Source organism: Triticum aestivum, chromosome 1D, assembly GCF_018294505.1.
Source record: "Triticum aestivum cultivar Chinese Spring chromosome 1D, IWGSC CS RefSeq v2.1, whole genome shotgun sequence".
Lineage (NCBI taxonomy): Eukaryota > Viridiplantae > Streptophyta > Magnoliopsida > Poales > Poaceae > Triticum > Triticum aestivum.
The window spans coordinates 490,281,857-490,353,945 of NC_057796.1; the positions used below are offsets into that span (position 1 = coordinate 490,281,857).

A 72,089-nucleotide genomic window follows, 5' to 3' on the forward strand; every position below is an offset into this window, starting at 1 on the left:
AGCGCAGTTTTTCGCAAACTAGAGTACACCAGCTCCTTAGGAGCATGGCGATCGTAAGAGGGTACAGCGTCAAAAGCCTGCTCTTCCAGCTGATCCAGAGTACCAGCAGGACGACGGTGTTGGCTAACCTGCGGTGCAGATGACGCAGCGGGGATCAAAGCATGGAGGGGGCCGCAGATGTCCTCAAGGGAGCCGGTCGCAGCGGCGCGCAGAGCGATACGCCAAGGGCGCCGTATAAGCCGGCGAAGAGGTGCACAGCATCTTCGTCCTCAACTGTGCAGAAGGGGCAGGCAGCGGCCGAGGCAATGCCGAGGCGATTCAGAAAGCTTCGCGTGAGTGTTACCATGCGGAGCAATCCAGAAGAAGATCTGGACCTTTTTGGGAGCAAAGCACTCACCACGGTGGTGGAGAAGAGTGTAGACGGCGGCGGTGAGGGTTGGTTGGCGAGTCAAGGTCGACGACTCTCAAATGTGAACATTTTCGCTGTACATCGCAAGGGAATCAGCAGCCTGTGAGCGATTGGGCCCAAAACTTGGACCCAGCTTCTCCCGGCCTGTTTCCGAGCAATTACAAGTTTATTTACATCGCTTTTTCCCCTAAAAAAACTTGTTTCTTTCCTCTTTCTTTCTTTCTGTGGAATGGAATTGTACCTTCGATCTACAAGTGGACGGAAAATTCTAAAAAATACAGTGGACCGAGCGACCAAGAATATCTTCAGAACGATCATTGTATTTTACTCTTGGCTAATAAATACACTGATGGTCATAATGTCACCATATCACCAAAATGGTGCGATCCTTAATGTTGTAGCATTAACTCTCACATGTCTCGTTCTTGTTGGAGATGATGAACCAACAACTTTCGGTGGTGTCTCATATGCCATGAAACTTCCAGGAAGCTGCATCGGTGGTGTCCTATATGTGCAAGAGATTTCCAGGAAGTTTCGTTCAGGGTCAAACCTTAGCCTTGTGAAGTCATCTGTGATATATGTGAACTAATGCTCGGGAAAGGACAAGGATAGCAATGAATAAGATATGGCGCCATCTTCTGCTGAATTTCTCCGAACTGATGATGGAAGGCATCTTTCAATGCTATATATATGCCCATGTCTCTGGGCCTGGAAAATGTTCCATTTGAAAACCACTGCCTACATCAACCTACATATATTTCATTCTCTCTTTCTCATGTGGGCGATGGTGATTATGGGTCAAAACATCCTAATCGCATTGGTGTCATCTCTCCTGATGTTGATCTTGGGGCCATTGATCATAGATGTAATCCTGGTAAGCAAAAAGATCTGGAGCTTCTTGTGCACACTTACAAAATACCTAGTGCATGACGACACCCTCGCCGTCGACTCCGTGGTGCTTGGTGATAGCTGCGCACCGCCGGCGCAACTAGTTGGCGGCGGCGGATTGACCTCTGGTGACATAGAAATTGTCACGACGAGGCTTGGTCTGACCGGGTGGAGGTACCAACGGTGTGAAGTAATCGGTGTCGTAAATGAGTTTATGGACGGTAAGCAAGCGAGCGAGAGCGAGCTGGAGGAGGCCTTCTACGTTTTTGACCGTAACGAGGATGGGTTCATATGCGCCGGGGAGTTGTGGAATGTGATGAGGAGGCTAGGGTGGAAAGAAGGGGCGATGTATGAGGACTGTGTGAGGATGATCCGCACCTTCGATGAGGATGGAGATGGGAAGATCAACTTCCTAGAGTTTAGAAGGATGATGGAGAATGCCGTTTAAGTACCATGTTCTTCGTTACTCTGCTCCCTTACTGTAATAAGCCGTTGTAAAACCGCATGGGACATGTGGTTAGCAAAAAAAATAAGCCGTTGTAAAATGAGGCATGAACAATGTGTGTTGGTATGCTATAATTTTTGGCATTTAAATAAGGTTTTTACCTCACTATTTGTTAGCTCTGCTTTTTACCAAGTAATTGGGCAAATATGAAAGTATCGAACATTGCATCTCGTCAGCAACCAGTAGTAGGAAAAGACAAGCTTTACTCTCTAAAGTTTCGACTTTGTACCCGCGAAAGGTAACAATTGTAGTGAAAGTACCAATTCATTATATGGAAAGGCATTGCTCTACCTCTACGTGCATCCACTGTATTAAATTAGTAGAAGGAAATGAAAGTATGGATACTTCTGCGGGACACCGAGTTGACCAATATTTTGGTCGGATATAAATACTTTCCAACGGGTAGGTTTTTATATATACGTGACAACATTTTGCATGCTAGGTGACGATATTTTTCTATTCAATTCCGATACTTAGTGGCTGGGGCTCTCATCTGAATGAGAGTTAACTAAGTCTTATCTAACTCCTACATCATTTTATTATACCCGTAGATTTGTGTGGATTTTTTCTTTTTCTTTTTTTAATTAATCAAGTGGTATAGGTGTTAGATGTGACTTTGCTACTTTTCATCTAGATGAGTAAAAATTAGCAAATCCAATAATCAATATAACTACCATATGTTTTCGAAAAAATAATTATCTCATAACAAGTAACTTCACAACATATTATCAGACTCAAACTTGCAGTGAATCGCGTTACTAGGATGATGTAAACATGTGTCATAACGATATTTATAAGAGTGTGGGTTGTGTATCGCGTGTGTTAACACCCTTTTTATTTCATGATCTTCAATTAATGGAAGGAGCCTGGCCTGCCGGCAGTTAAAAAACTCATAATGTTGTTTGTAAGGCATGCCTTACTTTGGATGCAATTAGTGAAGAGGTTTTATTTTGGATCTTTTATCTAACAACCTAAAGCGTCATAACTTAATTTCAAATATGAGGTTGTTTACCACACATACTGTGTGATAATTACTAAAGAGATTTCTGACCGGTCAACACTGTTAAGAAACATGCCAAATTTTCTTTCTTTAATAACTATCAATCAAATGGATTGAGAGAGGCAACGTACTACAATAGGGGTTATAACAGACGTGCAAAAAACATCGCCCCACAATAACAAGAACAAACGGTCTAGATTTGTTCGGTGATCTTACCTATTAGGAGGTAAGTTGAAGCGCATAACAACAACTCAAATCGAAGAAATTTTGGCTTTTGCACTCTGCAAAGTATGGCATGACCTGAAAACGCGCTACTCAAGATGCTATCTCCCAATACCCAGCTGCCCATCCCTCCCACTGACGCATAAGAAGTTCCATCTCTTCCCCGGTTTCTCTACGGCCCTTAGAGTGCGGTTGATCCCTGTCCGGCAGGAGGGCTTTTGTTCCTTTATTAGTTAGGTTTAGTATCTTTTTCGAGGAGGTGAGCCGACGATGTCTTGGTGGTGTGTCCAGTGTTGTTGGAGGGCGTGTGAAGGTTATATTGTGCTCGGTATGGTTAGATCTTATGGCCGGAGGGACCGGACCCCGGAGGGCTCGGACTGCCTTGGAGCCTTAGGCCCCTATTTCTTGAGGAAAACTGTTACACATTTAGGGTTTCTTTCTCAAGTAGTGGTATATTTTGTAGGTGCATATTTATCAGTGTATGTGCAGTTGATTCTATCCAAATAGTATCGTTTCTCAAATGACTCAAGTAAAGTGTAAAAGCCATCATGATACTATTTTTTTCCTTTTTGGAAATGGGTGGGGGTGTCTAACCATCCATGTTCCTCTTTCGAATGCAGTGGCACTGTTCATAGACTTAAGCACATGGTTAGAACAACAAATGATGTTGTCATTAGCACAAAAAATAATTAAGGCCATAATGCCCTTTCACCTAGTCGGTGCACCTCTTGACCTAGACGATCCGCCACCACGGCCAGAGCCCTGGCTATCAGATAGGGGTTCCCGTAGAAGCTATCAATCATGTGCCATACTCTGTATACTAAGGGGCATTAACCCCATCTCTGTATTCCTCCAGGATGTGACCAAGAATGCCACGCACTTTGCAAAAAAAATCCTATCTTTACATATTTGACAGCCAAAAAAACGTCTCCTTCCCATTAAGGTTCAAGGGTGCAAATCGTACCAAAGGTTTGGCAAACTCGTTCTTGGCACTGACATGTACATAATCTCCATATCCAAACTCCATACCTATCCAATTGTCCTACTTGATCAACAATAGCTTGGGATCGGCAGAGATAAGAGATTTTGTTTATCTGCACCCAGACTCAAACACTCTCGAGCTTGCCTGCATTCTGCCTTGCCTTCCTATCATATTCCTCTATCTTCACAACAAGGCCACGAAATATCTATACACCTTGATGAACCACTGTAACCAATCTCCTAAGAGGAATACTTGAACCACAAACAACTTGACATCAACCTCGCGGATATCCGGCTCATAGGCGTACCATGTTTCTTTTTTCAGAATCACTTGCGGTTTTATTCAAACTCAACAATCACAACATGTACAATGCTTTCGATCATAGACCCAAGAAAATACAGAGTAACTCCTATTACTAAGAATTACAATGATATCTCTTGAAGACGCATTTTCCGTGGTGACAATCCTAGCAACATGAACTGCTACCAAGGCTTCAAAAAAGATAATGCAATCAAACGGAGTTGAGGCACCGCCATCCATATACCTACACAAACGTGACTACCTTCAAGGGTTTCTGAAAACCCATGATTCACCCACAAGATGGGAGGTTGTGAGCATTGGGCCGCGGATGATCCATTAGTAGTGCAGGTCATCGAACCACACAATCTTCACCAAGATGCCAGAGAAGCATGCCGCAACCAAAAGAGATCAGACAAACAAAAGCACAAGACACTAATATAAACTCATCATATCTCCATAACGCATCAGCGAGTAGTAAAACCAAATTTCCACAAGTTCAGGCATATGAAGGCATGACATCTTTGGCTCTATGGCACTATCAGGTAAGGGATCGTCGCAGGAGAAGAATCGGAGTAACTTGTTGTCACCGTACTGCACCCTCCGCAAGAATATCACCAATGAAGACCATAAAATAAATATTTGGCCACTTCTAAATATGCTGCAAGGACCTGAGGTCTCCCCGCCTAACCGCATGCGGGTCAGGCAACGGGTAAGATCACAACCACTAGTCAATACCCCAATCGCCGACGTATTTTACTTCATGTTTCGTATGATGGTGCATATAGGTGCGCGACAGCTAACCCACTAGGGCGAAGCGAGTTGTGTTTTGTAGCACGCGACATAAAAATCCCCAAAAAGCAACGCGCATGCGAGGGAATCGAACTCGCAACCTCCCAATCATGAACACGTGCTATTAGCCACTTCAACTATTCGCTGCTAGTGAATGATGATAAGCGCTACATATTTAAGAACACAGCACAACGTCGACATTTAAAAACACTTTTTATAGTTTCTAAACCATTTCTTGAAAATTGTGGAAAATTATGAAATGTTAAACATTTTTTGAAAATAGAAACATTTTCTGATAATGTTAATATTTTCTAAATTAAAAATATCAAAATTCACACTTTTTAAAAATATTTTTTTTCTTAAATGGTGACAATTATTTAAAATGTGAGCAAATTTTTCAAATCCCCAAAACACGAAACATGAACAATTTTCGAGAAAATATGAACAATTAATGAAAACACGAAACAATTTTATTTTATTTTATTCTGAAAGTGCTAACTATTTTTAAACTTCGACTAAAATTTGGAAAAGGCGGACATTTTTTGAATATGTGGGCAATTTTTAAAACGAGAACATTTTTTAAACTCCAAAAATAATTGAATACGAGGACATGTTTAGAAATTATCAATATTTTTATAAATCGCAAGTTTTTTATAAATTGCGACAAATAGAAAAATTAAGCGAATAAATGAAACAATTTAAAAACGAGAAAACAGTAAATGAAAAAAAACAAAAAAGACGGGCGGCTCGCACAATGGTGAAGCTCAAAAAGTGTGTCGGCCTATCTCGCGCGTTCGGGGGGTGCACCCATGCGTTGCGTTGCAAGGCAATGAGCGGCGAATTTCATGTTTAGTTTTTCTCCTTTTTTGTTTGATTTTTCTTTAAACAATTTCCAAATTCCTGATTTTTTTTGTATTTCAAGTGCTTGGGCTTTTAGCGCTGAATATTTTTCTTAACTATTTACAAATCTGAGTGAGCTTTTTCATATTTTGTGAACTTTTTCAAATTTAATGAACATTTTTTTGAAAATTCATAAACATTTTCAAATTTGATAAAATTTTAGCTCAGTACTTTTTGGCAAATTCGTGAAAAAAGAATAAAACTTTGTTTTTAGAATGTTTTTCAAATTATTTGAATCTGAATTTTCTTGTTTGTTAAAAAAATTGTTAACTTTTACAAATGTCTTGAGTTTTAAAAATTAATGATAGTTTTTTAATTTTTTTCCTAATTTTGTGACTAGTTTAAAAAAGTGAATTCTTTTCATATTGATGTTTTTTTTTACTTTTATGAACTCAACGGTGAATTGGTCAACCAGCCGACCAGCAAGTTATTTTTTTTAGGGAACAAAAACTTTATTGATCAACTAGTTTCGGAGGAATGATTACAGAGTCATGTGGCTTAAGTAGCCACGTATGTCTACCAGTTTCTAAGTGCAAAGAATATTTTGCTAAACTACCAACTTCATGATTCCTTGATCTACTTTCTCGAATGAAATTGCACTCCTCGAAATCTTGTGCACGAATTCTGATCTCCCTTACAATAGCTTGATGTGCATCTCCAGTGTTTGCCTTTACATCATTAATTACCTGGAGACAATCCGATGAGACCAGAATCTTTTTAAGCATTAAATCATCAGCTGTGGCCAAAGCTTCCCGCACTACTAAAGCCTCCAGAACCATCGGGTCTGAAATTCGTGCCCAGGTGATCGAAGAAGATCCTAAATATTTTCCATATGCATTCCGACAAACAGTAACAAATGCTCCTCGATCTCCATGCACAGAAGTAGCTCCATTGACGTTACATTTAGCGATTCCCAGAGGTGGACGAATCCAGGGTTGTCTCGCTAGCTTGGGAGGCCCGGTAGGTGATGATGTTGGAGCAAGAGCCTCAAGCTCTGCGATGAAGGGAATAACGCTCAAGATCCAGCATCACCGCATCCAACCACCAAAGACCAGATTATATGTTTTCACCCCAAAGAACAAGTTTGATCATTTCTAAGCAATGTCTTCAACAAGATTAACGATGCAAAAGACATCACCAATGACAGATATAAGCAACTCAGGTCGGACCTAGGTTTTTCACCCAGAGCTCGGGACCGGGTACTCGATAAGCACCACTAAATTAAAATCAATCATGTGTTGTCGCTATCACTTTTCTGCGATCCCAGCAGTTACATGTGCTGGGCTAGGAATCACACCGCCACCGCTGTACAATCATACCCTGTGTCTCAAACCATCATCCATAGATTACATCTCATCAATTAAGGAAACTGACCAGAGTAAGAGCCGCCAAAACCCACAAAGCAGCCTTTTGGTTGCATCCCACAACTTTGTCGGTATGAGCCGCCGACAGCAGCCAGTGGATCTGGAGAAAGGAATCCTCCCGAAGACCCTTCGATGGCCACTGTAATCCACAGATCGAGAAGCCGGCCGGTGCCGCCAGTATATGGTCTGATGGATAATACTGCTGCCGAATGGCGTTGGTCACATAGAGGGTGCCGCCGCAGGCAGACAGCCGCTGACCTGAGCAAGGAATGGCGAACATGGACTGCCCCCACCGACAATGAACTGGGCATGCAAAACCGTCGTCTTCCACGACCCCAACCTCAAGGGTTGCGATTGGGTCGAGAAGAAGATCATTCCTCACGGTCTCGTCCATCCCGATCTAACCATATCTGGGTAGGGGAAAGGCACGAGGCGTCGGTGGGAGACCGGCGGGCTAGAGCAGGGATCCGAAGGCCATCTTGGCTAGGACTCCATGTTCCAGGCTGGAGTTCCTCTAGCACAAACCGAGAATGGTGAGCCATTGGTGACTCACTCAGGGAGGGAGAGAGTGACAACCTCAGGTGATGCAAAGGCGGGCATCTCGAGGGGAGAGAAATCCCTCCGTCCTGAACTGATAAATGATGTTGCACTAGTCGGCACTCCGCAGCTAATCCAACATCCAGACTACTCCCTCCGTCCGGTGAAAAGTGTACATCTAAAAAATTTAGGACAAATTATGGAGCTAAGTAAAAGGTGCATTGGAAAAGTGCAAGCCACCATCTCTCTCCTCTTTAATTACCCAACCTCTAATGAGCTAAGTGCATGTAGAATTAAAAAGACCATGTGTAGATTACTATTGGTCTTGATTACCGTGTGATGAGAGAGAAGTATTTTTTTCTACTTTAAAGTGCATTGGAAAGATAGAAGTACACTTTTTTGTGGACAATTTTTAAAGCTAGATGTACACTCTTCACCGGACGGAGGGAGGAGGCCCTATGCCTTTCTCGTTTTCTTTGTAGGTCATATTTTTCAATACTGCTCTTTTCCTTCTCCTCCATATTTTTCTCATATGAGAAATATTAGTAAGTAAAAGATTGTTTTTATTGAGAATAGGAATTGCATATCTCGTTTTTCTTAGCAATGACTCTTTTGTCCACTCTTTAATTTAGCAACTGGATAAATGGTAAGACCAACTCCAGCGTGTGACCCCATCCTATCCGGGTGCGTCCGTTTGGGGTAAAACGGACAAATCAGACGGCCCAGCATGCGGACGCAAACGGACTTTTGTCCATTTTCGGTCCGCTTTCGACCCATCCCAGCCCAAGTTTGGGCCACTTTTGGGGTGAAATGGACAGTGCGCGGATAGGCTGGCCGTGTGCGCGTGTCCTCCCCTGGCCCGCCCGTCGGTGACACATGGGCCCCTTTTTCTATCCACCCCCTCCCCCCTCCAGCCGCACCCCCTCCACTCTTCTTCACACTCTTGCCCTCGCCGCCACCGCCACCGCCACTGTCATTGCAGTTGTGCAGCTCGGACGCACGCTCACCCAGCCCCCTTCCCCTCGACGTCCTCGAGCTACCCAACCACGGCCACCTGATTTGCGCACCCCGCGGCCGGATTTGGAGCGGATCCGGTCGGTCTTGAGCTCGCCCGGCTGGGGGGGCGCCATGGACTGGCCGGGCACCGGGCCGGAAGTCCCCAGTAAGGCTGTGCAGGTAGTGGCTCCTCCTCTAGCTGCTCGGATCTACACCGTCGGTGGTCCGCCGACAGATACACGAATGGTGGTCGACCGGGCTCGGTGCTAGCCCAAAAACTCGTCGGCGCACCGTTGCCACTCATTAAGTGCGATGACTACCCAAAGAAGGTCGTGCGCCGCGTGTCTACAACGCTGGAACATCTCGGATGGGTGTTCATCAAGTGCTTAAACGATGGGGTATGTGGTACTTTAGCTTCGGTTGTGCTCTCGGATTTGACTAGTTGTGCTAACTGAAAATTTTATTGTGTAGAATGGATGCAAGTTTTGGTATTGGGAAGAAGAGTACATCGATATATATTGATACATCGCAATTTAGTAGATGTTCGTGCACTTTTAGCTAGCATAGAGGCTAGAGATGACACTAGTGCACTAGTTGCTAGAATAGAGGCTAGAACATGAGACTAGATGTGAGGAAGCAACGTCTACTTCTTTACACTCGAAGAAGAAAGAAGCACGCAAGATCGAGGAGCCTCCGCAGATCAACAATGAATGCATCGAGAAGGCACTAATCCAACTTACAGGAGTAGTTATGGAAGTTGGATATCTTCTAAAATGTATTCTTGTGGTTCTTGTTTTCTTTGGTCTTACTTTTTTAGTCAAAATTTGATGATGTATTCTCATGTATCAAAAATCAATGATGAAAAAAATTATGGACTTGCAAAGAAAAATGTACGCGGACAGGATGCGGCCGGGATGCGCCGGCGCATCAGACGGACGGCCACCGCATCCTAGAAACTGACCGGACACGACCCCATTTCCCTACCCAAACAGACAGAATCCGGGCTAAACGGACGTCCGTTTGGGATCGTGCGCTGGAGTTGGCCTAAAAGTGGCGCTAGAATTTTGCAAAGCCCCCGGCCGTCCTAGGCAGCCTTTGGTCACTGTAGCATTGTAGCTACAGTATTTTACTACTATGAAGTATGAACAAAGGAAAGTGCCCTCAAGCCCCAGGCAGCAGCCCACGCTGCTTGGGGCCTGTCTCCGCCACTAAAGGGGTTTGTGATCTTTGCAGAAAACTAGTTAAGACAAAGGTATACTCTAGTGTGTGATTTTTTGGTGAAGTTTGCGTTGATTTTGCAGGACACTACGACAACAATTGTGACAGTATTTTGCACAATGGAATATATCAAGTCTGATTTGCGCAATAGAATAGGCAATGATCTCATGTATCTTCGTCTCGTTACTCATTACTTATGTTGGAACCTATGTAGATTGCATTCATATCAAATATTTGCATAACCATATAAAGGACTGCTACCATAACAAAGTACATTCTTTTCTGTTCCTCCTGTTTAATTTGTCTACACGGTTTTCGGTCAGAAAATTTTGACATCACAAGGTTTTGAACCTAGCACCGCCACAGGTGGTCAGCCCATGACCTAAACAAATCAAGTAGATGATCTATAGATATAACACATGGAACCATGCAAGAGTTCGTTCAAGCTTCTTTGTGCCGCCTAGCGCTGATCGATCAGGGTCTCGGTGCTTCGGCGGCTGGTCCAGCCGGTTTTTGGTTGAGAAGGGGCTGAATCGCCTTCACAACGATCGTCATGTTCGGTCTGAAGTCGGATTCGTACTGCACGCACAGCGCTGCCACTGCTGCTAGCTGAACACATGAAAACACAACCTCGGTACAGACACGTACTGTTAAATTTTACAGTTTGCCGGATTTACTACAGTGTCATACCTTGGCGACGGCTTTTGGAGGGTAGTCACTGTTGAGCTTTGGATCAACGCATTGCTTTACTTTATCTTCGCTCAACCTTGGAGCGGCCTGCCTCAGAGGATCAAGAAACACATATATGTAAGACCATGCATGACAATACACCGATAAGTTTATCCAAAGGTTATTAAATACGATACCCAAGTAACAAGACTTTGCTGCCCTTTCGGCATGGTGTGATCGACCGGTTTTCTTCCCGTCAGTAGTTCTAGTAGGATCACGCCGAAGCTATAGACGTCACTCTTTTGGTTGATTTGCCCTGTCATAGCATATCTGAATATTACCAAATCCCAAACAGCAAAATGTGAGCAAGGTAGCAAAACTGAGAGAATATATGAATTAAGAAGAAGAATTCATAGGGTCGGTCTTACTCTGGTGCGTGGTATCCAAATGTTCCTAGCACACGAGTGGAATGTAACCGGGCAGCGGTGTCCGTGCCCTGGTTTGTCAGGTTGAAGTCCGCAATCTTGGAGCTGAATTCGTCGAATATTAGGACGTTACTCGACCGAATATCTCGATGAACAATCGATGGTTGGACTTTTTCATGTAGGTACTCTAGCCCCCTTGCCGCTCCGTAAGCTATCTTCACGCGCTGAGCCCAGTTGAGCACCGGCCCGGGTTCAGCGCCCTGCACTCCTTTCTTGCCTGCATGGGCCGGTAAGAATCGATCGGTAAGTTACAGTTACAGTATGTTAATTTAGCAGTCACCTTGACATATACTGTAGATCAAAATTAAAATTGTGGTAGAGTAGACGCACCGTGCAAGATATTATGCAAAGAGCCCATGGTTGCAAATTGATAGGCCAGCATGCGGTTCCCATCCTCCATGCAATAGCCCAGGAGTTCCACGAAGTACTCGTTCTTAAGCTTGGAGACCATTGCTAGCTATGGCAATGAGATCGATCAATCATGAGAAGGAAGAATCCAAAGGAAATAAATCAACCAATATATTTGACCAGATTAACTTGCTGCGGCAACGTGGCATCATCATCGATCGGATATTCAGATGAGAGGATGATGATTGGCACGCACCTGAGCAGAGAATTCTGAGTCCGACTCCGTTGAGGCGCTGGGATCGAGCTTCTTGATGACGGCGGGGCGGCCATCGCTAAGGGTACCATTGTAGACGCGGCCGTAGGAGCCCTCGCCGATGAGGGCCTTGTCGTTGAAATTGTTGGTCATCTTGTTGAGCTCGTCTAGCGGGATCGCCGGCACGTCGATGGTGACCACCTTGGGCGGCCCTCCGGGCCTCGTGGCGCCGGGCCCCCTCGGCCCGCCTCTGTTGCCTGCGCCAAAGTCGTTTCGTTCATAAAAAAACTCACACGGGAGACGTGAAAAGTGAAATGAGCGGCGACGATGAGTGGATACCGGGAGCGTTGACGTTGGGCGGCGGAGCGGCTTGGTTCGCCGGCGGGCCGTAGGTGTCCTCCTCGGCGCTGCCGCAGCAAGACATTGTTCTCGCCGGCCGGACACGATGGGTTGATTTGGGGGCGGTCAGAAGATCATGACCTGGATGGACGTACGCATTCCCAGCAACAGAATAGGATCGATCAACACATCCTCCAATCCAGAAAGAAAATAAATTGGATCAACGAGTACAATGTGGAACAGACGATCTGATCCAGAACTAACTCAATCAAGATTTGGAAAATCTTGCAATGTGCCAATGTGGATCTTGCTAGATTCTCCAATCCCGAAAGAAACTAGTAAATTGGATCAACGACACAATGGAAGAATAACAACCAGGCGATTTTCAATCTAGTATATGAGCATTACCTCCCCGAAAAATTCCCACCGGAGAATGGTCGTCGGTGGATCAAGAACAGCGGCGGTGTTTTGTTTCCGGGTAAGAGATTAGTGGTGGCCAAGGGTGGGGGCTCCTTTTTTCGCGCCAAAGGAGGCTCCTCTTCCGCTTTAACTGGCTCCTTTACTTTGTGCTCCTGCCGTATCCTATTATTGGCATGCGAGATGTTACATCATGAGACTGAGAGCGCCGTTCCATGCAAAATGGTCGTCTTCCTCCTTGAGGATTTTATATTGTCATTATTTGTCGACATAAGTTCGAGCATTTGAATAGAGCTCATGTGTTTGGAGAAAGTTCATGAAATTTTTAAAAAGTTGGGGATGAGAAATGTTCGCGAACTTTCAAAAAGTTCATGCATTTTAGAAATAGTTCGTGAATTTGGAAAAGAAATCAAGCATTTTTTTAAAGTTAACATATTTGAAACAAATTTAAGCCTTTGAAAAAAATCGTATTAAAAAAATCGTGAACTTTAAAAAAAAATTATGAAATTTAATATGAACTAAAAGACAAACTAAAAAAAGAAAAAGAGAAAAACAAACAAAAACTAGTTGGAAGATTCTAGAAGTTTCAAAAAACTGGAACTAGGAGCTCATACATGGGCCGGCCTGTTGACCACACGTACGTTTACACGGGGTGTGCGCTACGAGAAGAGATGTAACCAGTGCTACTTGCGCCAAATAGGGTTTCACGTGACTATCTACGTTAGGTGCCAGAGCCGGATCGCTCATGTGAATTGAACTGGTTATTGCTAGACGTAAAATGCAGTCAGATTCTTGTAAAACATAACAATCAATTTTTGATTTTAGAACATGAGCCCGCGATCAGAAATTAATATCTTCTACTTCCTCCGTCCCACAATATAAGCCATTTTTGCAAGCTAACATAGCTTGCAAAAACGTGGGACCGAGGGAGTATTTGGAAAGATTTAATTCTTTTCTTCTATACCTCTCCTGCTCATTGTTTCTCCTAGCTTTTTCTTTTGTGGCATCTACATCTTATTTTGTGAATAGAAAAATGGTGGAATGTACTTTTAATTAGCAGAGAGTTGAGTGTTTGAATCAAACACATAATGTGGATCTAGACGAATTCGAAATATGTACTACTTTACTTTCTCTGCTTCATGAGGGTCATGTCTCGCTCTTTCCGAGATAGAGCTCCGTTTTCGGCTCAAACGCATGGTAGGATGGGCTAGCCCAATAATGTGGAACCTTTCACTGGTTTTCACCTATTTTGAGAAGGTTTCAAGATTTTTTTGGTCATTTTCTGCACTTTTCTTTAAGTTTTTTTTTTCGAGTTACTGTGTTCCTTTATTGCTTTTTACATTTTTCTTTGTCTCAAATGCACATATACTTTTTAAATACATGTTATTCATCATGCGTATACACATGGAATATTTTTTATACACTTTGAACATTTCCAACATCATGACCATTTTTTCAAATATAAGTTTTAGTTTTATGAATAAATGCTCAATATTTTTTCAAACACACGTTGAACACTTTTTTTAATGGTGCTTAAATATTTTTAAAATTATGTGAACATTGTTCTACATTGTATTAACATTTAAAAAATATGAACATATTTTTGAAACATGTGCACATTTTTTTTAAATGACCTGAATTTTCTTAATTTTTATAATACTTTTTTAAAATTACTTGATTATTGCGTTTGCACTGAAACATTTTTAACAAATGTCATGAAATATTTTCTGACTACATGTTAAACATTTTTTCATATACACGTTGAACAATATGTTTTGAATGGTACCAAACATTTTGCTAAAATTACACAAACATTTTTTTTACATTGTACTCCCTCCGTTCCTTTTTACTCCTGCATATAATATTTGTGTCTACTCAAATTTTATAAACTTTGACCGAATTTGTAGAAAAAAATATCAACATCTATGATATCAAATATACATAATATGAAACTACATTCCATAATGAATCTCAAGATATTCCTTTGGCATTGTAAATGTTGATACTTTTTTCTATAAGTTTGGTCAATCTAGATATACTTTGACTTCAAACAAAAGTTATATGCAGACTAAAAAGAAACGGAAGGAGTATTAACATTTAAAAAATATGTCATGAACATATTTAAGAAACGTGTGGATTTTTTTCTTGAATGGTACAAATATATTTTTAAATTACATCAGTATTTGTTAAATGTCGTGAACATTGTTTTTCAAACACACGAAAAATTGTTTAATGGGATGAATTTTTCTGTAAAACAGTGCAAACAGTTTACGTTGTGTTAACATTTTTCCAAATTCAGGGTGAATGGTTTATCAAATTTGAAGTAAATTATGTATTGAAATATATGTCTATATAATAATTTAATATATTAATAAAAATAAATAATAATACAAAAATAAAAAACGAATGAACAAGAAGCAAAGAAGAAGAAACGAATGATCAGGCAGAGAACAAAGCTACTGTGCGGGGTGCCCTCCTAAGGAGAGACACCCTTCTGTCTCGTTGCGGCTGAAACAAAGCAGTGCCCACTCTTCTCCCCATTCTCCTCCTCCGAATCTTCTTGGGCTCACCACGTCTTCAGTCTATCTACTACATGGTCCAATAGGTATCAAGTATGGCATTTTTAATGGGAAGGGTGACACAATGGTTCAAGATCAACACCGTTGCTGCAGCTGCAATAACTATTAACAACGAAACATGTTGCAGCCATTGGATATAGGAGACCAACGGTTACGATTGTTGATGCATGTCCAATTCAAAATTGATACACTATGTAGTAGTCTATATAAGAGCACCTTCATAGCTGCCCTATAATAAGGCACAAAAAAGTGCTTGGAGTAAATTTTGGGATACCCAAAGGTGATTTTTACGGCACCAAATATTGAGCATCACCAACAGCTGGCCTAAAATAGAGCACTCACAACAGCGGATGGTCATTGCGTACATAGTTTATATTGATCACCCGAGCATAATTTTCTCTTCCTTCCTATTTTTCTTCTGCACTAGATTCATTAAACTTTCAAAAAAATCACATGAGCATGATAAATTTTTCTTCTTTGAACCATCTCCCTTCTCTCAAAACAAGGATGTGTGGTGATTGAAAGGCATGAGCTGATGTCGCGCTCATGCAATACAATTTTTTTTATCACTGCTCGCCAACCTAAAAGTCAACTCATATAATTGTTAGCTATAGATATTTACTACTTTATCACTGCTTGACTCGCCTTCTTCTCTCACAAAGTTTCTTGGAGTATGTAGTTTGCCTTCCCGCAAAAAAAAGTACCTAGTTTGCCTTCCCGCAAAAAAAAGTACCTAGTTTGCCTGGCTAAACAACATGCCTGACTACTCATTTGTACTTTCCTTCTCTTGAAGAGGTTTTTCCCAAAGTTCTATGAACATGTGTTGTCTCTTGACCCTTCTGATCAGTTCCGTGTGCGTGCTTGTTTTCGCATTATATGTAACTAATGATACACATGATTACCTTTAAAAACATGAATGAAAATCATCTAAGGATCATATAAAAACTAAATATAAGTAAGACAACTGCTTAGAGAAACAAACCATTTTTTTCTCAAGCGCAAGTGCTTACTATATCTCTTCTGATTGTTTATAAGCATGCTTGTATCTCCGGGTCACTAATTAGACCAACAAAATACATGTAAAATGCCACAAAATTATATCACTCAATTTTTATTCTAAAGAAGTTTCTAATTGTATGGTTTTCGGGGGTATATAGCTTGCACTTCCTTGGTCAGATTGATGACCTATGGTTATACACATGCCTTATAAATCCGAAGAGGCGGTATTTGGGTAGTAGAGGAGACGAAATAATCGCCTACATTTTCCAAAAGAAAAAGCTTGGGACAACTGTTGAGCATATATATTAGTTCCGTGCGACACTAGATACACGCCACTAGTAGAAATCTTACTAGTGGCGTGCGGGTGGTGGAGCCCACCACTAATAAGGTTTTATATAAACGACACTGTACGCCGGCATAACAGTCCTGGCATTTCTCCTACCTCTGCTAAGCCTCCCCTCCTCCATGTTCACCTAGCTTCCCTACGTTGGTCGTCTCTGTTATTGCCACAACTCTGGCCTAAGATCTCCTCCTTGGTACCGCTGGCCAGCCTCCCTCACCTCATCCCCTTTGCCACACACTCACTAATGTGTGTGGGTCCGCCTCTCGTCATTATGAATGTGATACGGTGGTGGTCGCGCCACCCAGCCACCTATAACGGGGAGGCCGGGGTGATGGTCCGAGAGGTGGTTGTCGTCGGCTCGATGGAGCGACGGCGCAGTCGATGCAGGCATAGGTTGGCATTCGTGGAGCAACATGGTCGGACGGGTTTGACACTGGTGCGACGGTGAAGATCACCTCGGAAAAGGCTTAAAATTTGTGGGCACGTGTTTATAAACCAAACACAATACTCCAGGAAAAACTTCCATCAAAAAGGATGTCTAATAACCCGTTCAAGAAAACTATGAACTTAGGTCGGAATCGTTTTCGCGCAGAAAACAGATCCGAATATTGATGCACTCATCAGATGCTTCTTGTAATTTGAACCATTGGATCAAGCTGAAATTTTGAGGGGTTATCAACATAGGAGTTCCTCAGTCGATCAACGGCTGAAATTTTGTTGCGGTGAGGGAGATTGCAACAACGGCTCAGTTGCAAAAACCTAGTCTATGTGATAGGTTGCTCCGGAGCAATGTGATTAAGATCAGATCCAACGGCCACAAGGACGCACACGTCGTAATCGGTTGGGTGATGCCAATCATTTCCCATAAACAATCAGAAAAGAAATTAGGACAAGCCAAGTTTCAAAACCCTACAAAAAGAACTATATACAGTAAAAACAAAAATACAGCACATTAGCTCATCTGGAAACGACGTACAGTGAATTGCAACGTAGGAGGCACGGCTACATCTGAGCAACACTAGCTAGTAGCTACATCTTCCATCCACGGTGTGTATATAACAAATATATATCAGCAGCAAAACAAAAAGTTATAGTAATGATTAACAAAAAAGCCAACATAGCCATTGGGAGAGACGAACAAAAAATGTGTAGCTACATATTGTACACACATCACACAGGGGGCAAGAGAGAGAAAGAGAGATTAAAGACCGAAGACGGATGAAAAGTACAAGCTGGTGTCAACCATGACAAAATTGTGACCGGGCACTGTGCAGGGACAAATCTACTGAATCACACACTCGCATTTCTTGAAGCCGCCATTCTCCCCCTCGTCGTCCGACAAACCTTCGTCGCTGTTAAGAAAATAACTTGAGCAATCAGATGGAAATACCAGACTGTGCAAGCAGTATGTATACATTCAATGCTGTTAGCACTCACAGCCTAAAACTATTGATCGCAGAGCATTCGCACTGCTTCAGAATAAATCCAAGCATTCCCAGCCTCGAATACATGAATCATTTTAGTAAGGAACGACAGACTATTCAAGATTGGGCCAGACACTATCAGAAGGGAAACATGTTTTTTTTTCTGAAGTGTTAAAACTATCGTATTCTGATGTGTATGGTCACAGTGAAAAGACATACTCCACTTAGCAGGCCACATGCAGACTAAACTGGGCTAAAAATACTCCAACTAGTAGGCTACATATAGACTAAGCTGGGTTGGGCTCTTCGACGTCGAGCGAGCTTCCAGAAGCCCGACTAGGCCTAACACAAGCAAGCGCCTTTTGAGCCTCGAAAGAATCCTTGTAAAAAAAAATCTCAAAACACCACCAAATAATTCATGACAATAGGAAATTATCTTGAAATTAGTGCTTAAAAAAAGCCAGGTCTCTGATATACATTTACCATGGTGAAAAAAAAGTAGAGTAGTCCCCCTTCGGGGACATCCCATCAAAAACTAGACTAAAAAAAGTATAAACAATTTATAAAGCAAACTAGCTCAACTGGAAGCAACCAACGTTTGATTGCAACAGAGATGAGCAGCACCAGCTACATTTTCCATAGACGAATCATTTTAGTAAGGAACAGCATTTACAGGCTACTGACATGGATCTGTTATTTGACTAGCTATAACCAGGCTCAAGGAAAATAAATCAGAGTTTGCACAAAAGAAAACTAGAGAGAAGCTACCTACCTTGTTTCAAATTCTCTGATCTCAAAAAGTTCTTTCCCGCACGTGTCAGTCCAGTGAACTTTTCTCCGCTCCATACCAGTTTTCAAAGTTTGCACCTCTTCCAGAGACTCCCGTGGTTGTTCCTCGTCACTTACAATAGAACCACGGTCAGAAGAGTCCCTTTTCGAGTTGCTCTTAAGACATCCTTTTCTCCCACTTCCGTTGATGGAGGAACCATTATTCGTTCCTTTCCTGCTTGTGGAACTGGATAATTGCTGCCGCGTGTTACTTGAGCTCAATTTCGGAGGCGATGCGCCCTCAAGCCTAGCAGGTGTGCAGCCAAAGCAGGTGAAGGAAGCACATTTTCCAGGAACATCATCTTTTGTTGGAGGCAGCTGCCCCCCATGCCCAGCTTCCCGGTCGACTAGTCGATAGTGATTCCAAGACGATGCCCTCACAGGCTGCTCTTCAGTTCTCCGGCCGAGCAGCAAAAGCGCAAGGCCATGGCTATATCCTGATGCGGATGATGAGAAAAAACCTCCTCCCTCCACAGCCAGTAGCATTTCAGCTTCTCATCCAGCCACCATGAACTGAATCTAACAGCACTCAATCAAGACCACCAGACCACCAAAACAATGTGTAGTAGCAGGAGCAGAATATCTTCAGCTGCTACCTTAATATGCTGCAAGATGAATAACATAATAAGTTGTTGGAACTATTAACAATTAATTCATTTGGAGAGCCACATCAGTTTTATAACATAAAAAAGCGGAAGGTTAACCACTCGTTCATACAGTTATGCATTAGTTCCCTGCTATGCTACAGTTTGATTTTCAGTAGGTAAGGTAAACAGGGAACCATTCTAGTCAGGTAATCGGCAGCGTGACTGCACAATTTTATCAAGTGGGCAATTGAGGAACCGATCCTTTGGCTCAGATCTCGCCCTGACTAAGTGCTGGCAACCACATTTTCATCCCAGGAATAGGGAACTGAAATGCAGCTGTTATTATCCTCACCAACCATAATTGCACCTAAAGACACAGTTGGCTGTCTACCTGAACCAATTAAATACTTAAACATCATGGGGCCACAACAAACCAAGAAAGAGACACCTCAAGTTGGACATAATCTCAGCAATAAACACGTAATATCTTGATCAGCTCGCACCTCAAGACTACAATGTCTGCATCTGAATACCAAAGTTCAGCTCAACATGTCAGGGGCTACCTGACGAAGATCTTACCGGTGCATCAAAAAAGCGAGTGAATAAAGCAGCCATTCGCAAACACAGATCTGGCCATCAGGCCAGGGGTGGATCCAGATGAAAACATGTGGGGGTAAGCGGGGTTTAAGTAACTAACCATTGGAATGGATGAAACATTCTCATACCTCAAAATCCAATGGCCAAAGATTGAGGAAGGGTGGAAACAGCAGGAGCATGATGTCACGGTGATGAAAAGAGGCAAGAACGGTGGCGGCAACTCACAGGAGTGGTGGAGGTGTTTGGGGGAGGGAGGGCATGGGGGCTGGATTGAGGCGTCGGCTGTAGCTGCTGGTAATATACAGCCCGGCAGCAGCGGTAGGACAGGTGGTAGTACAGACGCACAGTGTGTACACACTAGAAGCCAAGAGATTTAGAGTCGCGCTGGTTTGGACTTGGGTTGGTAGGTCAGTGGTCAGCAGGAGTAAGAGAGAACAAAGGTACATGAAGAAAGAGATGATGGAGTTTGGGTTGATATTTTTCTTTTCTTTAACTAAATAAATATATTTCTCAGTGTTCTAATTATCTTACAAAATAAAATGTGTAATTAGTATAGGCGTATATAGATAAATAAACAGGCAGTATAAGAGAGAATGGCAAGGAATGAAGGAAGCATGCTTCTTTGAAGAGTCAAAACTTGTGTCTATTTGTCAGTAAACTGGAAGCAAAAATGGTATCTAGCAGTTACTAACATGAATAGGTTACATGACTATGACACGGTGCATAGAACAATTGAGTTTATACCTTGTTTCTAATTCTCTGGTCTCAGAAAGTTCCTTCCACACGTTACTAAACTTTTGCCAGCTTCCGAGTGCACGCACCCGTTTCAGCGACCCACGTGGCTCCTTGTCAACACTTACTATAGAAATAGAACTATGGCGGCAGGATTCTCTTCGGCTGCAGGACGAATAAGATGTTGGTCATAAATTCATTTCAAGAGCCATGGCAATTTTCATAACGCAAGGCACAGAGAAACTCAACGATACAAGTGCATATACATTGGTTACATGCAATGCTACTGTTGTGAGTGTAGTATGTGAGGTAAGCAGAGCAGGGAGGTGCACAATTCAGATGTCTATGCACCCTGAGAAGGTACTGAGGAACACATTTTCATCCAATCAGATACTAACTACTACTTGCTTGCTAGGTAAGCTATAGTTCATAGTATTGCACAGTAGGTTGCCTACCTATCTACCTATCTGAACAAATTATATACAGTCACAAAAAACACCATGGATGGGCTCATACAATAAACCCAAAGGTCCTGAGCATCTGAACTGAATTCCACCAACAAAGCCCAGGAGCTTGTGTTGTGCCCGACTGCCCGTGATCGCACCACAAATCCAGAGCCAGCCACATCTCGACAGCATTTTTCTGACCCAAAGTCGAGCGTGCCGGTGCCCCAGAACATAGACCCAAAAGGCGAGTGAAAAACGCAGGCATGCGCAAACACAGATTCAGCCATCAGGCCAGGGGTGAATCTAGATGAAAACATGTGGACTTGTGGACGTCAGTGGGGTAGTAACTAATCAGTAGATGAAAACATGCTCATACCTCAAAATCAATGGCCAAAGATTGCAGAAGAGGGTGGAAACAGCAGGAGCACGATGTCGCAATGAGGAAAAGAGGTAACAATGATGGTGGTAACACACAGGCAAGGCAGAGGTGGGTGTGTGTGTGTGGGGGGGGGGGGGGGGGGGGGGGGCTAGGGCTAGATTGAGAAGTTGGCAGTAGCTGGTGGTAAGATACAGCACGACAGCGGCTGAAGGGCAGGTGGCGGTACACACACAGTAGAGGCCAAGAGATTCAGAGCCCCGTTGGCTTGGACTTGGGTTGATATGTCAGTGGTCAGCAGGAGGACGAGGAAACAAAGCTACATGAAGAAAGAGATGATGGAGTTTGGGTTGATATTTTCCTTTCTTTAACTAAATACAAGATATGTTTGCAGTGTTTTCATTGTTTTCAAAAAACAGTGTGTACTTAGTTTAGGTGTAAACACTAAACAGATGCATAAACTGGTACAAGAGAGAATAGCAAGGGATATGAACTACTCAAGGCTCAAAACTGGTTCCTTTTTTTGTTTTTCCAGTTAATACTAACATGAATCAGCTATGTGAGTATAACAAGTGCATGGAACATTTGAGTTTGTACCTTGTTCAAATTACCTGATCACAAAAGGTTCTTCCCAACACCAGACCTGCTGGTCCACAGAACTTTTACTAGCTTCCAAGGTTCGCACTTGTTTCAGCGACTCACACGGCTCCTCGCCAGCCACTTGGTACAGAACCGCGGTGGCAGGATTGATTCTCTTGAGCTGCAGGATGAACATACATTGGAACTAATCAAGTCATAGTAAATCCATTTGGAGATAAGACGTGATACAACCGCGTATACATTGGTTCCATGCAATCGCGCTGTTGGACTTGCGGTGTGTCTGTCAGTTGGGCAGGGAGTGAAGTGCACACTGCACAATCAAATGTCTCCCTGAGTAGGTGCTGGCTGGCGACTTTCGGGTTTTGACATTTCGTAATAATCAAAATGGACTGTGTTGTTTTTATAAGTTTCATGCCAGTGAAATTGGGAGCGACGCTCCTTAATTGAACTATACTAGAGAACTGCACTTATAATTTGGTTTGGGTGGCGTGTATGTATAGTTGATAAAATTAGATATCCCTACCAACCATGATTGCATCCATCTACAGTCGGATGCCTATCTATCTCTCTGAAGTCTGAACCAATAATGCAATCATCAAAACAGTATGAACTGACTAGTATCCGAGCCAAGAAGCGATGGCTGCATGTGAAGCAGCCTGTCCCTGCGCTGGCACCACAAATCCAGAGGCAGCCACATCCGGACGCCATTCCCCCTTAACCAGAATCGCGCGTGCCGGCGCCCCAGAACCGCATTGGAATAAACGGCCGCAGATCTGCCAACCGGTTCTGAAGGATCCCGCGCCGTCCGGCAGGCAGAGCACTAGCAGCCCAGCAAGCGCGACCAGCAGCCGCCGCATTGGCCCGAACGGCCGGGCCGGCGTGGATCCCGTCGGTGAACGGCTACCGGAGCACCGGAGGAGCGCGCGCAGAAAGAAAGAAAGAAATAATCAGGGGGGCTGGCGCGTGCGGGATCAGGATCACCGTACCTGAGTGGAGGGGAGGGTGAAGAAAACCACGCGCGCGCGCGCCCCCCGATCCAGGGGCGTGGGGTGGCCGGGAACGACGCCGGCCGAGAGGGAGGAGGAGGCTCGACGGCGGCGGCGGGCGAGGTCGGAGGGGGGCGGGGAGAAGAGGGGAGGGAGTAAAAGAATGGAGTGGGGAAAGTAAGTAAAAGCGGGAAATAGGAAGGAGAGAAAGCGGGTGGTGGCTTTGGGTTGGGGGAGGGAAGGACCGTGGACTGGGGGTGACACGTGGGGCCAGGCCGGGCGGCGGGGGATCTCGAGGGGATGGGCTTTGACCCGGCCTGGGTCGTCGGATCCGCCGCGATCGCCGGCTTTTGGGTGTGAGAGTGAGTGAGTGAGTGGTGGTTGGACTTGACCGGTGAGGCGCCCGTGGTCTGTCTGTCTGTCTATCTGGTCTCGTCCGGCTCCGGGCGGGCGGGCCCGCCGTGGCGTGCCGGCAAAACGGGCACTCCCTGGCTTCTGGGGAATATTTTGTTCAAGCCAAAGTAGTGTTGCGAGTAGTACAACATGAGCGTCACATGGCAACCGTTGGATGAGGCCCTGAATAGCCGCCTGATCTCTCCCACATGAGCGTCAACCTTTGAAACAAGCCTAGTGTTGTGCTCGACCCTTTGCAACATGAGAATTTTTGGAATCTCTCTTGATCATTTCTTCCTTTGAAACAATACCTATGTTGCGATCAGCCCTCTACAACAGGAGCCTTGTTACAATGTCACATGAACCATTTTTTTCTTTTGAAACAAGCCATGTTGCACAACACTAGTTAGTTTCCAAAAAAAAAAACCCAGAAATTAAAATTTGCTTTGCACTTTCTTTTTGCCCTTGGATTTTGTTTGCATTCTTGCTTATATTTTAGAGGAGTTGCTCTACGTTTTACAATGAGGAATGCAATCTTAAGGAAGAGAAGTGTGGAAATTCATGATCATGAAGGTAGGTCCTATGACTCATGCCTTTTGCACTTGAATTAGTTAGAATTGTTTTAGTAGTAGTATGTGTGGAGTATTTAAGTGGGAGTAAGTCTTGATAAATTAAGACCATTTTTTTGTTCTAGTAGCTAAAATAATTTAGTAACCTTTGTTCTGTTTAATCTAGATAATTAAGACTTGTCGTGGGACTAGTTTTAAAAAGAAGTGATGTTGACAAAGAATAACCATGCATAAGAGAAAGTCTCAAAGACTTGGGTGTTGAGAATTGTATAGAAAATGATGTTAAAGATACTAAACCCCACAGTGTTGCATTTTTACATGACGCTCCAGCTTATCGCTGGTGTCATGGCCCTGCTACTCTATATGCGTTTACGTGCGTAAATGTGGTTTCGCCACCTTTCTTTATGTTATGATAAGAACTTTGCGGGCTAATGAACGATCCACTAGAGTTCCGCTCGGATTCAGGCTATGAGTTTGTTACCGTACGTAGTGGCAACATTATATCGAATATATTTTGTTTTCTCTTGATTGTATGTGTATGTGATAATAACTGAGTATTGATCACAATAGCTCGAAAGAGACAACATATTGGTCCATAGTACTCAAGATTAAGCTGCTGCTAAACATAAAACTAGACGTAAATAGATACCAAATACATGTTCAACATACTACTAAACATAGATTATTATTGTTCTACTGGACCCCTCTACCTCATCTTCAACTTGAGTCAGTCCAAGAACCTGTTGTGCTCCTCCCTAAGAAGAATGTTAAGCGCCGCCGGTATGGGCCACGCCCCTTTGTACACATCGGGATTGGGTTGTTGTCATTAGGATTGAGAGCATTGTTGTTATCATTATTGTCATCGGAGGAGAAGAGATATCCATGGAAGCCTTGCCTCTCTTCTCCTTGCACTAAGGTTTTGGCGACACAAACCTTTTATCGGGGTTTTGCATGCTAATGATTCTGCCATTTTGCCAATGTTGATAGAAAAATAAAATAGAGAAGACATATTCGTTAAGTATATAAAAAATTGGAAATCATCCAAAGAAAAAATAGAACTATGACTAAAGGTGAATAAAAGATAATGTGAAAAATTCCAAACTTCCTCTCTGTCAAATTTTAAGGTGGTTGGGTAGAGAATATTATAAACATTACAATACTATGTTTTTCTCACCGTTTTCAAGAATGTATGTCACAGATATCGCCAGCAAAATCTTTGTTGCAATACAAAGTATTTCAATCTCCAAGATCCGATGATGTTAGTTTTTTTTATAAATTATGTACCTATTTTTTCTCCAATGTTGACCAACCCAGACGTTGTACCGTCGGGGTTCGTCGCCACCTCATTTATCTTGTCGGACCCTCCTTTGACACCCTTCCACCCTTGCTGGTTGTGAGCACCATTCGTCTTAAGCATTTCTCTGTTGTCCCTGCATCCTTCTACACATCATCAACCCATATGCTCATGCCTTCTACTCATCCCATCCATACACCTGCAGCTACTCTTCCAGCTCCTCGATTGTGGTCTCTCCTTTGACCTGGCCATCCTCTACACACTCATCCTAATGAAGACGAATTTAGAATGCTCTAGTGCTAATGTATTTATTTGACTCGGGGAGAAATAGAAATATATGTTTTATACTAAACTTTTATATTTTTAAATTCATTTGTATCATATATAGTCTTGATGGGTACAATTTTCATTTAGCGGTCATAGTTAAAGACATAATAACATTACTGATTATTAAGTATAGTCCTTTTCTTTATACACTTAATGTATATCACCAATAAAATTGTTTTTGTTAAAGTCAAACCATGTGATGCAACAAAAAATCTCTATGAATAGTGTCCAACAATCGCATTAATTATGTAGTGTGCACAATATCTCTGTGTGTTCATATATATTTAACATCCTTAAATATTATGGTGCAGACCTCTAAAAGCAGACAATCTAACAATATCTTAGAAGTGGTGAAAAACCACGTTTGTCGTCAATACTCCAAAACCAACTAGGGGTGACACTAGATGCACTTACAAGTGGTTTCTAGTGCACTACAGGATTATCATATTTGTAGAAGCTTCTAAAGCACAAGCTGCTATTTTCTAGATATGTCTAGCAGGTTGGGTCCAGTAAAATTTTTGCAATGTGTGCATGATCTATACTTGGTACTCTCTCCATTTCTAAATACAAGTCCAGAGATTTTAATATGGACTACATACAAATGCATATAGGCATATTCTTGAGTGTAGATTCACTTATTTTGCTTCGTATGTAGTCCATATTGAAATCTCTAAAAAAGACTTATACTTAGGAACGGATGGGGTATTGGAATACGGGATATCCGGATATGCTAAGAAAATATCGCACATGGCAAGTCAAAAAAATATATTTTAATTTGTAGTATTGATGCCTGCAAGTGCACAACAATCTTGCGATAAGTAAGTCTTGTTGATCGATCTCATATGAAGCAAAAAAGGAAGGCACTACTATCCTCGCAGTTACGTCGTCACTTCTGCAACCACCCTCTGACCAAAACCGGAGTTTGAAAATAGTTCATTGATTTCGATTGCTAAGGGAAACGGTTCTAAGTACCAAAACAAACGAAAATAATTACTAACCAAAGTGAAGAAAATAAACCACGAAGAATTAATGCGATGTTTTAGGAGAGAATTACTGAATCCGTCTTAAAAATATTCCAATATTACAAGACTCCGTCTCCGTCTCCTCCGACTTTTTACAGGGCGGCATGTGGAGATCTTCCCTGACGTTCAGATCTTCCAAGCCTCTTCTTGCCTTCGGCCCGTCCTTGGTCTTATCCGGTATGTTCATCACTTTTGCAAGCAAGCTCTCAAGGACATTCTTTGTGATATGCATTTGATCAAGGCAATGAGGCATGTCAAGTTTGGGCCAGTACTCCAAGTCCCAAAAAACAGACCTCATCTACCATACCTTTAGTAGCGGCTCCGACGCCTTTTTCATATTTCCCGGCGTGGGGCACAGTTCCCAGTTTTTCAACAGCTCATCGATTTCGGCGCCGCTCCTCTTACATGGAGGTCCTCGATGCTCAGCCTCACCATTTAATAGATCTCCACGGATCATCTTTCTCGAGCCATCTTCGATGCCCCATGTCCACAATTTTCCCAGACCCTCCATCTTTCGTTAGTTGCTAAGACATTGTATCATCCATGCACCGGGTGCATCCACCATATCCATGGCACACCTGGCCTGCGACATATCTGTAACTAAGATAGTCGTGCACCGTCGTTATCAGTGCATCTCTCTGTTGGGGAACGTAGTAATTTCAAAAAAAAAATCCTACGGACACGCAAGATCATGGTGATGCATAGCAACGAGAGGGGAGAGTGTTGTCTACGTACCCTCGTAGACCATAAGCGGAAGCGTTTTATCAACGCGGTTGATGTAGTCATACACCTTCACAATCCGTCCCGATCAAGTACCGAACGTACGGCACCTTCACGTTCAGCACACGTTCAGCTCGATGACGTCCTCGCCTTCTTGATCCAGCAAGAGGGGCGAAGTAGTAGATGAGTTCCGGCAGCACGACGGCGTGGTGACGGTGTTGGTGGAGAACAATCTCCGCAGGGCTTCGCCTAAGCACTACGAAAACTATGACGGAGGATAAACTAGAGGGGACGGGGTAGCCGGCACATGGCTTGGTGTTTCTTGATGTGTCTTGGGTGCTAGCCCTACCCCTCTATTTATATGTTGAGCCTTGGGGTCGAAACTTGGAGTAAAAGCCTCCACAAAGTCGGTTTCACCTGAAAGGCAAGAGTCCTTCTCGGACTCCAGGGCCAGACGCCAGGGTTCCCGGCGTCTGGACCCAGACGCCAGGGACCCTGGCGTCTGGCCCCTGGACTCCGCAAAACTTCCTTTTGCACTTTCCAAAAACCTTGTGGGCTTTCCCCTTTGGCCCAAATAAAGTGTTCTCGTACCCAAACATTTCGGGAAACATCCGGAACCCCTTCCGGTGAATTCCGGAACCCTTCCGGAGACCAAACACTATTATCCCATATATCAATCTTTATCTCCGGACCATTCAGGAGTTCCTCGTCATGTCCGTGATCTTATCCGGAACTCCGAACAGCATTCGGTCACCAACATACATAACTCATATAATACTATATCGTCAACGAACGTTTAAGCGTGCGGACCCTACGGGTTCGAGAACTATGTAGACATGACCGGGACACTTCTCTGGTCACCATAGCAGAACCTGGATGCCCATATTGGCTCCTACATATTCTATGAAGATCTTTATCGGTCGAACCGCATAACAACATACGTTGTTCCCTTTGTCATCGGTATGTTACTTGCCCGAGATTCGATCGTCGGTATCTCAATACCTAGTTCAATCTCGTTACCAGCAAGTCTCTCTACTCGTTCTGTAATGCATCATCCCGTAACTAACTCATTAGTCACATTGCTTGCAAGGCTTATAGTGATGTGCATTACCGAGAGGGCCCAGAGATACCTCTCCGACAATCAGAGTGACAAATCCTAATCTCGATCTATGCCAACTCAACAAGTACCATCAGAGACACCTGTAGAGCACCTTTATAATCACCCAGTTACGTTGTGACGTTTGTTAGCGCACAAAGTGTTCCTCCGGTATTCGGGAGTTGCATAATCTCATAGTCATAGGAACATGTATAAGTCATGAAGAAAGCAATATCAGTAAACTAAACGATCAAGTACTAAGCTAACGGAATGGGTCAAGTCAATCACATCATTCTCCTAATGATGTGATCCCGTTTATCAAATGACAACTCATGTCTATGGTTAGGAAACATAACCATCTTTGATCAACGAGCTAGTCAAGTAGAGGCATACTAGTGACACTCTGTTTGTCTATGTATTCACACATGTATCATGTTTCCGGTTAATATAATTCTAGCATGAATAATAAACATTTATCATGATATAAGGAAATAAATAATAACTTTATTTTTGCCTCTAGGGCATATTTCTTCAGTCTCCCACTTGCACTAGAGTCAATAATCTAGATTACACAATAATGATTCTAACACCCATGGAGTCTTGGTGCTGATCATGTTTTGCTCATGGAAGAGGCTTAGTCAACGGGTCTGCAACATTCAGATCTGTATGTATCTTGCAAATCTCTATGTCTCCCACCTGGACTTGATCCCGGATGGAGTTGAAGCGTCTCTTGATGTGCTTGGTTCTCTTGTGAAATCTGGATTCCTTTGCCAAGGCAATTGCACCAGTATTGTCACAAAAGATTTTCATTGGACCCGATGCACTAGGTATGACACCTAGATCGGATATGAACTCCTTCATCCAAACTCCTTCATTTGCTGCTTTCGAAGCAGCAATGTACTCCGCTTCACACGTAGATCCCGCCACGACGCTTTGTTTAGAACTGCTCCAACTGACAGCTCCACCGTTCAATAGAAATACGTATCCGGTTTGCGATTTAGAATCGTCCGGATCAGTGTCAAAGCTTGCATCAACGTAACCATTTACGATGAGCTCTTTGTCACCTCCATAAACGAGAAACATATCCTTAGTCCTTTTCAGGTATTTCAGGATGTTCTTGACCGCTGTCCAGTGATCCACTCCTGGATTACTTTGGTACCTCCCTGCTATACTAATAGCAAGGCACACATCAGGTCTGGTACACAACATTGCATACATGATAGAGCCTATGGCTGAAGCATAGGGAACATCTTTCATTTTCTCTCTATCTTCTGCAGTGGTCGGGCATTGAGTCTTACTCAACTTCACACCTTGTAACACAGGCAAGAACCCTTTCTTTGCCTGATCCATTTTGAACTTCTTCAAAACTTTGTCAAGGTATGTGCTTTGTGAAAGTCCAATTAAGCGTCTTGATCTATCTCTATAGATCTTGATGCCCAATATGTAAGCAGCTTCACCGAGGTCTTTCATTGAAAAACTCTTATTCAAGTATCCTTTTATGCTATCCAGAAATTCTACATCATTTCCAATCAACAATATGTCATCCACATATAATATTAGAAATGCTACAGAGCTCCCACTCACTTTCTTGTAAATACAGGCTTCTCCAAAAGTCTGTATAAAACCATATGCTTTGATCACACTATCAAAACGTTTATTCCAACTCCGAGAGGCTTGCACCAGTCCATAAATGGATCGCTGGAGCTTGCACACTTTGTTAGCACCCTTTGGATCGATAAAACCTTCAGGTTGCATCATATACAACTCTTCTTCCATAAATCCATTCAGGAATGCAGTCTTTACATCCATTTGCCAAATTTCATAATCATAAAATGCGGCAATTGCTAACATGATTCGGATGGACTTAAGCATCGCTACGGGTGAGAAGGTCTCATCGTAGTCAACTCCTTGAACTTGTCGAAAACCTTTCGCAACAAGCCGAGCTTTGTAGACAGTAACATTACCATCAGCGTCTGTCTTCTTCTTGAAGATCCATTTATTTTCGATGGCTTGCCGATCATCCGGCAAGTCAACCAAAGTCCATACTTTGTTCTCATACATGGATCCCATCCCAGATTTCATGGCCTCAAGCCAGTTTGCGGAATCTGGGCTCATCATCGCTTCCTCATAGTTCGTAGATTCGTCCTGGTCTAGTAACATGACCTCCAGAATAGGATTACCGTACCACTCTGGTGCGGATCTTACTCTGGTTGACCTACGAGGTTCGGTAGTAACTTGATATGAAGTTTCGTGATCATCATCATTAACTTCCGCACTAATTGGTGTAGGTGTCACAGGAACCGGTTTCTGTGATGAACTACTTTCCAATAAGGGAGCAGGTACAGTTACCTCATCAAGTTCTACTTTCCTCCCACTCACTTCTTTCGAGAGAAACTCCTTCTCTAGAAAGGATCCAAATTTAGCAACAAAAGTCTTGCCTTCGGATCTGTGATAGAAGGTGTACCCAACAGTCTCCTTTGGGTATCCTATGAAGACACATTTCTCCGATTTTGGTTCGATCTTATCAGGTTGAAGCTTTTTCACATAAGCATCGCAGCCCCAAACTTTAAGAAACGACAACTTTGGTTTCTTGCCAAACCATAGTTCATAAGGCGTCGTTTCAACGGATTTAGATGGTGCCCTATTTAACGTGAATGCAGCCGTCTCTAAAGCATAACCCCAAAATGATAGCGGTAAATCAGTAAGAGACATCATAGATCGCACCATATCTAGTAAAGTATGATTACGACGTTCGGACACACCATTACGCTGTGGTGTTCCGGGTGGCGTGAGTTGCGAAACTATTCCGCATTGTTTCAAATGAAGACCAAACTCGTAACTCAAATATTCTCCTCCACGATCAGATCGTAGAAACTTTATTTTCTTGTTACGATGATTTTCTACTTCACTCTGAAATTCTTTGAACTTTTCAAATGTTTTAGACTTATGTTTCATTAAGTAGATATACCCATATCTGCTCAAATCATCTGTGAAGGTGAGAAAATAACGATACCCGCCGCGAGCCTCAACATTCATTGGACCACATACATCAGTATGTATGATTTCCAACAAATCTGTTGCTCGCTCCATAGTTCCGGAGAACGGCATTTTAGTCATCTTGCTCATGAGGCATGGTTCGCAAGTACCAAGTGATTCATAATCAAGTGATTCCAAAAGTCCATCGGAATGTAGTTTCTTCATGCGCTTTACACCAATATGACCTAAACGGCAGTGCCACAAATAAGTTGCACTATCATTATGAACTCTGCATCTTTTGGCTTCAATATTATGAATATGTGTATCACTACTATCGAGATTTAATATAAATAGACCACTCCTCAAGGGTGCATGACCATAAAAGATATTACTCATATAAATAGAACAACCATTATTCTCTGATTTAAATGAATAACCGTCTCGCATCAAACAAGATCCAGATATAATGTTCATGCTCAACGCTGGCACCAAATAACAATTATTTAGGTCTAAAACTAATCCCGAAGGTAGATGTAGAGGTAGTGTGCCGATCGCGATCACATCGACTTTGGAACCATTTCCCACACGCATCGTCACCTCGTCCTTAGCCAATCTTCGCTTAATTCGTAGCCCCTGTTTCGAGTTGCAAATATTAGCAACAGAACCAGTATCAAATACCCAGGTGCTACTGCGAGCATTAGTAAGGTACACATCAATAACATGTATATCACATATACCTTTGTTCACCTTGCCATCCTTCTTATCCGCCAAATACTTGGGGTAGTTCCGCTTCCAGTGACCAGTTTGCTTGCAGTAGAAGCACTCAGTCTCAGGCTTAGGTCCAGACTTGGGTTTCTTCTCCTGAACATCAACTTGTTTGCCGTTCTTCTTGAAGTTCCCCTTCTTCTTCCCTTTGTCCTTTTTCTTGAAACGGGTGGTCTTGTTGACCATCAACACTTGATGCTCCTTCTAGATTTCTACCTCTGCAGCCTTTAGCATCGCGAAGAGCTCGGGAATCGTCTTATCCATCCCTTGCATATTATAGTTCATCACAAAGCTCTTGTAGCTTGGTGGCAGTGATTGAAGAATTCTATCAATAACACTATCATACGGAAGATTAACTCCCAGTTGAATCAAGTGATTATTATACACAGACATTTTGAGTATATGTTCACTGACAGAACTATTCTCCTCCATCTTGCAGCTGTAGAACTTATTGGAGACTTCATATCTCTCAATCCGGGCATTTGCTTGAAATATTAACTTCAACTCCTGGAACATCTCATATGCTCCATGACGTTCAAAACATCGTTGAAGTCCCGGTTCTAAGCCGTAAAGCATGGCACACTGAACTATCGAGTAGTCATCAGCTTTGCTTTGCCAGACGTTCATAACATCTGGTTCAGCTCCTGCAGCAGGTTTGGCACCTAGCGGTGCTTCCAGGACGTAATTCTTCTGTGCAGCAATGAGGATAATCCTCAAGTTACGGACCCAGTCCGTGTAATTGCTACCATCATCTTTCAACTTTGCTTTCTCAAGGAACGCATTAAAATTCAACGGAACAACAGCACGGGCCATCTATCTACAACAACATAGCCATGCCAAATACTATCAGGTACTAAGTTCATGATAAATTAAAGTTCAGTTAATCAAATTATTAAAGAACTCTCACTTAGATAGACATCCCTCTAATCATCTAAGTGATCACGTGATCCATATCAACTAAACCATGTCCGATCATCACGTGAGATGGAGTAGTTTTCAATGGTGAACATCACTATGTTGATCATATCTTCTATATGATTCACGCTCGACCTTTCGGTCTCAGTGTTCCGAGGCCATATCTGCATATGCTAGGCTCGTCAAGTTTAACCTGAGTATTCCGCGTGTGCAAAACTGTCTTGCACCCATTGTATTTGAACGTAGAGCTTATCACACCCGATCATCACGTGGTGTCTCAGCACGAAGAACTTCCGCAACGGTGCATAATCAGGGAGAACACTTATACCTTGAAATTTAGTGAGAGATCATCTTATAATGCTACCGTCGATCTAAGCAAAATAAGATGCATAAAAGATAAACATCACATGCAATCAATATAAGTGATATGGTATGGCCATCATCATCTTGTGCTTGTGATCTCCATCTCCGAAGCACCGTCATGATCACCATCGTCACCGACGCGACACCTTGTCACCTTGATCTCCATCGTAGCATCGTTGTCGTCTCGCCAATTATTGCTTCTACGACTATCGCTACCACTTAGTGATAAAGTAAAGCATTACAGGGCGATTGCATTGCATACAATAAAGCGACAACCATATGGCTCCTGCCAGTTGTCGATAACTCGGTTACAAAACATGATCATCTCATACAATAAAATATAGCATAATGTCTTGACCATATCACATCACAACATGCCCTGCAAAAACAAGTTAGACGTCCTCTACTTTGTTGTTGCAAGTTTTACGTGGCTTCTACGGGCTGAGCAAGAACCGTTCTTACCTACGCATCAAAACCACAACAATAGTTCGTCAAGTTAGTGCTGTTTTAACCTTCTCAAGGACCGGGCGTAGCCACACTCGGTTCAACTAAAGTTGGAGAAACTGACACCCGCCAGCCACCTGTGTGCAAAGCACATCGGTAGAACCAGTCTCGCGTAAGTGTACGCGTAATGTCGGTCTGGGCCGCTTCATCCAACAATACCGCCGAACCAAAGTATGACATGCTGCTAAGCAGTATGACTTGTAACGCCCACAACTCACTTGTGTTCTACTCGTGCAAATAACATCTACGCATAAACCTGGCTCGGATGCCACTGTTGGGGAACGTAGTAATTTCAAAAAAAAATCCTACGCACATGCAAGATCATGGTGATGCATAGCAATGAGAGGGGAGAGTGTTGTCTATGTACCCTCGTAGACCGTAAGCGGAAGCGTTTTATCAACGCGGTTGATGTAGTCGTACACCTTCACGATCCGTCCCGATCAAGTACCGAACGTACCGCACCTCCGCGTTCAGCACACGTTCAGCTCGATGACGTCCTCGCCTTCTTGATCCAGCAAGAGGGGCGAAGTAGTAGATGAGTTCCGGCAGCACGACGGCGTGGTGACGGTGTTGGTGAAGAACAATCTCCGCAGGGCTTCGCCTAAGCACTACGAAAACTATGACGAAGGATAAACTAGAGGGGACGGGGTAGCCGGCACACGGCTTGGTGTTTCTTGATGTGTCTTGGGTGCTAGCCCTACCCCTCTATTTATATGTTGAGCCTTGGGGTCGAAACTGTTGGAAATATGCCCTAGAGGCAATAATAAAATGGTTATTATTGTATTTCCTTGTTCATGATAATTGTCTATTGTTCATGCTATAATTGTATTAACTGGAAACCGTAATACATGTGTGAATACATAGACCACAACATGTCCCTAGTAAGCCTCTAGTTGACTAGCTCGTTGATCAATAGATGGTTATGGTTTCCTGACCATGGACATTGGATGTCATTGATAACGGGATCACATCATTAGGAGAATGATGTGATGGACAAGACCCAATCCTAAGCATAGCACAAGATCGTGTAGTTCGTTTGCTAAGAGCTTTTCTAATGTCAAGTATCGTTTCCTTAGACCATGAGATTGTGCAACTCCCGGATACCGTAGGAATGCTTTGGGTGTACCAAACGTCACAACGTAACTGGGTGGCTATAAAGGTGCACTACAGGTATCTCCGAAAGTGTCTGTTGGGTTGGCACGAATCGAGACTGGGATTTGTCACTCCGTATGACGGAGAGGTATCTCTGGGCCCACTCGGTAATGCATCATCATAATGAGCTCAATGTGACTAATGAGTTAGCCACGGGATCATGCGTTACGGAACGAGTAAAGAGACTTGCCGGTAACGAGATTGAACGAGGTATGGGGATACCGACGATCGAATCTCGGGCAAGTAACATACCGATAGACAAAGGGAATTGTATACGGGATTGATTGAATCCCCGACATCGTGGTTCATCCGATGAGATCATCGTGGAACATGTGGGAGCCAATATGGGTATCCAGATCCCGCTATTGGTTATTGGCCGGAGAGGTGTCTCGGTCATGTCTGCATGGTTCCCGAACCCGTAGGGTCTACACACTTAAGGTTCGGTGACGCTAGAGTTGTTATGGGAAATAGTATGTGGTTACCGAAGGTTGTTCGGAGTCCCGGATGAGATCCCGGACATGACGAGGAGCTCCGGAATGGTCCGGAGGTGAAGATCGGTATATTGGACGAAGGGTATTGGAGTCCGGAATTGTTCTGGGGGTACCAGGCTATGGCCAGCATGTCCGAAAGGGGTTTCGGAGGCCCCGGCAAGCGTTGGGGGGCCTTATGGGCCAAGGGGAAGGGGCAAACCAGCCCACTAAGGTGCTGTGCGCCCCTCCCAACCCCTCTCATGTAACCAGGAGAGGTGGGGGCGCCACCCCTAGGGCAGCCGCCCCTCCCGGCTTGGGGGGCAAGTTTCCTAGGGGGTGGGGGCGCCCAAACCCATCTAGGGTTTCCCCTGGCCGCCGCCTCCTCCTCTAGATCCATCTAGAGGGGCCGGCCCCCTCTCCCCTTCCCCCTATATATAGTGAGGGGGTGGGAGGGGACCCACCCCCTTCCCTTGGCGCAGCCCTCTCCTCCTCCAACTCCTCCTCCTCCTCCTTAGTGCTTAGCGAAGCTCTGCCGGAGAACCACGAGCTCCATTGCCACCACGCCGTCGTGCTGCTGGAGTTCTCCCTCAACTTCTCCTCTCCCCTTGTTGGATCAAGAAGGAGGAGACGTCCCCGGGCTGTACGTGTGTTGAACGCGGAGGCGCCGTCCGTTCGGCGCTAGATCGGAGCTTCCGCGATTTGAATCGCCGCGAGTACGACTCCATCAACCGCGTTCTTGTAACGCTTCCGCTTAGCGATCTTCAAGGGTATGAAGATGCACTCCCTCTCTCTCGTTGCTAGCATCTCCTAGATTGATCTTGGTGACACGTAGGAAAATTTTGAATTATTGCTACGTTCCCCAACAGTGGTATCATGAGCTAGATCTATGCGTAGATTCGATGCACGAGTAGAACACAAAGTAGTTGCGGGCGATGATTTGTTCAAGTTGCTTGCCGTTACTAGTATTATCTTGATTCGGCGGCATTGTGGGATGAAGCGGCCCGGACCGACCTTACACGTACACTTACGTGAGACAGGTTCCACCGACTGACATGCACTTGATGCATAAGGTGGCTAGCGGGTGTCTGTCTCTCCCACTTTAGTCGGATCGGATTCGATGAAGAGGGTCCTTATGAAGGGTAAATAGCAATTGGCATATCACCGTTGTGGCTTTTGCGTAGATAAGAAACGTTCTTGCTAGAAACCCATAGCAGCCACGTAAAACATGCAACAACAATTAGAGGACGTCTAACTTGTTTTTGCAGGGTATGCTATGTGATGTGATATGGCCAAAAGGATGTGATGAATTATATATATGTGATGTATGAGATTGATCATGTTCTTGTAATAGGAATCACGACTTGCATGTCGATGAGTATGACAACCGGCAGGAGCCATATGAGTTGTCTTAATTTATTGTATGACCTGCGTGTCAATGAAAAACGCCATGTAATTACTTTACTTTATTGCTAACCGTCAGCCATAGTAGTAGAAGTAATAGTTGGCAAGACAACTTCATGAAGACACGATGATGGAGATCATGGTGTCATGCCGGTGACGAAGGTGATCATGCCGCGCCTCGAAGATGGAGATCAAAAGGCGCAAGATGATATTGGCCATATCATGTCACTTTATGATTTGCATGTGATGTTTGTCATGTTTACATCTTATTTGCTTAGAACGACGGTAGCATAAATAAGATGATCCCTCACTAAAATTTCAAGAGATGTGTTCCCCCTAACTGTGCACCGTTGCGAAGGTTCGTTGTTTCGAAGCACCACGTGATGATCAGGTGTGATAGATTCTAACGTTCGCATACAACGGGTGTATGCCAGATTTACACATGCAAAACACTTAGGTTGACTTGACGAGCCTAGCATGTACAGACATGGCCTCGGAACACAAGAGACCGAAAGGTCGAACATGAGTCGTATAGTAGATACGATCAACATCGAGATGTTCACCGATGATGACTAGTCCGTCTCACGTGATGATCGGACACGGCCTAGTTGACTCGGATCATGTATCACTTAGATGACTAGAGGGATGTCTATCTAAGTGGGAGTTCATTAAATAATCACATGAACTTAATTATCATGAACATAGTCAAAAGGTCTTTGCAAATTATGTCGTAACTTACGCTTTGGTTCTACTCTTTAAGATATGTTCCTAGAGAAAATTTAGTTGAAAGTTGATAGTAGAAATTATGCGGACTGGGTCCGTAAACTGAGGATTATCCTCATTGCTGCGCAGAAGGCTTATGTCCTTAATGCACCGCTCGGTGTGTGAACCTCGAGCGTTGTCTGTGGATGTTGCGAACATCTGACATACACGTTTTGATGTCTACGTGATAGTTCAGTGCGTAATGCTAACGGTTTAGAATTGAGGCGCCAAAGACGTTTTTGAAACGTCGCAGAACATATGAGATGTTCCAAAGACTGAAATTGGGATTTCAGACTAGTGCCCACGTCAAGAGATATGAGACCTCTGACAAGTTTCTTAAGCCTGCAAACTAAGGGAGAAAAGCTCAATCATTGAGCATGTGCTCAGATTGTCTGAGTACTACAATCGCTTGAATTGAGTGGGAGTTAATCTTCCAGATGAGATAGTGATGGTTCTCCATAGTCACTGCCACCAAGCTATTAGAGCTTCGTGATGAACTATAACATATCAGGGATAGACATGATGATCCTTGAGCAACTCGCGATGTTTGACACCGCGAAAGTAGAAATCAAGTAGGAGCATCAATTGTTGATGGTTAGTAAAACCACTAGTTTCAAGAAGGGCAAGGGAAAGAAGGGATACTTCATGAAACGGCAAATCAGTTGCTGCTCTAGTGAAGAAACCCAAGGTTGAACCCAAACCCGAGACTAAGTGCTTCTGTAATGAGGGGAACGGTCACTGAAGAAGAACTACCCTAGATACTTGGTAGATGAGAAGGCAGGCAAGGTCGACAGAAGTATATTGGATATACATTATATTAATGTGTACTTTACTAGTACTCCTAGTAGCACCAGGGTATTAGATACCGGTTCGGTTGCTAAGTGTTAGTAACTCTAAATAAAAGGCTACAGAATAAACAGAGACTAGCCAAAGGTGAGGCGACGATATGTGTTGGAAGTGTTTCCAAGGTTGATGTGATCAAACATCGTACGCTCCCTCTACCATCAGGATTGGTACTAAACCTAAATAATTGTTATTTGGTGTTTGCGTTGAGCATAGACATGATTGGATTATGTTTATCGCAATACGGTTATTCATTTAAGGAGAATAATGGTTACTCTGTCTATTTGAATAATACCTTCAATGGTCTTGCACCTAAAATGAATGGTTTATTGAAACTCGATCGTAGTGATACACATGCTCATGCCAAAAGATATAAGATAGTAATGATAGTACCACATACTTGTGGCACTGCCACATGAGTCATATTGGTATAAAACGCATGAAGAAGCTCCATGTTGATGGATCTTTGGACTCACTCGTTTTTGAAAAGATTGAGACATGTGGACCATGTCTATTGGTATATATGCATGAAGAAACTCCATACAGATGGATCGTTTGGACTCACTTGATTTTGAATCACTTGAGACATGCAAATCATACCACATGGGCAAGATGACTGAAAGGCCTCGTTTTCAGTAAGATGGAACAAGAGAGCAACTTGTTGGAAGTAATACATTTGATGTGTGCAATCCAATGAGTGCTGAGGCACGCAGTGAATATCGTTATGCTCTTACTTCACAGATGATTTGAGTAGATTCTGAGTATATTTACTTGATGAAACACGAGTCTGAATTATTGAAAGGTTCAAGCAATTTCAGAGTAAAGTTGAAGATCATCGTGGCAAGAGGATAAAATGTCTATGATATGATCATAGAGATGAATATCTGAGTTACGAGTTTGGTACACAATTAAGACCTTGTGGAAATTGTTTCATAACTAATACCGCCTGGAACACCATAGTGTGATGGTGTGTCCGAACATCATAAATGCACCCTATTGGATATGGTGCATACCATGATGTCTCTTATCGAATTACCACTATCGTTTATGGGCTAGGCATTAGAGACAACCGCATTCACTTTAATAGGGCACCACGTAATTTCGTTGAGATGACACCGTATGGAATATGGTTTAGAGAAACCTAAGCTGTCGTTTATTAAAAGTTTGGGGCTGCGACGCTTATGTGAAAAAGTTTCAGGCTGATAAGCTCGAACCCAAAGCGGATAAATGCATCTTCATAGAATACCCAAAACAGTTGGGTATACCTCCTATTTCAGATCTGGAATCAAAAGTGATTGTTTCTAGAAACGGGTCCTTTCTCGAGGAAAAGTTTCTCTCGAAAGAATTGAGTGGGTGGATGGTGGAGACTTGATGAGGTTATTGAACCGTCACTTCAACTAGTGTGTAGCAGGGCACAAGAAGTTGTTCCTGTGGCACCTACACCAATTGAAGTGGAAGCTTATGATAGTGATTATGAAACTTCGGATCAAGTCACTACCAAACCTCGTAGGACGACAAGGATGCGTACTACTTCAGAGTGGTACGTAATCCTGTCTTGGAAGTCATGTTGCTAGACAACAATGAACATACGAGCTATGGAGAAACGATGGTGGGCCCGGATTCCGACAAATGGCTCGAGGCCATAAAATCCGAGAGGATCCATGTGTGAAAACAAAGTATAGACTTTGGAAGAACTACTTGATGGTCGTAAGGCTATTGGGTATAGATGGATTTTAAAAGGAAGACGGACAATGATGGTAAGTATCACCATTAAGAAAGCTCGACTTGTCGTTAAGATGTTTTCCGACAAGTTCAAGGAGTTGACTGCGGTGCGACTTTCTCACTCGTAGCGATGCTAAGAGTCTGTTGGAATTGTATTAGTAGTTACTGCATTATTTATGAAATCTTGCAGATAGGATGTCAAAACATTGTTTCCTCGACAATTTTCTTGATAAAAGGTTGTATGTGATACAACCAGAAGGTTTTTGTCAATCCTAAAAGATGCTAACAAGTATGCAAAGCTCCAGCAATCCTTCTAAGGACTGGAGTAAGCATCTCGGAGTTGGAATATACGCTTTGATGAGATGATCAAAGATTTTGGGTTTATACAAAGTTTATGAGAAACTTGTATTTCCAAAGAAGTGAGAGGGAGCACTATAGAATTTCTGATGAGTATATGTTGTTGACATATTGTTGATCAGAAATGATGTAGAATTTCTGGAAAGCATATAGGGTTATTTGAAAAGTGTTTTTCAATGGAAAACCTGGTTTAAGCTACTTGAACATTGAGCATCAAGATCTATAAGGATAGATCAAAACGCTTAATAGTACTTTCAAATGAATACATACCGTGACAAGATTTTGAAGGAGTTCAAAATAGATCAGCAAAGAAGGAGTTCTTGGCTGTGTTACAAGGTGTGAGTATTGAGTAAGACTCAAGACCTGACCACGGCAGAAGAGAGAGAAAGGACGAAGGTCGTCCCCTATGCTTTAGACGTAGGCTCTACAGTATGCTATGCTGTGTACCGCACCTGAAGTGCGCCTTGCCATGAGTTAGTCAAGGGGTACAATAGTGATCCAGGAATGGATCACATGATAGCGGTCGAACTTATCCTTAGTAACTAGTGGACTAAGAAATTTTCTCGATTATGGAGGTGGTAAAAGAGTTCATCGTAAAGGGTTACGTCGATGCAAACTTTGACACTAATCCGGATGACTCTGAGTAGTAAACCGGATTTGTATAGTAGAGAAGTTATTTGGAATAACTCCAAGTAGCGCGTGGTAGCTGCATCTACAAGATGACATAGAGATTTGTAAAGCACACACGGATCTGAAAGGTTCAGACCCGTTGACTAATAACCTCTCTCACAAGCGAGACATGAACAAACCCCATGGGTGTTGGATTCATTACAATCACATAGTGATGTGAACTAGATTATTGACTCTAGTGCAAGTGGGAGACTGTTGGAAATATGCCCTAGAGGCAATAATAAAATGGTTATTATTGTATTTCCTTGTTCATGATAATTGTATATTGTTCATGCTATAATTGTATTAACTGGAAACCGTAATACATGTGTGAATACATAGACCACAACATGTCCCTAGTAAGCCTCTAGTTGACTAGCTCGTTGATCAATAGATGGTTATGGTTTCCTGACCATGGACATTGGATGTCATTGATAACGGGATCACATCATTAGGAGAATGATGTGATGGACAAGACCCAATCCTAAGCATAGCACAAGATCGTGTAGTTCGTTTGCTAAGAGCTTTTCTAATGTCACGTATCGTTTCCTTAGACCATGAGATTGTGCAACTCCCGGATACCGTAGGAATGCTTTGGGTGTACCAAACGTCACAACGTAACTAGGTGGCTATAAAGGTGCACTACAGGTATCTCCGAAAGTATCTGTTGGGTTGGCACGAATCGAGACTGGGATTTGTCACTCCGTATGACGGAGAGGTATCTCTGGGCCCACTCGGTAATGCATCATCATAATGAGCTCAATGTGACTAATGAGTTAGCCACGGGATCATGCGTTACGGAACGAGTAAAGAGGCTTGCCGGTAACAAGATTGAACGAGGTATGGGGATACCGACGATCGAATCTCGGGCAAGTAACATACCGATAGACAAAGGGAATTGAATACAGGATTGAATGAATCCCCGACATCATGGTTCATCCAATGAGATCATCGTGGAACATGTGGGAGCCAATATGGGTATCCAGATCCCGCTATTGGTTATTGGCCGGAGAGGTGTCTCGGTCATGTCTGCATGGTTCCCGAACCCATAGGGTCTACACACTTAAGGTTCGGTGACGCTAGAGTTGTTATGGGAAATAGTATGTGGTTACCGAAGGTTGTTCGGAGTCCCGGATGAGATCCCGGACATGACGAGGAGCTCCGGAATGGTCCGGAGGTGAAGATCGGTATATTGGACGAAGGGTATTGGAGTCCGGAATTGTTCTGGGGGTACCAGGCTATGGCCAGCATGTCCGAAAGGGGTTTCGGAGGCCCCGGCAAGCATTGGGGGGCCTTATGGGCCAAGGGGAAGGGGCAAACCAGCCCACTAAGGGGCTGTGCGCCCCTCCCAACCCCTCTCATGTAACCAGGAGAGGTGGGGGCGCCACCCCTAGGGCAGCCGCCCCTCCCGGCTTGGGGGGCAAGTTTCCTAGGGGGTGGGGGCGCCCAAACCCATCTAGGGTTTCCCCTGGCCGCCGCCTCCTCCTATAGATCCATCTTGAGGGACCGGCCCCCTCTCCCCTTCCCCCTATATATAGAGAGGGGGTGGGAGGGCAGCCACACCCTTCCCTTGGCGCAGCCCTCTCCTCCTCCAACTCCTCCTCCTCCTCCGTAGTGCTTAGCGAAGCTCTGCCGGAGAACCACGAGCTCCATTGCCACCACGCCGTCGTGCTGCTGGAGTTCTCCCTCAACTTCTCCTCTCCCCTTGCTGGATCAAGAAGGAGGAGACGTCCCCGGGCTGTACGTGTGTTGAATGCGGAGGCGCCGTCCGTTCGGCGCTAGATCGGAGCTTCCACGATTTGAATCGCCGCGAGTACGACTCCATCAACCGCGTTCTTGTAACGCTTCCGCTTAGCGATCTTCAAGGGTATGAAGATGAACTCCCTCTCTCTCTCGTTGCTAGCATCTCCTAGATTGATCTTGGTGACACGTAGGAAAATTTTGAATTATTGCTACGTTCCCCAACAGAAACTTGGAGTAAAAGCCTCCACAAAGTCGGTTTCACCTGAAAGGCAAGAGTCCTTCTCGGACTCCAGGGCGAGACGCCAGGGTTCCCGGCGTCTGGACCCAGACGCCAGGGGCCGCTGGACTCCGCAAAACTTCCTTTTGCGCTTTCCAAAATCCTTGTGGGCTTTCCCCTTTGGCCCAAATAAAGTGTTCTCGGACCCAAACATTTCGGGAAACATCCGGAACCCTTCCGGAGACGAAACACTATTATCCCATATATCAATCTTTATCTCCGGACCATTCCGGAGTTCCTCGTCATGTCCGTGATCTTATCCAGAACTCCGAACAACATTCGGTCACCAACATACATAACTCATATAATACTATATCGTCAACGAACGTTTAAGCGTGCGGACCCTACGGGTTCGAGAACTATGTAGACATGACCGAGACACTTCTCTAGTCAATAACCAATAGCGGAACCTGGATGCCCATATTGGCTGCTACATATTCTATGAAGATCTTTATCGGTGGAACCGCATAACAACATACGTTGTTCCCTTTGTCATCGGTATGTTACTTACCCGAGATTCGATCGTCGGTATCTCAATACCTAGTTCAATCTCGTTACCGGCAAGTCTCTTTACTCGTTCTGTAATGCATCATCCCATAACTAACTCATTAGTCACATTGCTTGGAAGGCTTATAGTGATGTGCATTACCGAGAGGGCCCAGAGATACCTCTCCGACAATCAGAGTGACAAATCCTAATCTCGATCTATGCCAACTCTACGAACACCATCGGAGACACCTATAGAGCACCTTTGTAATCACCGAGTTACGTTGTGACGTTTGGTAGCACACAAAGTGTTCCTCCGGTATTCGGGAGTTGCATAATCTCATAGTCATAGGAACATGTATAAGTCATGAAGAAAGCACTATAGCAGTAAACTAAACGACCAAGTGCTAAGCTAACGGAATGGGTCAAGTCAATCACATCATTCTCCTAATGATGTGATCCCATTTATCAAATGACAACTCATGTCTATGGTTAGGAAACATAACCATCTTTGATCAACGAGCTAGTCAAGTAGAGGCATACTAGTGACACTCTGTTTGTCTATGTATTCACACATGTATCATGTTGTTGGTTAATACAATTCTAGCATGAATAATAAACATTTATCATGATATAAGGAAATAAATAATAACTTTCTTATTGCCTCTAGGGCATATTTCCTTCACTCTCATATAGAAATAGCCGCCTTTGCTGGCGTCCCATGTCTTGGCCGGGGTTTTCCATAACGTGTCTAACTCCTCTTTCAGTAGCCCCAGATACAGATTAATATTATTTCCCCGCTGTTTCGGCCCTTGAATCAGCATGGTCATGTGTATGTAATTTGACTTCACGCACAACCAGGAGGGATGTTGTACATTCATGCATACAAACACGGGCCATGTGCTATGGTTGGTGTTCTGGTTGCCAAACGGATTCATGCCATCGGTACTCGCGCCAAGCACGATGTTCCTTGCATCATCTGTGAAATATCCATATCCGGCGTTGAATGCTCGCCACTGGCTAGCATCCGCGAGGTGTCTCTGCTTCAGACCATCTCCATCATCGGGCTTCACCCTCTCCGCGTGCCAGCGCATGAGCTTTACTTCCTTAGGATCTACGAAATAACGCTGTAGACGGGGAGTGATCGGTAAGTACCATACACATTTCTGAGGAGATTTCTTCCCGGCCTTCTTGTATCAAGAAGCATTGCACACCGGACTGAAGGAAATATGCCCTAGAGGCAATAATAAAGTTGTTATTTATATTTCCTTATATCATGGTAAATGTTTATTATTCATGCTAGAATTGTATTAACCGGAAACTTGATACATGTGTGGATACATAGACAAAACACAGTGTCCCTAGTAAGCCTCTACTGGACTAGCTCGTTAATCAAAGATGGTTAAGTTTCCTAACCATAGACACGTGTTGTCATTTGATGAACGGGATCACATCATTAGGAGAATGATGTGATGGACAAGACCCCTCTGTTAGCTTAGCATAATGATCGTTAAGTTTTATTGCTATTGCTTTCTTCATGACATATACATATTCCTTTGACTATGAGATTATGCAACTCCCGGATACCGGAGGAATACCTTGTGTGCTATCAAACATCACAACGTAACTAAGTGATTATAATGATGCTCTACAGGTATCTCCGAAGGTGTTTGTTGGGTTGGCATAGATCAAGATTAGGATTTGTCACTCGAGTATCGGAGAGGTATCTCTGGGCCCTCTCGGTAATGCACATCATAATAAGCCTTGCAAGAAATGTGACTAATGAGTTAGTTGCGGGATGATGTATTATAGAACGGGTAATGGGACTTGCCGGTAACGAGATTGAACTAGGTATGAAGATACCGACGATCGAATCTCGGGCAAGTAACATACCGATGACAAAGGGAATTACGTATGTTGTCATTGTGGTACGACCAATAAAGATCTTCGTAGAATATGTAGGAACCAATATGAGCATCCAGGTTCCGCTGTTGGTTATTGACCGGAGAGGTGTCTCGGTCATGTCTACATAGTTCTCGAACTCGTAGGGTCTGCACGCTTAACGTTCGATGACAATTTTGTATTATATGAGTTATGTGATTTGGTGACCGAATGTTGTTCGGAGTCCCGGATGAGATCACGGACATGACGAGGAGTCTCGAAATGGTCGAGAGGTAAAGATTGATATATAGGATGATAGTATTCGGACACCGGAAGTGTTCCGGAATGTATCTGGTACATATCAGAGTACCGGGGGGGTTACCGGAACCCGCCGGGGGAAGATATGGGCCATATGGGCCATAGGAGAGGAGCACACCGGCCCACAAGGGGTGGCGCCCCCCTTATGGTAGGAGGCCGAATAGGAGGAGGTGGGGGTTCGCCCCCCTTTCCTTCCTCCTTCCCTCTTTTCACCCTCCGGTAAAAGGAATGGGGGGAGGCCGAATTGGACTAGGGGCCCAAGTAGGATTCCTCCTACTTGGGAGCGCCCTAGGCTGCCTCTCTCCCCCTTCCTCCTTTATATATGTGGGGAGGGGGCGCCTAGAAGACACACCAACCATTGTTAGCCGTTTGCGGTGCCCCCCTCCACAGTTTACGCCTCCGGTCATATTCACGTAGTGCTTAGGCGAAGCCCTGCGCGGATCACTTCACCATCACCGTCACACGCCGTCATGCTGACAAAACTCTCCTCGACACTTTGCTGGATCAAGAGTTCGAGGGACATCATCGAGCTGAACGTGTGCAGAACTCAGAGGTGTCGTACGTTTGGTGCTTGATCGGTCGGAACGAGAAGAAGTTCGACTACATCAACCACGTTATCAAACGCTTCCGCTTTCGGTCTACGAGGATACGTGGATACACCCTCCCCCTCTCGTTGCTATGCATCTCCTAAATAGATCTTGCGTGAGCGTACGAATATTTTTGAAATTGCATGCTACGTTCCCCAACACGGACAACTAATTTTTTCCGCGTGCTCCTTCCAATAAATGATGCAATCGTTGATGCATGCATGATATCTAATGTGGGGCAAATCAAGAGGGCACACGATCTTCTTGGCCTCATCGACACTAGTAGGACACAGGTACCCTGTGGGGAGAACTTTATTATGTAGATACTTCAAAATTGCCCATCGAGGCTCGCGTCTGTCCATTTTTTTGGCCTTCATATTTAGAAGTTCAAGCGTGAAGCTCAAGCAGGTCACTCGGGATCACAACTGTCATAAAATGGAGTCTTCGAGTCTACCTCCAGTTGCGCCAGCTTGGCCTCCTCTCTTGACACAGCTCTGTCGCTAGTCGTATTCTTGCGAAGCAGGTCTCGAACATGAGGGTCCTGCACGGCTTAGTCGCGTCGAAGACTGCTTCGTATCCGCCTCTTCTCTGCCGTGTCTGGTCTCTTCTCCGCCGCCATGTCCTGCACCCTCGTCTTCGGGTCCATCATCGTCGGTCATCTCTTTGTCTAGCCCCATGTCATTGTCTGACATGTGGACATCTTCATCATCATTTTCAATTATTCACCGAGTATAGCCATCCATGAAACCAATGCATGAGCGGGTGCGCCTTCAAACTGCCACGGTCAAAGGGGTCCAAGATGATGATTAGTTTTCATTTTCTACACGGACATATAATCCTAGTCTGTTTATTTGAATAAATGCTGTGCACCGCGTATGACAACCATCTTTCCACCACCCTTCCACTGACCTTCATGATTGCCTGCGTGGCATAATAAGCAAAAGAATTATTATCATGCATGTGTGTGTATATATATATATATCAAAGTCATACAAAAATTCGGTATGACCTTTCCTAAAAATAGAACATATAGAGTTTGCTAGAAATTTGCCGAAACGAAAATAAATTGACATTTCGGCAAAACATAAGCAACTCATGTCAGGGACGATCTGAGAAATACACATAGGTGGCAACTCATGCCACACGCACATTCCCACCATCATAGCGCAAACACATATATTTCCATTCCTGCAAAGAACAACTTTTTACTCACCTATATATCATCCCAAGAGAGGGAGCGAGCACACACGTACGGCAGATGGTCGGTGCCGCTATCTAGCTAGGGATCGAAAGTAGTAGGACAAAGATGCATGACTGATACGTCTTCAACGTATCTATAATTTTTACTTGTTCCATGCTGTTATATGATCAATCTTGGATGTTTTAAAATCATTTTATAGCAACTTTATATCATTTTTTCGGACTAACCTATTGACATAGTGCCCAGTGCCAGTTGTTGTTTTTGCTTATTTTTTCCCTTCGCAGAAAATCCTTATCAAACGGAGTCCAAACGCAGCGAAACTTTTTGGTGATTTTTTCTGAACCAGAAAACACCCAGTGGGCCAAAGAAGTACCAGAGGTGAGGTCTGAGCTGAGCACAAGACACCTGGGCGCACCAGGAGGCCCAGGCGCGCCCAGGTGGGTTGTGCCCACCTCGGAGCCCCCTCCACCGACTATCAGCTCTATAAATACCCAAATATTCCAGAAACCCTAGGCGAGTCGACGAAAAATTGTTTTAGCCGCTGCAAGTTCCAGAGCCACGAGATCCAATCTAGAGCCCTTTTCCGACACTCCATCGGAGGGGAACATGATCACAGAGGGGTTCATCATCATCATTGGTGCCTCTCCAATGATGCGTGAGTAGTTCAGCTCAGACCTACGGGTCCGTAGGTAGTAGCTAGATGGCTTCTTCTCTCTTTGTTTCTCAATACAAAGTTCTCTTGGAGATCTATTTGATGTAATGACTTTGTGTGGTGTGTTTGTTGGGATCCGATGAATTGTGAGCTTATGATCAGATTTGTCTTGCTTTAATATCCATACTTGATTATTATAGCCTCGTACTTCTTCTCCGATATTTGGGTTTTGTTTGGCCAACTCGATCTATTTATCTTGCAATGAGAAGAGGTATTTTGTGATGAGTTTGATCTTGCGATGTCCTTTCCCAGTGACAGAAGGGGCAGCAAGGCACGCATGTATCGTTGCTATTAAGGATACAAAGATGGGTCTATTCCTACATGAATAGATCTTGTCTACATCATGTCATCGTTCTTATTGCATTACTCCATTTCTCCATGAACTTAATACACTAGATGCATGCCGGATAGCGGTCGATGTGTGGAGTAATAGTAGTAGATGCATAATTGTTTCGGTCTACTAATCTTGGACGTGATGCCTATATACATGATCATTGTCTTGGATATCATCATAACTATTCACTTTTCTATCAATTGCCCAACAGTAATTTGTTTACCCACAGTGTGCTATTTCTCGAGAGAAGCCACTAGTGAAATCTACGGGCCCCGGGTCTATTTTCCTATCATATACTTTCCGATCTACATTGCTATTTGCCTTTTCCTTTATTTGCAACTTTTATTTTCAGATCTATACTATCAAAAACCCAAAAATACCTTGCTAAATTTTATTTGCCGTTGTTCCATTTGGTTTTACCCATCTATCTTTTTACTAATCAATTACCCGAGAGGGATTGACAACCCCTCTACGCGTCGGGTTGCAAGTATTTGTTATTTGTGAGCAGGTACCGTTTACATAGTGTTGCGTGGTTCTCCTACTGGTTTGATAACCTTGGTTTCATAATTGAGGGCAATGCTTAACGTCGTTGTGCTGCATCAACCCTTCCTCTTTGGGGAAATACCGACGCATCTCAAGCCACGTCAATGACTTACTTCTAAAATGGGTAGATCTAGTTGGAAGGACATGCTCTACCTAACTAGTGGAGAGGGATGGAGTGCTAGCTAGTGAGACAAGGTAGGAGTGGGGATAGGGAATGAAGGAGGGAGAGACAAATAAAGTGAGAAGCTAGATAGAGAGAAAGAGAGGTCATTAATGGAGGAGATGATGGATGGGGTTATTAATGGGGAGAGAAGAGAGGTAGAACAAGGAAGAACTAAGTGAGGGGGTAGAGGAGGGAGAGGGAAAAGGGGAGAGGGGGGGTGTGAGGAAAGGTGGTTTCTACGCGTAGCAGTGGCGAGGGATGGCAAACCGCGCTACTGCTAAGCTCCATAGCAGTAGCGCGTGTCATCAGACCAGCGCTTCTGCTAAGTGAGGCCCATCTGCTGGCACCATGCAGACATAGCGGTAGCGGTGGGCCACCGACATGCACTACTGCTACGGAAATAGTAGTACCGCTGGTTTTTGCCAAACGCTACTAATATGGGCAGCCTTCGGTTGGTGGCAATGTGACCACTTGGCAGTAGCGCTGCTCGGCCGGCAGCGCTACTGCTACTTCACTACCTGTAGCGCTGGATCGTTACACGCGCTACCACTAAGTAGCAGTAGCGCTTCTCCCCATGCCAGCACTACTGCTAAGATTCTATGATCACCACCCGTTCGATCCCGTGGTTCTTACTTTACTGGATCGTCGTCGATGCAGGAAAAGCTCTCCCAGTGGATCCAGAGGAGGCGCGCGGAGGACCCAACGCTGACCGTCGCCGACATCATTGCACACATACAGGTACGTACATACACAATCTGAAACACTGGTTTTGAATGCAACAGTGACAGTCTCCAGTTGAGATACATAAATTAGATTGATTGATCTGTCCCTCGGCGCACGCATATCTACGAGATGGTTATGAAATCCGGTGCTAAATGTTCTTACCAACATTATTGTTTGGCAGTGCGAAATGGAATATGGTGGAGCCAGGGACGCGCAAGCCTTCCCGAGATCAGCACACCGGCAGCCGGCTTGGGGAAGCCGGAGCGGCGAGGACGGCCCCGTGAGCTCCGACGACACCACCGCCATGGAGGTGGCCTGATGGAACCATGCACGCGTTGTGGAAAGGCAAAGATCGAATACAATCCGAATAGATGGACAAACGGCGTACTACCTTTTTTGGGCTTGAGCACAAGAAGCGTTGGTTTTTCTCGTGTACGGAAGTAAAGAGTAGCCGTCGGATAAAGCAATTGTTGCAAGTATTCCCTCCGTTTCTCTCCGTTTCGTTTTACTCCACGTGTAAGATTTGTGTTAAGACACTCTTAACCAGCAAATGTCAACTGGGAAGTACGGCAATTACGAACGATTTGCATGGCAATTTATGTTGGTCGTGGGTGGCAGGTTTAGTTGGCAAGCATGGCAAATCTGTCTCGCTGCATTTTTCTTTTTGCCAGGATGTGTGCACATAATAGATTCAGATGAGTTTAAAATAATTCTGCCTTCACGATCCCAAAATAAAAGGGCGTGATTCAAATAATGTATGTAAACATATTCATTGTAATGATTTTGTAATGTATTTCTTCTACTTAATAGAAAAACAAAATTGCAGATGTGTTAAATGGGCCATGCAGTGGATGGACCTTTTCAATCATGCCGCAAGCTCCCACCACAAGTCGTATATTAGAGAACCTCGGTGACCACTTGCATCAGAATGACAGGTTTTCGGCATGGTTTATACCCAAAGGCGAATGGGTGGAAAGAGGAGCAACAGGACGTCTCACAGATGGTTCCCTCACCACTTCAGTAGTGATGGAGGCACCATTAGGACTTCCATATGCAAATCTTTTCACAACTGCTGGTCCAGCCAATGCATTCATATTGCCAGCTTGGTCGGCCAACATCCAAACAAGCTCCTTGGGTGTATAAAGCTTATCCTTTTGCGAGTTTGATCTGAATTCAGTTCGGAGAAGCTCTGCGGGCTCGGTAAGATGCCTGTTGCTCTGTTCGGTCATCTCGCTCTAGAACGGTTAGGCCATAAACTAGACCACAATGCTCTGATACCAGTTGAAAGAATCGAGATAGACATATGGGGGTGAACAAGGACAACTACATTTTTTTTTATTAGCAAGTTTAAGCAATTTGGAATATAAAGGTGTGCCTAAACAATTGCTATGATGAAATAAACATCCTATATGATGCTTGCAAGGCCAGTGACTAAAATAAACCATACATGTTGAGTTATGGTTAGAGATAACTGTAGACACTGGAGATGATAATGTATTTCGATATTCAATTCCGTTGAAGTAATCAAATCACCGCATGGGGGATGGGTGTTACCATGAAGGAACACCAAACACCACGAAGGCTCACCATATTATCCTTGATATATCATCACGAAGACGATTCCCATCCACTAGTGGTAGACCCTGAGACGACCTTCAAACCTTTACAAACTTCAGGGGTAAATCATAAATCAATTCTTTACCGAAAATTCCAATAGCCTAGGAGTCTCCAACCTCCAAGAGTAACAATAATAAAGGAGAAATGCTCGAAACTTGATCAAATCATGATTGCTTATGTCCAAACAGAGAGGAGTGGATTTGGGTGAAATCTCTCAAGAATTCTCAAAGAAATCTTCGATTTAGAGTGGGGAATATGAGTGAGAGCATTTCTCGGATGTAGGTCAATGTATCTAACTGGTCAACTAACCCACAATGTGGTGGGTGTTATTTATAGGAGGGAAATGTGACTATTTTATGGTTGAAATTGTACGCCCGAATAGTCGTTGGGTAGAGCACTGATCCAGCAACCGGGTAGCAATGTAAAGGACAAGGCTGAACAGTACGGGTGATGACCGGCTAGAATTTTATGCTCTCGAATTGTCACCACGCCCCCTAGTCCAGCCAGATTGGACGGACAGTTCAACCGCACCCGGACACTAGTCGGCCAGGATTTTTGGCCCTCAAGTACACCCATCACCTAGTCGGACTGGCCGGACAATCCGACCGCACCTGGACACTACTCGGCCAGGATTTCTGGCTCTCAAGTATCACCCATTGCCTGCTCGGACTGTCCGGCCAAAATGTGTTCAGATAATACGACCACCTGAATGTAACCTTTTTGCCTATTTTTTTGACATAGGTTATCTTGGTGGCTTCTTTGTATTAAGCTTTTGAGGAGATAACTTGTAACGCCCACGATGCGGCTATATCTCCCACGTGTCGAGGCACGACTTAGAGGCATAACCGCATTGTAGGTTTTGTCGCAAGAAGGGTCATCTTCACACAATCCCATGTAATGAACAAGAATGGGATAAAGAGAGTTGGCTTACAATCGCCACTTCACACAATACATAAATAAATTCATACATCATCCAAAATACACACATAGACCGACTACAGTCAAAGCCAAAAGAAAAGAAGATAACCCAACTGCTAGATCCCCGATCGTCCCAACTGGACTCCACTACTGATCATCAGGAAAGGAAACATAGTAACGACCAAGGTCCTCGTCGAACTCCCACTTGAGTTCGGTAGCATCACCTGCACTGGTATCGTCGGCACCTGCAACTGTTTTGGTAAAATCTGTGAGTCACGAGGACTCAGCAATCTCACACCCGCGAGATCAAGACTATTTAAGCTCATAGGAAGGATGGGTAATGAGGTGGAGCTGCAGCAAGCACTAAGCATATATGGTGGCTAACATACGCAAATAAGAGCGAGAAGAGGAGCAACGGAACGGTCGTCAACTAGCAATGATCAAGAAGTGATCCTGAACCCTACTTACGTCAAACATAACCCAAAAGCCGTGTTCACTTCCCGGACTCCGCCGAAAAGAGACCATCACGGTTACACACACGGTTGATGCGTTTTAATTAAGTCAAGTGTCAAGTTCTATACAACCGGACATTAACAAATTCCCATCTGCCACATAACTGCGGGCACGGCTCACGAAAGTTTATACCCTGCAGGGGTGTCCCAACTTAGCCCATTATAAGCTCTCACGGTCAACGAAGGATAAACCTTCTCCCGGGAAGACCCGATCAGTCTCGGAATCCCGGTTTACAAGAGATTTCGACAATGGTAAAACAAGACCAGCAAAGCCGCCCGATGTGCCGACAATCCCGATAGGAGCTGCACATATCTCGTTCTCAGGGCAACACCGGATAAGTCAAGCTACGAGTAAAACCAAGGCCCTCGAGTTTCCCCAAGGTGGCCCCGCAGGCTGCTCGGTTCGGACCAACACTTAGAGGAGCACTGGCCCGGGGGGTTAAATAAAGATGACCCTCGGAGCTCGCGAACCCTAGGGAAAAGAATAGGTAGGCAAATGGTAAAACCAAGGTTGGGCCTTGCTGGAGGAGTTTAATCAAAGCGAACTGTCAAGGGGTCCCATAAATCACCCAACCGCGTAAGGGACGCAAAATCAAGGAACATAACACCGGTATGACGGAAACTAGGGCGGCAAGAGTGGAACAAAACACCAGGCATAAGGCCGAGCCTTCCACCCTTTACCAAGTATATAGATGCATTAATTAAATAAGAGATATTGTGATATCCCAACATATCCATGTTCCAACATGAAACAAACTTCATCTTCACCTACAACTAGCAACGCTATAAGAGGGGCTGAGCAAAAGCGGTAACATAGCCAAACAACGGTTTGCTAGGAAAGGTGGGTTAGAGGCTTGACATGGCAATATGGGAGGCATGATATAGCAAGTGGTAGGTAGCGCAACATAGCGATAGAGCGAACAACTAGCAAGCAAAGATAGAAGTGATTTCGAGGGTATGGTCATCTTGCCTGAAATTCCGCTAGGAAGAAGATCAAGTCCATGAAGAAGACAAACAGACAAAGTCGAACGAATCCTCACAACTCCGGAATGAAACCGAAGCTAACGAGAGAAGCAACCCGGAAAGAAACAAACAACATAGTAAACACACAATCATAAACATGGCATGATGCACAATCAAGTATGATGCATGTCCGGTTTAAAAAGGCATGGCAAAGTGCAACAAACAATACTACAAATTAAGTGGAGCTCAATATGCAACGAGTTGCATATTGACGAAACACCACATCAATTATTTAGTTCTCTCCCGTTTATGTACCCAACAATATTAACTGTGGTTAAGCATGGCAAGAGGTGAAGCATAATAAACTATCTATTTAGGCAAGTTTAAATGAGGCCGGAAATAACAAATAACAATTTCGGAAAATCCCCATATGTCATTTAGCAATTGAAAGCAAACAACAATTTTAAACATTTTAAATGTTATTATCATGATGCGGATGACATATGCAAGTTTTAAGCAATTTTGTAGAAATGTTGACATGAGCATGATACGAGGCATTTGTCGCCATGGCGGAAGGAAAAGGGTGCCACGGCGGTGAAACGGAAATGGTTCCACGGCAACATCCCGGTTCCGGCAACTCGATTGAGATGCTGGTGCAAAGGAACAAGTGTGGGTGCGCGAAACGTGCAAGAGTGACGGGGAGTGATCCCGGATACCGGGTGTCCCACATGTCGGTGGCATGGCTTACGGCGAACGTGCAAGGAACAATTCGGACACGGTCCAAACATAGGGTGCATCTCATACAACACATGCATTCGGTCCACGGACGTCGTCTCGGGGTTATACCTTCGAAGCGTGCCTTTTCAGGACGGAACGAGTTCAATGCGGTGTAGATGGAAGTAGACCTTCTCGCGACGGTAGTGGAAGTAGTGGTTCACGTCTCGGAGAGGGACTTGACGCATCCGATCTCTCCGGAGGCGACGATAGTGGAACTTGGCATTTGTAGTGGTACTATGCGTCAATTGTCGTGGTACTTGGGATCTCTGGACTTGCCGATCTCGGTTCTTGTGACGGCAGTGGTACAAGGTCCCCGTGGAACTTGGGTTCCGGTCCTGTAGTCGTACTAGGCATCCGGTGAACTTGGCGTATCCAAAATGAGCAAGGCAAAAACCCTTCCTTCAGCGGTGCTCGAACTTGGCGAAATCCACGAAGGCGTCCTTGGGCGTTCCTGGTTGCCGCGTCTTGGCAAATCGAATGGGATCTTGGCATCCATGCAACCGGCAGCGGAGGTGCACGAAACCAGCGACAGAGGACAAGCCGCAGCCGTGGCTCTCAAGATCGGCAACGAAGGCAGGGGAGGACAGTCTACGGATCGCGGGTGGAGCTTGGGCGTGGAAGGAGGGTGGCGAGGCAGAGCAGCAGCGATGTCATGGGGGCGCGGGACTTGGACGCCAGCTGCAGGGAAGCTCGGGGTAGGGGAAGCAGCCACCATGGGGACCGGGAGGAGCTCGGCTCCCCTCGGGCGTTGCAGGCTGCAGGTGGAGGAGACGCGCGGGCGAGGTGGCTCCTGGTCGCCATAGAGGAAGCAGAGGACGGCGCGGGTCTGACGACGACGGAGAACGGCAGGATGCGGCGAGGCTGCGCTGGCACTTGGTGAAGGCGTGGCCATGGACGACGGCGAGGTGGGTCAATGGCGGCGGCGCTCCTGGTCGCAGCGACTGGACTCCGGTGACGAGGAGGAGGCAGAGGGGAACGGGACGAGGGCGCGGCGCTGCTCTCTCTCTCTCTCTCTCTCTCTCTCTCTCTCTCTCTCTCTCTCTCTCTCTCTCTCTCTCTCTCTGCGACGGCGCATCAAAGGAGGAGGGGATCGAGCAGGGCTCACCCTACCGAGGTGTGTGTTGCATGTGGCGGCGCAGGAGGGAGAGATCGATGGGAGATGAGGGGAACGAGCAAGGGAGACTAGGGTTTACAACGGGGCGCGGCTGGGCCTTAGAGGCCGGCCCGGTAGAGAAGGAAGTGGCAAGAGGCCTGGCTGGGCTCTCTTCTCCCTCTCTTTTATTTTCCAAAACAGTAAAAGAATAGGAAGAAAGAAAAGAGAGAAAGGAAAAAGGTTACAGAAAGGACTTTGGCATGCGGATAATTTTCCCGGGCTCACAAAAATGAGCTTGAACCTGGAAAAATAGAAGTGGGCATGACCGAAATTTTAATTCAAACTCATTTGATTTAAATTCAAATGGTTTGAATAGAAAGTGAGGGTTGGGAAGGTCCAAAAAAATGTTGAGAATTTTGGTGGGGCTTCGAAAAGTGAAGAAAGAATTTATGGGAAAATTTTGAGGTCAAGAATATTGAGATAGAAAAGGCATGGAATTAAATTGCACGTGTGTTATGGTGAACTCCAATTAATGGAATATTTTAATATAGCTCCCTAATAATATTGGGAGGATATATGTTATAAAGAGAAATCACCATGTGCATTTCCCTCGATTTAAATGGACCGAAGATCCATGCAATTTACTTAGTTGAGTTTTTAAAAATTAAATGACATGATGGCATGATGACATGATGCAATGCAAAAAAAATAGAGCAAGCAAAAAGAACACACGGAGATCACGAAATATATGGAAGTCTTCTGAATCACCGGTCTTGGGGCGTCACAACACTCCTCCACTTACAAGAGATCTCGCCCCGAGATCTAGGGATGGCACCGGAGAGAAACAAAAGAGGAAGAGGTAAAACAAAGTTGCTTCTTGACAAAAGAGTGAAACCACGAACCTTGAGAGGTTAACCAATTTCAAGGAAAGAATACGGCGGAGATGAATGAAGTTGAGAACACTCCATTACATAAGAGGAACATGGAATACGACGAGAACCAAGAGGTTAAGGGACAAGATAGATTTTGAAGCCACCCCGGTTAAAAGCAAATGGAGTAGGATTAAGAATGATATAATTTGGACAGCACTCCGACTGAAAATGGAAGGAATTAACATGAACTTGAGAAGATGGGATGATACTTGATGAAATCAACAACACACTGCCTCCGGAACTATTGAAAAATGGCACAAGGGGTAAGAAAGATTTCATACAACACTCCGGTTAAATGGATAAGCAAGAAAAGAATATGATCTTGGCAAAACGAGATGATGGGTCGAAGAAAACATCACAATGCCTTCGGGACAAATGAAAGAGTGGAATCAAGAGAACAGAGAAGAGAACAACAACTTCTATCACAATTGAATTTAAAAGAGCCTCCTTAAAAAGAAGGATTGAACGGAGTTGTTGGAAAACCAACAACGAAAAGAATAAGCTTGTAGTGGACTTATGGAAACATCTCAACATTATGAGGTGACAAACGGTCACTAAAGGAAGCCATTGATTTGAGTGAGAGCACCAAGGCGATGAAAAAACTTCTTTCACCAAGAGGATAGGAGAAAACTTGGATCATTGATAAGCACCATAATAGCAACATTCCTTAGGGAAGGCTTTAGGTGAAACATGACACAAGATAAATCCAACGAAGAGATTGGTGGATTTAAAATATCTCATTCTTGACAACATGTGAACCATGAAACGCGAACTCAAATTGTCAAGAATGACATAACACCACCTCAAATGATAAGGTAGAACTAATTGCACTTTGGAATGCAGGAAGAAGAATATTTGAGCTCTTCCAACAAGGATCTTGAGAACACTTCGAGAATGAAATCTTGAAGAGCAATTGAAGAATGAAAAGAATCCTTGACGAACCATCATGTAGAGCCTCCATGAAGAACTCCGGTAATAAAAGGATGATAGAAAGAAAGAGAAGTTGAAAACACAAGGTTTAGCCTTGCAGTGATAAGATGAAGCTTTGAAATGATATAACCGAGAAAACTCGGAACTCCAGAAAGAAAGATGAACAAATGAAATCAAGAATTTTGATGACCCTCCGGAATAAGGAATTGAATTTACTCGATGAAACAAAAATAATCATCAATTAAATTGATGACCCACAATGGATTTGGCATGCCACTTATTCTCATAGAAAGGATTAAGATAGATATGGCGCAAACTTGGGAAGGTCTTCAACGAACCACCGGTAACAACGGAAGAGAATTTGGAAAGAACGAATGAATTGATACGATAACAACGCAAGAGAATTCTTGAATGAACCACCGTAAGAATTGAAAATGAACGAAGAAAAGATAAGAAACACCGGGAAGAATTAGAAAATGAACGAAGATACTTGAGAGATTAAGATACATGAGAACGAAGAGATCATGAACTGATTATAGGATATCTGAAAGCTGAGAATGAATAATACTGAGATGATGGGCTCCGGAGAATCAAAATGAAAAGACTCCTGAATTGCTCTGGATGGGTGAAAAGAATTCTCACAATCAAAAACAATTATGAGAGGATGGCATCAAGCTAGAACCATGAATCTTTGGAAGAACGGGTAAGGATTTAAGAGGAACTCCTCTTCGGTCTTCAAAATCCGAGAATGACGACGAGAAACACCACCATGAATTGTTGAGATACTCCGGGATGAAAATAAGAAAGGTTGAACCAACAATGAAAAGAATTTGGAAGATCTTGGAAAAAGACATCTGACTGATGAAAATTCATTCTTACGTCAAACTTCGAAAGAATTTGAGAATCGCTCTGGATAAATTAGAAGAGTCAGGTAAGATCCTGGAAAAAGACCTGTGGGTTAGGGCCCACTCAAGAGAAACACCGTTGAAAAGATTACTTGAAAAAGGAGATTGCACCGGTTGAATTAAATGGCTTGAATGAGGTAACACCCTCGAAATAGTTAGAATTGATGCGGAGTGGAAACATGAATTTTCAGAGATATCTTCAATACTCCGGAACAATTGAATAGCAAACGGGGAATGATTAAGAGATACACCGACATACGAAAACACTTGAAATGAGGAAGGGAATATGATCAACACCGAAAGCTTGAATTGAAGCCACCGGAGAAGAAAAGAGAACGAAGAATGATAAACTTGAAGCTCCGTTAGTATCTTCCTGAGAATCACCGGATAAGAACATTGACGGAAAAGGATGGAGAGACTTCCCATCAATAAAAAGGATACTTGGTTAAGAAAGCTTAGTGTTTGAAGAAAAAAGGGTGGGAGGGCGGGAAAAACAAAGGCAACTTGGGACGGATGAAACAAACACCGTTGAGAAAACTTAGAATTGATCTCGCGAATGTTGAAATGATCGGATCCACTTGAAGAGAAGCACCCCGGTTGGAAAAGAATTAACATGACGACCTCGATGACCAAGAAGGGTTAGTATTCACATAGCAATATGAGAACACCGTTTAGGAAAGGTATGGATTCAACATTTGACTTCGAAGCAACTCGAATACCACAAATAAAACAAAACAAAGGATTTGGCTTGCAGAATAAGCCGGAACAAATACATATCCTGCATCTGTCGGAAAGATATTCTAAGAGCTACTTGAATTCCCACCTATAAACTCCCGAAACTTTCTAGTTATGCAATCTGGTGTTGGGGATACAGGGGACACAAAATATATCACCCAAACTAACAATCCCTAGATCCAGTTGTATCCATCCGTCAACACATAACCAAGAAACCTTCGGAAATCGTGTACCTCAACCTTCGAAAAGCATCAGTTATATGAGTTATGGCAATACTCCCGAACTCCCGCCCCAGTACTGGGTGGCGTTGAGGTGATCTCACCAACAACTGCATAAAAGAGATTTTCGATGTCGGCGAAACTCAGGTATTCTAGAACTGCAACGATAAAATTGTGACGACAACACCTCGGAGCTCAACTCCCCGGGACACTGCCACAACCCCTAAATGTCAGGAGGCACCAAGAACAATGTTCTCGTCACAAAACCATCGGAACGATTCCAAGATACCCGCGTGATCCTAAATTTTTTTAGTGAAATTTGAGGAGAGAAGAGTTAAAACTTCTACGTCAGGAGGCCTCACTAGAGCGACGAAGGGACTGAGGAGTAAAAAGAATCCTACTCTCCGATATATATAATCCTAAGACTCAAAACATTTTGTTCTAGACTCAACAACGTCAGCGATTCGATCAAGCAGGGGGCTCCTAAGTCGGGGATGGCTCTGATTACCAACTTGTAACGCCCACGATGCGGCTATATCTCCCACGTGTCGAGGCACAACTTAGAGGCATAACCGCATTGTAGGTTTTTTCGCAAGAAGGGTCATCTTCACAAAATCCCATGTAATGAACAAGAATGGGATAAAGAGAGTTGTCTTACAATCGCCACTTCACACAATACATAAATAAATTCATACATCATCCAAAATACACACATAGACCGACTACGGTCAAAGCCAACAGAAAAGAAGATAACCCAACTGCTAGATCCCCGATCGTCCCAACTGGGCTCCACTACTGATCATCAGGAAACGAAACATAGTAACGACTAAGGTCCTCGTCGAACTCCCACTTGAGTTTGGTAACATCACCTGCACTGGTATCGTCGGCATCTGCAACTGTTTTGGTAGAATCTGTGAGTCACGAGGACTCAGCAATCTCACACCCGCGAGATCAAGACTATTTAAGCTTATAGGAAGGATGGGGTAATGAGGTGGAGCTGTAGCAAGCACTAAGCATATATGGTGGCTAACATACGCAAATAAGAGCGAGAAGAGGAGCAACGGAACGGTCGTCAACTACCAATGATCAAGAAGTGATCCTGAACCCCTACTTACGTCAAACATAACCCAAAAGCTGTGTTCACTTCCCGGACTCCGCCGAAAAGAGACCATCATGGTTACACACACGGTTGATGCGTTTTAATTAAGTCAAGTGTCAAATCTCTACAACCGGACATTAACAAATTCCCATCTGCCACATAACCGCGGGCACGGCTCTCGAAAGTTTATACCCTGCAGGGGTGTCCCAACTTAGCCCATTATAAGCTCTCACTGTCAACGAAGGATAAACCTTCTCCCGGGAAGACCCGATCAGTTTCGGAATCCCGGTTTACAAGACATTTTGACAATGGTAAAACAAGACCAGCAAAGCCGCCCGATGTGCCGACAATCCCGATAGGAGCTGCACATATCTCGTTCTCAGGGCAACACCGAATAAGTCAAGCTACGAGTAAAACCAGGCCTCGAGTTTCCCCGAGGTGGCCCCGCAGGCTGCTCGGTTCGGACCAACACTTAGAGAAGCACTGGCCCGGGGGAGTTAAATAAAGATGACCCTCGGGAGCGCGAGTGGAACAAAACACCAGGCATAAGGCCGAGCCTTCCACCCTTTACCAAGTATATAGATGCATTAATTAAATAAGAGATATTGTGATATCCCAACATATCCATGTTTCAACATGGAACAAACTTCATCTTCACCTGCAACTAGCAGCGCTATAAGAGGGGCTGAGCAAAAGCGGTAACATAGCCAAACAACGGTTTGCTAGGAAAGGTGGGTTAGAGGCTTGATATGGCAATATGGGAGGCATGATATAGCAAGTGGTAGGTAGCGCAACATAGCGATAGAGCGAACAACTAGCAAGCAAAGATAGAAGTGATTTCGAGGGTATGGTCATCTTGCCTGAAATTCCGCTAGGAAGAAGATCAAGTCCATGAAGAAGACAAACAGACAAAGTCGAACGAATCCTCACAACTCCGGAATGAAACCGAAGCTAACGAGAGAAGCAACCCGGAAAGAAACAAACAACATAGTAAACACACAATCATAAACATGGCATGATGCACAATCAAGTATGATGCATGTCCGGTTTAAAAAGGCATGGCAAAGTGCAATAAACAATACTACAAATTAAGTGGAGCTCAATATGCAACGAGTTCGATGCGGTCCAAACATAGGGTGCATCTCATACAACACATGCATTCGGTCCACGGACGTCGTCTCGGGGTTATACCTTCGAAGCATGCCTTTTCAGGGCGGAACGAGTTCGATGCGGTGTAGATGGAAGTAGACGTTCTCGCGACGGTAGTGGAAGTAGTGGTTCACGTCTCGGAGAGGGACTTGACGCATCCGATCTCTCCGGAGGCGACGGTAGTGGAACTTGGCATTTGTAGTGGTATTATGCGTCAATTGTCGTGGTACTTGGGGTCTTTGGACTTGCCGATCTCGGTTCTTGTGACGGCAGTGGTACAAGGTCCCCGTGGAACTTGGGTTCCGGTCCTGTAGTCGTACTAGGCATCCGGTGAACTTGGCGTATCCAAAATGAGCAAGGCAAAAACCCTTCGTTCAGCGGTGCTCTAACTTGGCGAAATCCACGAAGGCGTCCTTGGGCATTCCTAGTTGCCGCGTCTTGGCAAATCGAATGGGATCTTGGCATCCATGCAACCGGCAGCGGAGGTGCACGAAACCAGCGGCAGAGGATAAGCCGCAGCCGTGGCTCTCAAGATCGGCAATGAAGGCAGGGGAGGACAGCCTACGGATCGCGGGTGGAGCTTGGGCGTGGAAGGAGGGTGGCGAGGCAGAGCAGCAGCGATGTCATGGGGGCGCGGGACTTGGACGCCAGCTGCAGGGAAGCTCGGGGTAGGGGAAGCAGCCACCATGGGGACCGGGAGGAGCTCGGCTCCCCTCGGGCGTTGCGGGCTGCTGGTGGAGGAGACGCGCGGGCGAGGTGGCTCCTGGTCGCCATAGAGGAAGCAGAGGACGGCAAGGGTCCGGCGACGACGGCGAACGGCAGGATGCGGCGAGGCTGCGCTGGCACTTGGCGAAGGCGTGGCCATGGACGACGGCGAGGTGGGTCGAGGGCGGCGGCGCTCCTGGTCGCAGCGACTGGACTCCGGTGACGAGGAGGAGGCAGAGGGGAACGGGACGAGGGCGCGACGCTGCTCTCTCTCTCTCTCTCTGCGACGGCGCATCGAAGGAGGAGGGGATCGAGCAGGGCTCACCCTGGCGAGGTGTGTGTTGCATGTGGCGGCGCAGGAGGGAGAGATCGATGGGAGATGAGGGGAACGAGCAGGGGAGACTAGGGTTTACAACGGGGCGCGGCTGGGCCTTAGAGGCCGGCCCGGTAGAGAAGGAAGTGGCCAGAGGCCTGGCTGGGCTCTCTTCTCCCTCTCTCTTATTTTCCAAAACAGTAAAAGAATAGGAAGAAAGAAAAGAGAGAAAGGAAAAAGGTTAGAGAAAGGACTTTGGCATGCGGATAATTTTCCCGGGCTCACAAAAATGAGCTTGAACCAGGAAAATTAGAAGTGGGCATGATCGAAAGTTTAAATTCAAACTCATTTGATGTAAATTCAAATGGTTTGAATAGAAAGTGAGGGTTGGGAAGGTCCAAAAAATGTTGAGAATTTTGGTGGGGCTTCGAAAAGTGAAGAAAGAATTTATGGGAAAAGTTTGAGGTCAAGAATATTGAGATAGAAAAGGCATGGAATTAAATTGCACGTGTGTTATGGTGAACTCCAATTAATGGAATATTTTAATATAGCTCCCTAATAATATTGGGAGGATATATGTTATAAAGAGAAATCACCATGTGCATTTCCCTCGATTTAAATGGATCGAAGATCCATGCAATTTACTTAGTTGAGTTTTTAAAAATTAAATGACATGATGCAATGCAAAAAAAAATAGAGCAAGCAAAAAGAACACACGGAGATCACGAAATATATGGAAGTCTTCTGAATCACCGGTCTTGGGGCGTCACATAACTATGTAATGATTGTGACCGGAGTTTGTCCTTTGCAACCCCTTTGAGCCCTCTTAATAAGGCACGATCCATGTAACTCAAGAAAAAGTAGAAAATCCTTGCTTCTGTCACTGTCGCTCATGTCTTGAGTCATTCGCATTCTAGGGGGTCTATTATCCACACAAAAATGTATCCATGAGGACTTAAACCTATAGATTTACTTAGCAGACGTATTAGTCCTCTATAAACGCATTGTCATCAATATCAATGCATTATAATTTGTATGTGATGTCATTTCTATATAGATGTGATTTATGTAGATGTCCTGACATGCATTTTGTCACTTTCCAACACAACATGAGACATTCCAGGGAGATGATGACACACAAACTGCTCCGAGAACATAGTACCATGCAAAAGCATGGCAATTTGCCAACTCATTTCAAGCCCTACTTCATCTTTGGTTGAAATTTGCATGGTTGATGGTTTCTTTGTCTATGTGAGTGGTTTATTGAGTTAAACATATTGATGGGTGCTGAAGGAAGTCAAAAAAGGAAGTCTTCCAAAATTCTCATGTCGAGTAGTGCATGCATTGGCTTAGTATCAATTAATGGACTTGAGTAGCATTATTCGACCAGATGACCCCTTCTTATATTTTTGTGGGAGGTGATGAAGGGAGCTGAACGAGGCAGGGCGAGGTTAAGAGCGTTTAATAACTAACATGACTTATATTCTTGGAATATTGTATTTCTATCAGATGCCCTATGCACTTGAATGGAGGAAGTAATAACCATGAAAGTGCAAAAATATAGTGGATCTGTATGTGGGGCCTAAAAGTGCTCTAACTGTGCGATGGAATTACGAAGCTGACTTCACTCCTTTCCCTTTTAGCAGAAATTGAATGTGAGTGCTATATCTTACTTATTATGAGAAACGTCCTCTACGACGCTTGCTTTAATGGGCTGTCCTAGGAGCAATATCTCTACCTCTCTTCTTCTGTGCGCCCTCGTCTTGCTCTATTGTAACCAAACTTTCCTGCTGTGATAGTTTTATGAAAAATGCTTTAATCAGGACAGATGATTTCTCGAGAAATCAGTCGCGTGCCATCTAGCCACGCATCCTGGTCCCACAGCCATTCGTGTCCATAGCACTCGGTCAATAGAAGATGGCCCAACGAGTCATTCATCTCCCCAACCCATCCTTATCCTCTTCCTCCAGCAAGTTCCTTTCCCCACCACTCATTCCTCTTCCCCAAATTCAGCACAACCATTGATACTTCTAAGCTCTCACACACTCCCTCATGGCGGTCGATGCTGCAAGCTACAAGTGGGAAGGGGGCATAGGTGCTGCCAGGAGGGAACGTTGCTGCAAAGCCAACATGGTTCTGCGAGGGGTGGCTATGGATGTCGGTGATGCGAGGTCACCCGGTTGCTGTGAATGGACGGCGGCCACCTTGTGTTGTGACCGGCGACCACCCCATGCCGTCTCCCAGCCAGTCAGCTGAGCTGCTGTTGTTTTGAGGAGCACGGCCGCGCTACGACGACGACGTTTTGACGACGATGAGGACACATTGTTGCTATGGGGGGGGTGGTGATTCTCATGATGTGGGCTGTGACTCGGGTCTTGCGTGGCTGCATGCTAGCGATTGCCGGTGCTACAGATGATGACCATGTCGTAATGCGACGCTTCTCACCGCAATACTGCAATCGGAGGCCGTGGAGAGGAGCTGTGCAACATCGACCAACTCACCGCGCAACGATGCAGTGCTACAGGATGGCCGTCGAGGCTGTAGCAGCCAGTGATGCTGCAATCACCAGGTCACAACAGTTCATGTTGTTACAGGCGGGGTATGCTACGCGCAACGATGCTGTAATGTCTCATGTGGGCGTTATTGCAATGGAGGGGCCGTTGATGCTCTGCCTAAGCTTTTAAGAGAGTTGTGAGTGCTGCACACAGGGGGCTCGCCAGTGCTGCGATGGATCGCCGAGGCCGCCATTGCTACAATGGGGCTTCACCAAGCATCGGGGCATGCGATGGAGCTTTGCTAGGTGGTGGGCTGCTGCCATGGAGCGTTGCCAGCTCGCGTGCTGCTATGATGAAGCATCACCGTGTGCTATGATGGCGGGGCTGCAACAACAAGGAACCGGCGAATGGTGATGCCGCATTGTCGAAACAGGGTTTCGGAAGCTGCTCTTGCAAGCGCTATCAACCGTAGCTGGGCGTTCCTGCACGGATGCAAACTTGTGACTGGAACATGTGAGAAGAGGATGCGTTGTGTTGCAGTGAGCCTGTGATCAAACGGCCACATGGGCCTGGTGAGACGGTTGGCCACGAGGCTGATCATTCCCTAAGATCAGTCGGCTCACGGCTAGTAGCCGCCTAGTTTTATTGTTTGTGCGAGACTCGGTCTCGGGACCAGCCTAGCATGCTGGGTTTTTTCTCTTTTATGGTTTCTTTTTTACCTTTTTATCTTGCTTTTGTTTCCTTTTTTTCTTATTTCATTTATATCCTTATTATTTTATAACCTTGTACCTTTTTGTTTCGGTTGTTTTTAGTTTTCCTTTTTATGCTTTATTCCATCCTTTTATTTTTTTCCTCCTTTTATTTTCTTCCATTTTCTGCTTTCTTCAATTTTTTTCACTTACTATTTCTTTTTGGAATGCGATGAATTTTTAAATATTTCATAGGGTATTAAGAATGTCTTATCATCTATTAAAAATGTTCAGCATGTATTAAAAATGTTTATTTTATAGAATAAAATATATCGTGTGTTAAAAAAGTAATCATGTATTTTAAAAATGTACGCGCATTACAAATATGTTCAACATGTATCTATAAATTATTTATAACGTAGTAAAATATGTTCATGTTGTAAATTCAATGCTTCTCATATACTTAAAAAGTGTTCATATTTTTTTGAATGTTTATGTTGTTATAAAATTTTATTTTCTTATTTATTACTCCCCCCGTCCCAAAATAAGTGACTCAACTTTGTACTAACTTTGTACTAAACCTAGTACAAAGTTGATTCACTTATTTTTAAAGTTAGTACAAAGTTGAGTCACTTATTTTGGGGCGGAGGGAGTACAAAGTTTTCTCGTCATTTATATTAAAAATGATAGTGCATTTTTCTTAATTTTCACATATTATTCTAAACAATACTTAATGTAATCTAGAGAAAGTGTCGACTCATTTTGTTTTATTATAGATCCAATAAGTAGGGAGAGGAGAGATAAGTCAATGAAATTAAAGTGGAAAAAATAGAATTAAGAAACACTGCGGATGCATCGCTACGTCTCTTATAGGCCTTGCACCCACCTATATCGCAGCGCGCACCCCGCTGCACCAGCGCGCCCATTTGGGCCAAGCCCATGTGTGGGCGCCCTGTTTTTTAATTTCTTTTTTGTTTCTAGAGTTTCCTTTCTGTTTTCTTTTTGTACTTTATTAAATAATTTGGAATTCCTAAAAGTTAATTTTTTTAAATGATAACTTCCTAAGTAAATTGTTCAAAGACTCATCAAATGTTTATTATTCAAAAAATGTTTGTGTCTTTTTTAAATCCCATATTCGAAACAAGTTCATGATTTTAAAAAAAAGTTCGGCAAACCAAAAAATGTGCACGATTTTAAAAAGTTATTCATTTATTAATAAGAATTTCAAATAAATAGAAAAAATTATTCTCCAATCCATAAATTCTTTATGAATTTACAGTAATGTTGTGAAAATTGAAAAACTGTTCGGGAATTACAAAATAGTTCATCTACTCATAAAATATCTGCTGAATAAAAATGTTCATGCATTTCAAAAATTGTTCGTCCGAAATTAAAAATGTTTGCAAATTTAAAAATTGTTCCTCCAATTGGCATAAAAATTGTTCGTCGATTCCCGGATTCCAAATGAAATTAAGAAAATGTCACAATTTAAAAACAAAGTTTCAATATACATATTAAGAGTTCGTGAATTTAAAAAGTCGTGAAGATTTAAAAAATGTTAGCAAATTCTTAAATTGTTGATGATTTTGAATAATATTCATGATTTGAAAAGAAACTCACTTGTTTGATAGAAATTTTCACGATTTTCAAATGTTGTTCACTATTGAAAATAATGTTCACAAATTTGGAAATATATACAAAAAATAAATAGTAATAAAAGAAAAAGAAAAAGTAGAAAAGAAAAAAGGAAAATAAAAATTCGGAAGAAAAGACCGGTGTGGGATAACTTCGAAAGTGGGCGGCCCAAAGGAGGATCGAAGGCAGGGTTGGCTATGAAAATGATCGAAAATGGACAGTCCTTTGCCTCTCGTTGCGACGCTGGGCCTGACACTTATGTGTAGGCGAGTTGGCTATGTATCCCAGAATGGGAACATCTGAGCGACTGCTCGGCAGAGATATTCCTGACTGGTTTTCCCTTTATTATTTTCTATTTTATCCTTGCAGGTTTACTCATTTTTAATTCATTTGTTTCAAAACTAAAACTTTGAAAAATTGGAAATATTCCAAATCGTAAATTAAAAAATATGACGTATTTTCAAAATTGTTTCAAAATTTCTATTCATGTTCATGATTTAAAAAACTACGAATTCACAAATTATTTGTGTTCCAAAAATGATTCACAAATCTTAAAAAACATTCGTGCTGTACAAAAGAAGACATGTTTTCAAAAAATGTTCACAAAATTGAAATACTAAAAAAAGTGTTCGTGTTTTTAAAATGTTCTATTTTCCAAGAAAAAACAAGTATTAAAACTATTTTGAAATATGTTTGCATTTTCATTTTTTTTAGAATTTTAGATAAATATTTTGAAGACTTACCAAAAACCCGCATGGCATAGTGTTTTCGATTCTTTACAGTGTTTCTCAATTCACTAAAGTGTTTTGCACCAATAAGGTGTGAGCCGTATTGCTGCATTGCTGTTGGAGGTCCATGAGCGTCCAATAGGAGCTCCCATCCAGGGCGGTACAAGCGATATATAGACTTAACTGAAATCAAAAGATCTTTTTTTATAATGAGAAACTATTTGTGGGTCGGATTTGTTTGTCTGAAGTTGGCCTTGCCGTGTAGATATTTTATAGTCGATGACACCGAGTCTATCACCCAACAATGAACTACACAGCGTGGGCATGCATGTAATAGACTTGGGCCTGTAGATGTACCGGATTTGCTCAAGTTAGCCTTTAACACTGCCATAGAATAAAAATAATGTAGCCACGGTGGAATTACTCCTTTGTTTTTTATAATTGTTATGATGGCTTTGCTCTATTTCATATCAAACAAGGATACGTTATTCAACAACAAGTCCGCACTAAGCTGTGGAGGATTCTCCGTCCACAAACCTGGAGGATGAATCCTAGCCATACTAAGCCATGAGCAACATAGTCTGGATCACTGACATAGTAGTCGAATTGAACATAAATAAAAACGGCGCATATATTCAAAGAAATCGTAGATGATTGACGTAGCAATGGCCAAGGATCCCATACCAGCCTCCATATACTCGACAAGTTGGAGGTAATATGGGTATCCCCAGAGCTGCTTGGAAGTTCCAGTCCTCGTTTCATGGCCGTTTCATCCACAATGAGAGCCTGAGCGGTTGGTTTGATAAAAAAAGGTTTTTGCAGCAACGAACTGACCTAAATCATAGTGAATGATAATCCATCACGAACCAGAGTTATCTTCATAAACAGAAAAGATGCATCGATGTTAAACTTCAGGACTCCTGTCGGTGGTTTTGACCAAAAGACTTGCTTTGTTGGAACGCTACAGTGTATCCGACGCGACTATCTAAAGCGACGAGCCAAGGCCAGCTGCACCCTATTCTTGCCAGAACCGAGACCCCTTCGTGCGTCTCTCTATGCAGATGATGATGCCATATTTGTCAAGCCAATAAAATAAGACATTCAATTCTTGGCATCCACCCTTGCTAATTTCAGAGAGGTGACTGGTCTGGTGACTAACTGCGCCAAGAGTCATGTGGCCCCTATTTGCTGTGATGGCATTGATCTCGATGATATCCTCATGTCCTTCCCAGCCATCCAAACTACCTTCCCTATGAGATATCTTGGGTTGCCCCTTTCGGTCCGGAGACTTCGAAGAGTTCACTTTCAACACTTGGAAGACAAGGTGATCGGAAAGCTCACCCCTTGGCTTGGCAGACACGTTACATCACCAAGACGCATTCTTCTTGTCAAGGCGGTCCTCACTGTTGTCACGATCTAGCACCTCATTCCTGTGGATCTGCCAGTCGAGGCCATCAAGGCCATTGACAATATTAGACGCGCGTATCTTTGGGCGGGATGTGATAAGGTCACTGGAGGGAAATGCAAAATTAATTGGGAGATGGTTTGCAAGCCCATATTATATGGTGGATTGGATGTCCTCAACCTGCAAAAGTTTGCTACCGCTCTCCGTCTACGATGGCTTTGGTTTGAGTGGGCTGACCCCACTAAACCTTGGATTGACATGGGCACGCCGTGAATGATGATGATAGAAATCTCTTTGCTGCCGCAACTTGGGTTACTATCGGCGATTATCATCGCGCCACTTTCTGGGTATCACCTTGGCTAGACGGTTTTCATCCCAAGGATATTGCTCCGAAGATCGTTGACCTACCCAGGAAGAAAAGAAGCTCCATCTACTTGGCTCTCACCGACAATGCTTGGGTTCGCAACATTATTACCTCTCAGGGCCTCACTTTTGAGCATACTGAGCAATTCGCCACCCTTTGGGAGAAGCTCTCTAATGTCATACTCACCCATGGAGTCGACGATAAAATTATTTGGAAGTTTACTAAAGATGGTGTCTACTCCGCGTCTTCTGCATATATTACTCAGTTTGAGGGTCTCGATTTGGAAAGCTTGCCCCCCCCCCCCCAAGTGCAAATTTTTTGCTTGGTTGATAATCCAGAATAGGGTGTGGACCGCCGATAGGTTGTGACCTCGGGGATGGCCGAATTGCAACCTTTGCCCTCTTTGCAAGCAGGTTCAAGAGACGGCGGCCTACCTCCTCTTCCAGTGCCGGTTCACAGTGAGAGTGTGGACAGAGATTAAGACTTCGCTTGGGTTTCCCGACATCGACCCGACCGATTGGAGACTTGTGCCCTCGGTGAGGGTTTGGTGGGACAAGGTCTGTCACAAGAGGGGTGACTCGCGCAAGGCTCGTAACACCTTGATGATGCTTGTTGCGTGGGAAATCTGGAACGAGTGCAATGCGAGGATCTTCGGCAACACCACCGCCCCTACTATCGTCGCCATCACCAAGATTAAGGATGAAGCCTCTCTTTGGGCTCGTGCGGGTGCGAAGTATTTGAGTAATATAATGCCGCGAGAGTAATTTGTAATCGCCCGCTTGGTGGAACCATGTCTACTCCTCTTCTTAATTAATGAAAATGGCAAATCTTTTCCCTTGTTTCAAAAAATAAAATAAAATCCGACGCGATGGTAGTTCACAGCTTGGTTTTGAATCTGCAACACCAATCTGTCTGTCACCTGGTCTTCTCCCCGTGCACTTGTGCACAACGAAAGCGTTTGGTCACAGTATAAACTGTCAGCCTCCTCATTGCCGAATGCGTGGCCAAATGAAATAAAAATCATGAAAGTACACTTAGGCTTAGTTTTCAGGTAATTATTTTCTGATTTTTGTAGAATACAATTTTTTTATAGAGATCATAGTTTTAAATACTTTGATGTGTTTGCCATCAATAAATACCACATTTTTCTAAACCGGAGTACCCGCAATACTATAGTATTCTCACAGCATTTTAAAAAGAGATCTTGAAAAAATGAGGTCTTGACTCTTTTTTTCTAACCCAAATTGAAAGTATCAAATACTATGGTTTTTAAAAATGGAATTATTCATTGCCGAAGCATTAGAATAGTGCGATTTTACATTATCATGGTTTAAAAAATAGACGTGTTGCCAAACTAGGTGTGAGGTTTGAATTACGAAGCTGTATTGTATTTTTTTCCTTTTGGTGGAAACTGAAAGAGTTTATTTTATCTCCCAAAATAGGTTTTTTTGGAGAGGAACTAATCAAACTATGAAGCAAGGAAGACCTCTTTGTGGATCGA

General features: G+C 43.9%; 3 protein-coding genes across 6 annotated transcripts; 1 reads left to right on the forward strand and 2 right to left on the reverse strand.

Moving 5' to 3' along the window:
* Positions 1-1,146: 1,146 nt before the first annotated feature.
* On the forward strand, positions 1,147-1,907 carry LOC123178871 (calmodulin-like protein 3). Its single transcript, XM_044591512.1, has one exon. The coding sequence runs from the start codon at positions 1,185-1,187 to the stop codon at positions 1,743-1,745; it is 561 nt and encodes a 186-aa protein (XP_044447447.1). The 5' UTR covers positions 1,147-1,184; the 3' UTR covers positions 1,746-1,907.
* An 8,397-nt stretch (positions 1,908-10,304) lies between these two features.
* On the reverse strand, positions 10,305-12,765 carry LOC123178885 (probable protein kinase At2g41970). 2 transcript variants are annotated; one of them, XM_044591513.1, is made up of 8 exons: positions 12,613-12,765; positions 12,205-12,345; positions 11,869-12,122; positions 11,595-11,721; positions 11,208-11,481; positions 10,977-11,109; positions 10,801-10,887; positions 10,305-10,719 (listed from the first exon to the last, which is right to left on the reverse strand). In XM_044591513.1, exons 2-8 carry the CDS (start codon positions 12,287-12,289, stop codon positions 10,585-10,587), a joined length of 1,095 nt encoding a protein of 364 aa, XP_044447448.1. In that variant the 5' UTR covers positions 12,290-12,345; positions 12,613-12,765; the 3' UTR covers positions 10,305-10,584. The 2 variants fall into 2 exon arrangements, with proteins under 2 accessions (XP_044447448.1, XP_044447449.1); XM_044591514.1 differs by having other exon boundaries at positions 12,205-12,396; positions 12,613-12,762.
* A 4,803-nt stretch (positions 12,766-17,568) lies between these two features.
* Positions 17,569-23,317, reverse strand: LOC123183362 (uncharacterized). Of its 3 annotated transcripts, none has more exons than XM_044596151.1 (5): positions 23,119-23,317; positions 22,144-22,292; positions 20,723-20,875; positions 18,739-19,399; positions 17,569-17,894 (listed from the first exon to the last, which is right to left on the reverse strand). In XM_044596151.1, exons 4-5 carry the CDS (start codon positions 19,278-19,280, stop codon positions 17,825-17,827), a joined length of 612 nt encoding a protein of 203 aa, XP_044452086.1. In that variant the 5' UTR covers positions 19,281-19,399; positions 20,723-20,875; positions 22,144-22,292; positions 23,119-23,317; the 3' UTR covers positions 17,569-17,824. The 3 variants fall into 3 exon arrangements, with proteins under 3 accessions (XP_044452086.1, XP_044452087.1, XP_044452088.1); XM_044596152.1 differs by having other exon boundaries at positions 22,130-22,292; XM_044596153.1 differs by lacking the exon at positions 20,723-20,875.
* Between the last annotated feature and the right edge of the window lie 48,772 nt (positions 23,318-72,089).

Excerpts from the sequence above, each read along its gene's own strand:
- LOC123178871 (XM_044591512.1), top strand. The coding sequence starts at position 1,185 with ATGTGGGCGATGGTGATTATGGGTCAAAACATCCTAATCGCATTGGTG.
- LOC123178885 (XM_044591513.1), bottom strand. The coding sequence starts at position 12,289 with ATGTCTTGCTGCGGCAGCGCCGAGGAGGACACCTACGGCCCGCCGGCG. Across the intron at positions 11,482-11,594 it reads TTTGCATAATATCTTGCACG|GCAAGAAAGGAGTGCAGGGC; the intron begins GTGCGTCTACTC and ends CGGCCCATGCAG. Across the intron at positions 10,720-10,800 it reads CTCCAAAAGCCGTCGCCAAG|CTAGCAGCAGTGGCAGCGCT; the intron begins GTATGACACTGT and ends TCATGTGTTCAG.
- LOC123183362 (XM_044596153.1), bottom strand. The coding sequence starts at position 19,280 with ATGCTACTGGCTGTGGAGGGAGGAGGTTTTTTCTCATCATCCGCATCA. Across the intron at positions 17,895-18,738 it reads ATCAGAGAATTTGAAACAAG|CGACGAAGGTTTGTCGGACG; the intron begins GTAGGTAGCTTC and ends TTTTCTTAACAG.